Below are 72,089 nucleotides of genomic sequence, written 5' to 3' on the forward strand. Positions count from 1 at the left end.
AGGCTAAGAATTAAAAAGGCTTATGCTGGCAAAAAACAAAGATATACAAGCGCAGGATGGCAGAGTACAGGGGAAGAAAATACAAACCTTGTCAAAGTGTGAAATGGAGGGAGACATACTAAAGAAGCCAATTGAAGAAACGCAGAAGGAAGACAATGAAGTGGGGGGTAGCATATGTTCCAGGGTGAGAGTTTTTACTATGTGGAGCTAGCAAGTGATGAAGATCAAGAGGTAGGAAAGGAGGCACATGCAAATTGGGAAACTCAACTAGCCAAAAAGATGGAAATGAAGCTAAATTTAAAGAGGAAGCGGGAGTTCATACAGGTGCCACTACTAACACATAAGGAATGGAAGGAGGAGCATGATGACAAGGAAATCAAGAAATTGAAGAACAACAGAGCTGTTCTGAATGTAGGAGAGCATCAGTTAGCAATGCATGATTCTGAACTCTTTAAGGGAGGACAAATGGCTGAGGAGGCGGGCCTTAACATGCCCCAACCTCAGCCATGAGTATAATTAGATGGAATTGTCGGGGAATAGCAGCTGCCCCGACAGTCTCTGAATTATATAACCTATGTAAAAAAGTAAAGTCGCTTATAGTGTTTTTAATGGAAATTAGGGCCAGTAAAGAAAAAATGAATAGGATAAGAAGGAAGTTGTATTTTGACAATATGTTTTGTGTAGAACCCCGGAGCTTGTCCGGCGGTCTATGTCTGCTTTGGATATCTAATATTAGTATTAATATTTACGAGTGGTGTGACAATTATATTAAAGCCAATATTAACTTCAATAATGATTTGAAATGGCAGGGTATTTTTGTGTACGGGAATCCAGTTTTTCATAAGCGGAGGAAGTTATGGTAAGAGCTAATGGTAAGTAACATGAAAAAGGAGGAACCCCAAGCTTACATGGGTGACTTCAATGATATTTTAAGTCAAGATGAGAAGGTAGGTGTCCATCCTCAACCAAAAAACTGTTTAGAAACTTTTAGAAAATTTGTTGATGATAATGGCTTAATGGATGTTGACCTTCAAGAAAGTAGATACACTTGGTTTAGTAATTCTAGAAATAATTTTGTTACTAAGGAAAGACTAGATAGGGTGTTAGTGAATTGGAAATGGCTGCAGATGTACCAGAATGTTATTCTTAAGGCTGCTCCAGCTATAAGTTCGGACCATTGTGCACTTATTTTAGAAACTCAGCCGCGAGGACAGATAAAAAAAGAGTTCAACTTTGAGGCTTTTTGGGCAGATCATGAGGAATGCAAAGAGGTGATCAGGAATAGTTGGCAACAGGATGAGCGAAACAGGAATTGCTGGAATCAATTCATAAGGAAAAGAAACAGATGCAAAAGGGAGCTAATAGAATGGAGTAGACAAAAATTTAACAGAGCAGACAAAGAAATAGAAAGAATGAAAATAGAGTTACATAATATCCAAGAAGCTGATTTGATGGAAAGAGACCAAGGAAGAGAGAAAGAATTGAAGATCCAAATATTAGAACTTTGGAAACAAGAGGAAAAATATTGGGGTCTCAGATCAAGGCTAAAATGGCTAAAGTGGGGTGATAAGAACACAACATTTTTTCATGCATCGACCATCCAAAGAAGAATCAGGAACATAATAGATAGAGTGAAAGATGGAACGGGTCGGTGGATACAAGGGGAAGCAAACATAATAAGGCTAGTAGAAAGGCATTATACCGAATTGTTTGCTTCGGAAGGGGAGAGAAACATGGAAGAGTGTGTAAAAGACATTTCAAGGAGAGTCACTAGAGAGATGAATGAGGAGCTCATGGCTAACATTAATGAGGAGGAAATAAAGGAGGTTGCGTTTAGTATGGGGGGTTAAAGGCTCCAGGGCCAGATGGTTTAAACGGGTTATTCTTTCAACAACACTGGGATATTTTGAGCAAAGATATTTGTGCACTAGTGAAGCAAATTTTTGAAGACGGTGTTATTGACGAATTGGATTTTTGACGGTTTAGAATTTCACTAATGAAATCTCGTTGTAAAGTATAGTTTCTAAACCAATCACTAATCCTTTCATACAAAAGATTGTTTGTCACAAGTAACAAACCCCTAAAATTTATAAACCGAAGTATTTAAACCTCGGGTCGTTCTCCCTAGGACTTACAATGAAGTGTCTTGTTATTGGTTATGAGTTATTTTGGGGTTTTGGATAAGGAGCATGAAAAGTAAATGGCAATGAAAATAAACTAACAACTATAAAAGGCTCTTGGCAAGGTGTGAGAACTAGAAATCCTATCCTAGTTATCCTTCTCAATTGTGATGAGAATTGTTCATTGCTACCACTTAGTTAACCCTTACTAATTAAAGGAAAGTCAAGTGGATGAATTGACTTGAGCCACAAGTCCTAGCCAACTCCCAAGGAAAGACTAGCTTTAGTGTACTCCAAACCAATTAGCAATCTCTCCAATTATCAATCAACAAAGGAATTAGATAACTCAAGTGTCACTAATTACTCTACCTAAGCCAAGAGGATCAAAATCTACACTAAAATCCAACCAAGCATTTCATCAAACACTTGGAAGGCACAAAAGAAAAGTATAGTCAATCACAACAAGAATGAATTCTAACTACAATTGAATGTAAAGAATTAACAACAACAATCAAGGAAATCACAATTATCATGAATTACCTCAAATTGCATTATTAAAAGAAAACCAAGGAACAACAATATATCCAAAACAAAATGAAGAATTACAATTATCAAAGTACACATCTAGAAAGAGGAAGAGGAGGAGATTAAGAATTGGTAAATGAAAAGTGAATCAAAGCATGAGTTTAAACCTAGATCTAAGAAGAGAGATTAACCTAAACCTAATCCTAATCCTAGAGAGAAGAGAGAGCTTCTCTCTCTAGAAACTAATTACAAAGCTCCAACTAAACTAATGGTAACTAACTTCTAAAGTGATCAATGATCCTAAGTCCTCCTCCTCCTCCCTTAATCCTTCATCCTTTTATTCCTTTCCTTTAGCAATTTGGCGCCAAAATGGGTTCAGAAAACCTCTCAAAATCGCCAGGCACGTGTTGCATTAATGAGGTCATGTGCCTTCATCGGCGCGTGCGCGCATGGTACGCGTGCGCGTCCCTGGTCGGTTCTGCAATGTGCGCGCGAGCGCCTTGTGCGCGTGCGCGTGCATGGCTGACTTTGCTTCTTTGACTTTTTTATGCTTCTCTCCACTTGTATGCTTCCTTCCTTGCTTCCTTTGATCCATGCCTAGTTTCAACCTGAGGTTACTAGCAAACACATCAAGGCATCGTATGGAATCAAACAGAAACTAGAATTCACCAAGACAAGGCTTAAAAAGCATGTTTTTACACTTAAGCACAATCATGGAAGAGATAACAAAACCATGCTAATTCTTAGGCTAAATGTGACAAAGGTTATCAAAATGTTCTAAATTCAAGGCAAAACAAACCGTCAAATTGGGGTTTGTCAGTTATACCTGAGGACCTAGGGGAAACAACGGTTGTTTTAATACCCAAAGTAAGTCGGCCGGAAAGCCTCAACCAGCTCAGACCTATTAGCTGTTGTAACTTTGTATATAAGATCGTAACAAGAGTCTTGGTGGGGAGACTAAGAAAAGTGCTTGATCTCATCATTTCCCCAGTCCAGAGCACTTTTGTTAAAGGAAGACTCATACAAGATAATATAGTTATTGTGCATGAAGCTTTTCATAAGCTAAATAGGAAAGGAAGCTTGGGAAGTCAAGATCTAGCCATAAAATTAGATATGAATAAGGCCTACGATAGACTGGAATGGAGCTTCTTGCAAAGGGTCATGGAAGAGTTCGGTTTCAGTAGTGAGTGGGTGAGGTTGGTGATGAGCTACGTGAAAAGTGCTACTTACAGATTTAAAATAAATGAAAACCTGTCAACCAAGATCTTCCCACAGAGAGGTCTCAGGTAGGGAGATCCTCTATCACCCTACTTATTTATCTTGGCGACCGAAAGCTTCACTGTTCTCATGGAAAAGGCGATGAGTGATAAGCTTATTTCTGGAATTAAACTTGCGCCATCTGCACCGGTTATTACTCATTTGTTATTTGCTGATGACTGTATAATTTTTGCAGGTGCGCAGGAAGAAGAAATTTATCAACTCATTCAGATTCTAAATAAATATACCGAAGCATCAGGCCAGAGAATCAACACTGAGAAGTCTGGACTGATATTTGGTAATCAAGTATCTATTCAAAGGAGGGTTAATATAGAGGAGATCACCGAATGGCATCGTGGGAGGATCCTGGGAGATACCTAGGGTTACCAGCGAGATGGGACAGATCCAAAAATAAAGCCTTGGAATGGATAAAGGAGAAGATACTAGATAAGATGCAAGGATGGAAAGAGAAACTATTAAATCAAGCAGGAAAGGAGGTTTTGATAAAGGCGGTAATACAAGCGATTCCAACCTACACTATGAATGTCATCAAATTCTCCAAGTCTTTTTGCAAAAGCATTGAAGCAACAATTGCGAGGTTCTGGTGGACAAATAATGGAAAGGAAAGGTCCATTCATTGGAAAGGGTGGTCAAATTTGACAAAGTGTAAATTAAATGGAGGATTGGGGTTTAAGAATGTAGAATGCCAAAACATTGCGCACTTGGCGAAACAAGCATGGAGATTACTAAAGGAGGAGGATGCAATTTGGGCTAGGACACTAAAGAACATTTATTATCCAAATTGTAGCCTGTGGGATGCTAAAGAAGAAAGGAACGCGTCATGGATATGGAAGAGCTTGTTGGAAGGAAGAGACTTCCTTAGAAGGAGAGGTAGATGGAGCGTAGGGAGTGGAACAGAGATTGACATTTGAAAAGACAATTGGGTGATGGAAATGGACAAGCTGGGGAGACATGGCGAAGGGCAACCCAGAAGGGTCAGCGAGTTGATAAAAGAGGGTGAGGGTTGGGACGCGAACAGAATTCAGGAGTTATTTCCGGAGAACATAACTGAATTAATTAAAAGAACACCCATCAGTTTGATTAACAAGAAGGATCATTTTGTATGGCCGGATAGATTGGATGGACAATATTCAGTGAATCTGGATACTATTCTGCAAAGGCGGAGAAAGATACAAAGGAGGAGATAAAACTAAGCAAAGCCTCAACAAGTTAGAATTTTAGGGAGGTGTGGGAAACTATTTGGAGATTACCAGTGCCACAAAAGGTAAAGATGTTCTTTTGGAAAGCAGTTCATAGAATATTGCCAGTGAACGTCAATTTGTATCAGCGTAGATGCGCAGTTAAACCATCATGCAGCATATGTCAGGCTGAGAACGAAACAGTTGAACATGCATTACTATTGTGTCCGTGGACTAGGGCAGTTTGGTTCGGTTCTAGCCTTCAAATTGCGCCTACAGCCAATAATGTTTCATCTTTTGAAAAATGGATGATGGATACAGTTTGGAAGATAAAGAGAGGGACAGGGAAGGAACATGACAGAATATTGTGTAATTTGGAAAGTGTTTGTTGGTGCATATGAAAGGCAAGGAATCAACACATTTACCAGCAAATAAGAATCAATCCAAAACAGGTAATTATCAACGCAGAGCAGCTAGCAACTGAATATCACAATACAACAAGGAGTCGCAGCACAGACAACATATCAAGAGCAGATAGGAGTGGTGAAAAGAAGATGATTACCTGGAGGCCCTCGCCACAAAACAAGTTGAAGGCAAATACTGACGCGGCTTTCCATAAGGAATCTGGCACCGCAGCTGCGGCAGTCGTCGTCAGAGATTGGCAGGGAAAGATCATTACTGGAACAACATCAAGGTTCATCACAACTTCAGCAATAGCGGCAGAGGCTCAAGCATATAGAGAGGCACTTATTCTGATTAGGAATTTACAAATGGACAATTGCATAATTGAAACTGACTGTCTACCTTTGGTTCAAGCCATCAAGGCTAGAATGCCCATAGCAGAAGCGGATGCTATCATCAGAGACATTCTCCAGCTGCTGGACGAGGCTCCGGACGTGGGAGCTACCTGGACTCCAAGGGAAGGCAATAATGTAGCTCACCAACTGGCAGCAATGGCAGCAGGGAATGAAATCAAGAGACAGTGGATATTTGATCCTCCTAATCAAATCAGGAACACAATCAGAACAGAAGCTGGATTCGCAATTCTTCAGCACAATCAGCAGATTCATAAATAAATAAAAGGGGTCTCAGGTCCTACAAACCATCAAGGGCACCAATTAGAGAATGGGTTACCTGAGATGGCAGAAACGAAGATTCAGAACAACCAACAAGCTAAAGTGGGGATGCTGCTGAGATCCACCGCGGTGCTCCGGCCAACCTCAGAGAACAACAACCACAAACTCGATTCAGGGAGAGGAGTATACAGAGGGATCGTTGACGGATCCAGAGCTGGGCAATCAATTGCGAGGCAGAGGATTAGCGGCGTGGTGAACACGATCGAAGAAGGAACTTCTTTACGGCGGATCCATTACCAGGGGCATCAACAGCGGCGGTCGGCGATGGGCTACGGTAATGGAGATCCCATGCTGACTACGGACAGATGTAGATCGATGATGTACGAACACTGCAGTCTTCAGATTCATGCATCAACTCCTTCAGCCCGCAATGGAGATCCCGGCGACATTGGCAACCGCAATCAAAGAGCGTCGAACAAGATGAGTTCCATCCTTAGAATCGAGCATTAATTGCGTCGGGTTGGGCACCGTCGGGCCAGGTTAGGGGGTTTTTCTTGTTCTGATTGTCTGGCCGGGTCAGTTCTCTGGCCCATGGTCATGACCAAAAAAAAAAAAGAAACTATTTTATTCGGCTTGTCAAGTTGGTCTAGATTTGTTAAGAATTTAAGATATAACATGCATAATTTATTATATTAAAAAATATAATAGTGAGAGCTTAAGGCTGTTTTTTTTGCTTATGGAAAGAAGTAACGTGATACACCATGAAATGGATAGCCTCCAAAATATTGCACTGCTATGGGTCAGAGACAAAATGAAAGTTGCGTTTTGTATTTTTTTTTATTTTAAAATACACTAAACGTAGCTTACGTTTTGGGTTTTTCATTTTTTTTTTATTTTGGTTTAAGGCTAAACGCAAGTTGCGTTTTACTAAGTCAGAAAAAAAAAATTTTTGAAGCTCACAAAACGCAGGTTGCGTTTTGTTAGTGTCAGAAATTTTTTCTTAGAAGACCTAAAACGCAGGTTGCATTTTGTACACAAAATAATATTTAAATCCACAAGTTTGCCTATAAATACGAAATCCAGTTTCATTCATTTTCACTTCTTCTCTTGCTCTTTCTTGCATAAAGTCCTTAGTGAGGTATTTTTCGGCAGATAACTGTGTCAAAAAAATAGAGTTAGTTAAGGCTGAAGTTACGAAAGGTGTTGCAAACTTGCGAGTATATTATAACGGTGAGGTTATAACAAACACACATGAAGGAGTGACTTTTGTTTGTGAATATCCGTTGTCATTTGTCATTCCATGTACCATGAGTTTTGTCGAGTTGCAAAATGGTCTTTGTAATAACATTCAAAGCCACATTTTGAAAAGGGTGAACAATCTTTTATACAGAAGTCCTGTACAATTTTTTGGTGGGCTAATACAGTTTCAAATAATGCCCATCACTGACGATGCTAGTATGCAGCAGATGTTGTATATTTATCAACAAACCCGATCTCACGTGCCGATGATAGAGCTGTACGTTGAGTTTGAACAGCAGTCGGGAATGAGTATGGTCGACGACGAGATCAATGTTGATGAGCTTGGGGATATAGATTGGGAAGAAGATAATAATGACAGCAAAGAGGAATTCGAAGCTAACTATGAAGTCGATGACAAAATCGATGACGGAGACTTGGCAGGCAATCCAGCGGTGCAAGATGAAGCGAATGCCATTGTAAGCCAACACCCGTTTGGGGTTCCATCTTTTATGCAGACTATAGATCTCGAAGCCATGCATGCCCCAGAATTTCCTGAGTATGCGAATACGGGTATATTATGATTATTAACTCAAGTTTCCTGTAGTGCTTAAATTATTTGCCTGGTTTGACTGATGGCGGTGCGCATGTCGTAGGTGAAGGCAACGTTGTGGCAGAAGATGGCGAGTTTAGTGTCGGAATGGAATTTGGTTCGAGAGAGTCGGTGATATCTGCAATCAAAAGCTACACCATCTCTAGAGGAGTTGATTACACTGTGTATGAGTATGAGCCGCAGACATTCTATGCGAAATGCAAGGGGTATGGTGCAGGGTGTGACTGACTTATCCGAGCTAGCTTGATTCGAAAAAAAGCTTGTTGGGAGATCAGGAGATACAATAGCAAGCACACGTATACCGTGGACACGATTTCACAAGATCATGCCAAGTTGGACTCAGACACAATTGCAGATGTCATTAGGCCGTTGGTCCAGACCCCTCGATAAAGGTGAAGTCTGTTATTGCAGAAGTTCAAGGAAGGTTCAACTACACTCCGTAAGGCTTGGTTGGCAAAGCAGAAAGCTGTCGCAAAAATTTTCGGTGATTAAAAAGTTTCTTACCAGACTCTGTTAGTATGGTTGAAAGCAATGACAATAAAGATGCCAAGGTCTCGTGTTCAAATTAAAACGCTCCTTGTTTACCGTGAGAGTGAAGAGGTTCAAGGTGTAAGAGTTCTGGTAATAATACGGTTACTAATCCTAATAATACTAGTTATAATAATAACAATAACAACATTATTATTATTATTATCTAATAATAATAATAATAATAATAATATTAGTTATAATAATAACAATAACAACATTATTATTATTATTATTATTATTATTATTATTATTATTATTATTATTATTATTATTATTATTATTATTATTCGAATATATACACATATATATCATTAAACATTAAAAAAAATTAATTACCCATTGAGAATGATCCAAGTACTCAATAATGTGTTCTTCAGGTTTAGTAAAATCACGAACCATTTTTGATTTTATAATATTTAACCAAAATTTTCTATTCTTCTTCTTCCTCACAAAATTTCAGCAGAACCTTGCAACTTAAAACCCCAGCAACCCTTTCACCTCTTCTATCTTTGCTTCATGCGTTTTGCTTTCAGTTTCGATTTTATAGACTCCATCATCACCCTCTTCAAACACGTGGCGTTCATGCAACTTGGGAGCCTGCCAAACGCAACTTGCGTTTTGCTCCTGATTGCTGCCAAACGCAACTTGCGTTTTGGGAGTCCAAGTGGTCATCACGTTCAGTCATTGCCTGCATGCAGGGAGCATGACGGACACGTTTCGAGGCTTGAACTTCCTCCTTGCCAAAACACATGTTGCGTTTTGGAGCCTATAGCAGTTCTGCCATTTTCAAGTGTACTCAGGTGTACTCAAAATGTAACCTGCATTTTGCAGGTTACTGAGATTTGCAGATCTACATTTGTGGATTACACTCCATGCAACAATATATGAGAACAACACCATTTTGTCTTCCATTCTTTAAATAATTTCCGAGAGCTTAAATATATATTATTTATTTTATCTAAAAATCTTTATTCACTAGGTTATTTATTTTTTAAATTTTATATATTAAATATATTTAATATTTTTTTTATCTTATTTCATTATTTATTTATTTTACTATTTGTTATTTTTTTAATTTTCAGATCTTTTAACAAATTTTAAGTGAGGCTAGACTTAATACTTAATAAATAGTCTCTAACAGGATAGAGACTAGATCTAGACCAATAAATTTTACAGAAAAGCTCTACATCCATGTAATTTTTTCATCCAAGCTATCTAAGTAATTTCAACTAGACGCACCTCCCCAGTCCCCTTACGAGCGTTTGTTATACACGCGCCTCATATAACGTACATATTGTTCACTTCTCGCATTTTTGTTCTTCTTCTTCTTCAACCTAATAAAATTCCTTTCTCCTCTGTTCGCGTTTTTCTTCTCTGCTCGCATTTTTCATTATTGATCTGCATTGAATTCAACGTAATAAGCTTTGTCGTTCTTCTTCTTCTTCTTCGTTTTTTTCTTCGATCTACACTTCTGAATGGAAACAATGAATGATTCAACTTCAAATCAGTTGAATGATGTTATTACGTTGAGACAACTAGGAAATAATTGCTGCATGCTATCACAATAATCTTAAACACTGAATAAAGTAAAAGGAGGCCACCGAACCAAACAACATTCATTTGGTGAATCAAAATCACAAAGGCCACCGAACCGAACAATGTTCATGTGGTGAATATATGGTGATCAACTTTCAATCAACAAGAATAGTATTTCTCCTCCTCTTCCTCCTCCTCCTTCTTCTTTCAAATTCGCGCACGTAGGTTCTTCTTCTACTTCTTTTTCTTCGCGCACGCAGATTCTTTTCCTTCTCGTTCTCCTTCTCCTTCTCCTTCTCTTTCTCTTTCTCCTTTTTCTTTCGTTATAATCATCACCAACAACACCAACATTTTCCTCGGTTAAGTGGAGTTGCTCATTTTGATTCACTTGATTGTTAATGTATTCAGTTGAGTTCTTGTGCATGCAGAAATATTTTTCTTACTGATTGAATGTTTATCACATTTTATTCAGTACGTGATTGGTGTTCGGTTCAGTGGTGTTAGTCATTTTGGTTCACCTGATTGTTATGTATTCAGTTGACTTCTTTTGCATGGAAAAATGCTATTCTTAATGATTGAATGTTTATGACGTTTTATTCAGCACATGAATGTTACTCAGTTCAATGGAGTTGCTCATTTTGATTTACTTGATTGTTAGTGTGTTCAATTGAGTCCTTATGCATATAGAAATATTTTTCTTTGATGATTAAATGTTTATGACATTTTATTCAGCACATAAATGATGTTCAGTTCAGTGGAGTTGGCCATTTTAGTTCATTTCTGTCCTATACAATTTAAAACTCTTCCTCTTCACCTTCTACTGTTTCTTCACCAGGGAGAGAAAGAGGAAAAGACAAAAAAATATAGCAGCAATAAGAACAAAAGAATGAAGATAAAGAGAAAACACGTGAAGAAGAAGGCGAAAAGAAGGAGGAGAATGAGGAGGAGGAGGAAGGCGAATCTCTGTTGCTGTTTTCGTTTGTTTCTGGTTGTTCCTTGCTAAATCTTCTCGCGATTCTTCTCCAGTAGTGGTTTTCGCAGAGAACGTGACTGAAGTTTGAGTGATTTTGAGAGAGATTTGAAGAGAATGAGCAGTTTTGTATTGAGAAAGAAGTAACATTTTTTCATAATGAGCGCGAAGTAACGAAGAATTTTCGAGCGTGTGTTTTCACTCGTCATTAATGTGCATGACTCTATTTAGACTTGGGCCAACTTGATTACATAGTTACATGGATGTGTAGCGCACCCGTAAATTTTATTGTAGATCTAACTTATTAAGAGTGAAGCCCGGTTTGTTTCTACTCTATGGCTCATAGATGTATTCGTAGAGCAATATTAAAAAAAATTATCAAAATTAAATTAATGACTTTATTAAATAAATGTTGATAATTTGAATTCCGCTTTATGTATGTAGTAATTTATTAGCTAATACCAAATATTTAAATAAAATTCTAATATATAACGAATTAATCATTGACCTACCGAATTAAGAGATACTATAAAAAAAATTAGTAACTATTTTGTCCAAAATAACGATATATATGGTTGGTATTATTATTATTATTATTATTATTATTATTATTATTATTATTATTATTATTATTATTATTTAACTGTATGAGTTAGGGGATGCATTTAGCCCATGACAAAAAAATCTGAACATTGATAAAGTGTATAATTAAAAAAAGAAAATGTAACATACATTTATAAAGTGAACAATTATTTGATAAAAAAATGTTATTAGAGGTAGCTAGTAAGATAGTTAATTAAAACTTAGAAAGTAAGTTAGCTTTATTTTTATAATAGGGATAAGTACTTTTTTCGTCCTCAAGGTCCGGGGTCAAAATCAAAATCGTCTCCGATTTTTTTTTCTTATTAAAATCATTCCCAATGTTACAAAACGTTATAAAATCATCATTTTTTTTATCTCAATTTTATTTTTTGACCAAATTGTCCTTAACTATTAATAAAAAAATAAAAAATAAAAACAAAAACAAAAATAAAAAGTTCCTCCCCCACCTCCACCTCCACCTCCACCTCCACCTCTCCAATGTCTCTTCCCAGTAAAAAAATCTAGCTTCTTCCTCTTCTTGTTCAACTTCAACACCGCCACCCTCCTCCGCCCTCCCCTCGCGCTCTCTCTCCTCTACTCCTCCGCCACCAGCAACTCCATTCTTGACCCCTTAACGCCTCTCACTTCTTCCACCCCTTCCTCTGCCACACTCACTGGCCTTGGATCTTGATATCACTTCTTTCACCCCTTCCCCTCTCCCACCCAAAAAACCCCAAGTCTTCTTCTCTCCTTCAGCAACAGCAACAAGTAAATCTAGCAACAACAATTCTTTTTCTCTTTTTCACCAGCAACAACAACAAATTCAGCAAATTGAACAATAACAAATTCAGCAAAATAAATCACTAACAAATTTAAAATTGACAACAGTTCAACAATCATCAATTGCACTTCAAATCCAAAATCAACAACCACAAAAATTAAAAAGAATTAGAAAAAGGATGTTCATGTTCATGTTCATGTCGAACACCGAAGCCGAGTACCGCGAAGAGGAGGAGGCTCCTGCCACCGTTATCGAGCCCGAAATGGAGAGGAGAGAGCGCGAATGAGAGGAGGAGCTGTTCACTATTGCGTCTGTTGCTGCAAGGGATTCGTCGTCGTCGTTGTTGGGCCATCGCCGAACTGCTGCCGCCGTTGAGTGCGCCGTGGCCGTGGTGGTCGCTGGAGGAAGAGAGAGCCAGAGGAGAAAGAGAGCAAGCGAGATTTGAGGAGAGAGAGAGAGCTCGGGAGCAGAGGAGAGAGAGGGAAAACCCGTGCTCAGCCACCGCTGCGCCTCTGCCGTCGAGCAGAGCCACCCCCCTTTGTCAAAGCTCTCTTTAATGGCTTCCACGATCTCCTTCAAGTCCTTATACCGCACCACCATCTTCATCTCCATCATCTCCCCATACTTGCTCCTTGCGTCATCCTCCTCCGCCACCGGCGCCGCCTTCTTCCCTGCCATCGGAGGCGGCGGCGTCACCGGATCTCCCACCACCGATGATCCCCTCATGGAAGACCCCCTCACTGACGATCCGAAAGAATGAGGAAGAAAGAAGTTGAAACTTGGAAAGGAGGGTCAGGGGCCTGAGAGTTTGGTTAGATCTGAAAGTAGGAGAAAGGTAAAATTTTGGGGGTGAAAGGGGGGTGGAGAGACCGAAGAGGCTGGAAATGGGGTGGGGTGGGGAATTTTGGGGGTGAAGGGGGGTGGGAGAGAGAGAGACCGAAGAGGCTGGGAGTGGGGTGGGGTGGGGTTTTTCTTATTTTTTAATATTATTTTTATTTTTGTTTTAAGGGTAAAATTGTCAAAGTATTATTATTTTTTGTAAAAAGGATGATTTTATAACGTTTTGTAACGTTGAGGATGATTTTAATAAGAAAAAAGGGTCGGGGACGATTTTGATTTTGACTACAGTGGGGACGAAAAAAGTACTTATCCCTTTATGATACTATTTCCGTCACCAGGATCCTCATCATCGTCGTCAACAATTTATATAACTCAAATAAATTTATACTAAAATCTCTATAAATAAAATTTCGGTTCTACTAAAGAATTAATTAGGAGTGAAGCTAATTTTAGTCAACTAATTAAAAAATAAGTGTGTTTAGATTACAATTTGCAAACGAGAGTTTGCATAAAATTGATTTTGTAAAATTGATTTTGATAAAAAAGTAAATTTGAGTTAACGTGATTTATGTTTGGCAATCTTTATATCAAAATTGATTGTAGTAAAATAAATGTTGTTTAGATTATACTACTCAAAATTACTTTTAGATGAAAAATTACTAGAAGAGATATCAATTTAAATAATTTTTTATATATATGCAAAATCAGAAAACTAACAAAAATAATATAAAAAATATTTATCATATAAATAAAATAAATACAATAAAAAATAAAAATATGAAAGAGAAGAGTACTATAAATTTTATAATGTCAAACAAAAAGAAAATATTCTATAATTTTTTTAGTACCGTTAGTACTATTTAATTTAGTATTATTTTGAACTATAAATTTTCATTATTTATGACTTTATTGTTACTTATAATTAATTTTTTATTTATTTTATTCTTTTTTATAGGATCATAATTTATATTATATAAAATTTTGATAATAAACGTAGTATATAATAATTACAATTACAAATTTTACAAAGTTAGAATAAAAAATAAAAAAATTAATACAAAACAAAAATAGAGTACATCAAAGAATAGAAAAAAATCATACAGATAAGAAATAATAAAAATTTCATAAAATCAACAACATATATCATATGAATAAAAAAATACAATAAAAAGTAAATAAAATTTGTATGAATAAAATCAAATAAAAAACAAAAAAAAATTCATACAAAACATAAATACAATGCAGTAAAGGATCGAAAAAGAAAAGAATTTATATGAAAAAAAATAATAAAAATATCATAAAAAAAGTCAACAACATTTGTCATGTAAATAAAAAAATCATATGAACAAAGCCAAACAAAAATAAATAAAAAGATTTTATAAAAAATATACATATAAAAAATAGTATAATAAATGATAAAAAAAACTCATAAAAACATAACATGAGAAATCAGAACACTACATAAATAATATAAAAATATTTATCATATAAATAAAAAATATAAATAAAAAATACAAAAATTAAAATATAAAAATGAGTACTAAAAATAATTAAAAAATTAAAATATTCAATTTGCTAGTGATTAAAACAAATCTGAACTATTTTAATGAAAAAAATTGGAATGAAGGATTATGAAGAAGTAGAAAGAACTACAAATAATTATTGTGAAAGTAATAGTTACTGATATCCTTTTTATAGAAGAAAATGAAGGGTAGAGTTAGTAAAAAAGAAATAAAATTTTCACCTAATTTTCCAAGGATAATAAGCAACCATGAACGTGAAACGTAGAAGCTACAAATTTTAGCTTCTCCTGAATGTGGGTTCAGTCTGAGTCCAGAAAGATAAAAATGGCAAACATAAAAGTAAAACTTTCAAGAAGCTCAAACGGACTTCTCTCCTCTCCAACGCATTTGCTAAACACACCCTAGATCTATTATAAAAAAATTCTCTAATCCCTATTATCCTAATTTTTTAAATTTTAAAATAAAAAATAAAAAAAAGTTGACTTAATTATTGACTTATATTATAGTTAATTTTCTAGATTTTTTCATAAAATTTAATTATCATATCTTAATCGACAACAATTTTAATTATAAAATTGAATTTAATCAATATATTTTTTCAAAGTTAACTTCTCTATCAAATTATCTTCAAATCTTCTAAAATAAAAATCTATCACTATCAGTAACAAATTTTAATTTAAAATTTAGGTCAAACCAACAAAAACTTGATTGATCATCAAATGGTGATAATACATTAGCTGACCATCATGACTAGGTGAGCCAACCTTTATTGGCTTAATAATAATAATATCAAAATTTCAATCAAAGTGAACCCAATATAAGGTTTATTAGTGCAATTTGTTACTAAAACAAGGATTTATCAACAAGATTTATTTTAATTTGTACCATTATCAATCTTTCTGATCTCTATACCAACTCATTGAAATTGTGGGTTTTTTTTTTCTTTACCAAACAGAAAATAGACCATCATTGTAAAACTTTGGCGTTTCAATTTAGACAAACACTAAGTTCAACGAACTTAACTCATGCTTTGAAAGAGAGAATGGAAGACATGAACTTGTTCCCTCAATAGTATATAGAAAGTGATTGTTATGGTACTTAAAATGTGGTGTGTTTAAATTGTCAAAAGAGGTTAAAAATAATATTTAATTTAAAAAATATAAAATAAATTATTTTTAGAAATTTAAAATTCATTGTAAAAAATAAATTAGACAAAAATTAAACACCAATCCATAAATATTCCATAGAATTATTCACCAATGTAGAAGCATCGCCCCAAATTATTTGCACGTTAAGACAAAACACTGATTACAATATTGTGCTAAAAATAAAAACTAGTTGGTGACATTAAAATTAAAATAATCATTAGTTAAAACATATATATATATCAACAATTGTATAATTAAGATACTCAACACTGATCACTATATATATGTAAGGATAATGATGATAAGCACACATGTGTATTAATTCAATTGGTATTAAAAAAATTAAATTTAAGATAAATAAATAAATTAATTAATTAATTTTAGTATAATCCAAAACAAATGAGTACAGTTGTGCGTACACTAATAATATATTTTTTTAGAAGATAAATTGTAATATTGGATAATGAATAAAGATTAAAAAATAACAAAATACATGAATAAAGATTAAATGTATCAAATAATTAATTGAATAAATTAGATCTTATTCAAAGATTAAGAATTAGTTTAATGATTGATTAAGAATTATAAAACGCCATGTGATAAGAAATTAAAAAGAAATAACAAAATAAAAATCATCATATACAACCAAATGGACTAAAAAAGTATAGCTATTTTTGTACAACTATGTTTTCTCATAAAAATTATTTATGTAAATTTATAGTAATATATTAATAAGTATATTGTCACCCGAATGCCAAAAGGATTTGACTTTCTAAAATCTAAGACAATCATGGCTCGCAGCACATTATTTTCTGCCGTCAAAAACAAAACATCGCTTTTAATTACCATGTTTTTATTTTACTTTTGTGTTTATGAAATGTTATCGGTTTGTCCAAGCTAAGATTAAGTCATTATTATTAGCAGCAAGTAGCTTGTGGTGACGACAATCCTATAGAGAAAATAATATAATAGTAAATTAATAAATAAATAAGTGAGAGACAATCACTTTTGACTTAATGGAACATGTTGGAACCACTGTACCAAAAGAAAAACAACATATGATGGAAACAATAATGGTATATATGATTATTTTAAGAAAAGATAAATTAAATTAGGAACCTATTAGTCATGTTATCGTTAATCACATTTTAGTTTATTTGTTCCTACAATCCTACCTTATAATGTTTGCTTCTTGTTGACTTCGATAATGATAAGCACATATATAAACTAAAGAGGACTGCGCATATATCACGTTGCTAGCAATTCTTCGTCAAATTTCTTATTACAAATTGCTAATCTTAATTAATATGAACATATCATTAGAAACTTTTATGGACTTTTAACTTTTTGTATTCATATTTCAAATTCATTGAATTGTAACAAATGTAGAACTCCCTTTCAATATTAGTTATGATTATTTCATGATAAATTTTATCAAATCTTCTCTAAAATAAAAGATAAATTACTCTTTTATAGCATATTTTATTATTATTGAATTATTGAAATAGATTAGTTTATAACGGTTAAATTCTTAATCTAACCTAAATTTTTTGTTAACCTAATCAACTAACTATGGTATAATTTTTTTTATAAATGATAAAAATCACTAGAAAAGTTCTATTTTAAATTTTTTATTTTTTTCAAATCATACATCTATTAATAATTTCAATCACAAAATAAAAAATCTAAAAAAAAAAAATACAAAAAATCGAAGTGACACAAAATTTAAAATTCTCAAAACACTTTCTTAATAATTTTCTCTTGCTTTTTTCATTCTTTCAAAAATCATCTTCATTCCTCTTAACAATGAAATTAGATTCGTTGAAAATATTTTAAAGAAATATAATTTTTTAAATACTTAGCTTTCAATGCAATGAAAACTGAAAGGATTTTAAATTTTGGTGCTTCTTGAATTTTTATTTATTTATTCTTTTGTTATTTGAGATTTTTTTTATTTTGTGATTGAAATTTATTAATAAATATATAATTTAACAAAAAATAAAAAATTATAAATTAAAATTTTTAATAATTTTATATTTTATAATTTATAAGAAAAAATTACATCATAATTAATTGATTAGATTAACAAAATTTAGGTTAAATTAAAAATTAAAGTTAACTATAATAAGCTAATTTATTTTATTTTTGTTTAATAATAACAAGACATGTTATAAGAAGTAATTTATATATCATTATAATTTAGAGAGTGTTAGATAGAATTATCTTATCTCGTATATAAAACTTTGTAGTGAATTTCAAGTTAGGGTTGCCACCATCTTGAAGCTCTAAATCTCTCACAGACCCACACCAGCAATAATAGTTAGATTTTATATAGGGTGCTGGTTCTTCCAAAATAATATTATGTTTGTTACAAGTAGTACAAAGTGAAAGAATTTTATTTGAAGAAAATATATATATATTGAACCAATTAATTAATTAACTAGCAGTCTAGCATTACGTTGGTTCTTATATATGGACTTTAAAATAAATAATTGTATGCCAAATGATGATGAGATAAATTTGTGTAAATAGATTTTGCTTATGTCATATGAAGATAACAGTCAAACTCTTAAAATCTCATAGTTATCTACTGAGAATAATGTAGTTTATTATTGATAGCAAACTGGAATGCATGGCAACAATATTATACGGTGAATTTTACCCTATTCTTTTTAAAATAAAGGATAAATTATCTCTCATAACATATATATATACAGTAATTAGACTTAGCTGAAGCTCATATTTTGTCAACGATTACAAAAATATTATTGAAAGTTAAAGCAAAACGTGGTGCATCGGTTGATGATGATTCCAACCTTGAAGATAAACAAAAATTTAAGTCACTTCAGTCACTTGTTTTCATACTAATGGATCGCGGTAGAATGCAAATAAGAGAACATCAACGCAACGCTGTCATGGTAGTTGCTACTCTCATCGTGATCGCAATTTATCAAACGGTTCTGAGTCCCCCAGATAGACTCATCACTCAAGGCGGTAGCGACAATGGTCCAAATAATAATAATCTTGTAAACGCTACTTCATCCCTCAATTCTACTGCAGTAGAAAAATCTGTTTTGTCAGGCAATATTTTTGGTACTATGTATAAAGATTTTCAAAAAATGTAATGATATTGTTATCAAATTTTAAGAGAAACATAACGTCAATTGAAAAAAAAAAAAAAAAAGAGGAGATAACGTGAATTTTGAAACTCTGGTAGAAGGATAATTTATGATAATCACTGTATATGTCACAAGGGATAATTTACCCTTTATTTTAAAAAGGGTATGGTAGACTCCACCATATTATATATACCAATTAAGAAATTATTAAAAGGGCAGTTTCTTATTAAAATTGTACGTATGTCGAGCTGTTTGTTTTGTGTTAAAAAATACCAACTAGTAACAAATACGTCAAGTACGGTACGTAGTCTCATATACTATCATTTTAATGTGAGTTTGTAAGTAAGTAATGTTAAACATACATGAAAAATAGGGGCTTAAAAGGGTTGATTTGATCAACATATATAATAATTAAGTAATGAAGCGTACGTATAATTAACAATATTAGAATAAAACTTGGCTGCCAATGTGGCTCATTGCATGATTTTCATTTGGATGCTGATTTTCCGTTTTTTTTTTTTTCTGTTTAGATTTTTTAGGATACGTTGAACTAAAATGTTTATGTATTTATTAAAAATAATGTAAATTCTGAAATTGAGATAACTAATTACCAAAGTATACGTGATATGATTATTAATTTTTATGAATAAGTTATTCATATTATTTCATTTCACTCAATAACCATATCATCATAACATCATTAATACAAATGATAGAATGTGAAGTTTTTATTTTACAATTCGTTTATTAGATATAATTATATGAGTTTAATTTTGATGTACTGATAGTGTAAAATATTTTATACAGTTATATAAATATATCTATTTTTTTGGATGACTATTTATGCGATCAATATAACTGATGTAATATTATGTAATTGGATGCATATATAAAATTATTTTATATTTATATTTATAATGCATCAATAAATTCATAATTATATTAATTTATGGATGGCTATTTTTTATTATTTATTTTTTTGATGAAACAAGAAAATAGAGCAGGCACTATTATTATTAGATTTCACAATATAATATTTAAATATATGAATAATGTTATAGGCATAAATATTCATGTGTATCCACTTATTAACTTAAGAGGAGTGCTACACATACAAGTTATTTGGTTTACAAGTCATGCAAGTTGGAAGAAACTTAACAAAAAATACGCTGACCCATATACGATTTCATGGCGTGCTTCGTGTTCCTCCTTCTCCGTCTCCTCCTCCTCTTCCTTCTTCTTCTCCTTCTTCTTCTCCTACTCTTCTTCTTCTTCCTCCATGAAAACGAGTTTCTTGCCAAATTTGATTTTTTTCGTGCGTTCTCTCTTTGCTTTTTCATTCGTTGTTTTATCTGCGTTTATCACTGGTATTCTTTATCACTGGTATTCTTGCTTCATTTTTTTTCGATTTTCATGGTTTCTGAAATCAAGCTTTGAAATCGTTTTGAAGATAATGGAATTTCAAAAATACACCCAAACGATTACAGAAATACACCCAAATGATTACAGAAATACACCCAAACGGTTACAGGAATTCACCCAAACAATTATAGCAATACACCCAAACGATTACAGAAATACACCCAAAGTATTACGAAAATACACCTAAAGGATTTAAGAAATACACCCAAAATTCGTTGAAGTACACCTTATGCATAATTTAAAACTCTTTCTCTTTCAACTCCTCATCTTCTGCTGCTTCTTCTTCTTCAAAAACGATTTCAGAGCTTGATGTCAAAAAATAATGGAAATCGAGAATAACGAAGAAAGAAAACAAAGAGAAAAGCACGTAAATGAAGAAGGAGAAAGAGAAGGCAAGAAACAAAAGAAAAAAAGAAGAAGAAGAAGAGGAAGAAGAACGTGCAGCAAGAAGAAGAAGAAGGTGCAAAAGGTGAGGAGGAAGAAGATAAAAAACGTGCAGTCAAGAAAAACGAGGAGAAACACAACGATGAAGGAGGCACGAAAAAAGAAGAAGAAGGAGAAGAAAAAGAGGAGACATGGAGAAAGAAAAAGAAGAAGAAATAAATGACTTGTATGACTTGTATGGAAAAACACTTGTATGTGAAAATTTTCTCTTAACTTAAATTCTTAATTAAGAGAGAAATAATTTAGTGACATGATATGAATAAAAAAAAGTTTAAACAAAAACTTGAAGTAAATTCAAAAAAATTATTACTTAAACGGTGAAAATTCAAGTTCAGTAAACTTTACGTGAAATTGACTGTACCTGAATTTTTATCCTTAAATAAATATATTAAATATATAATTATTTATGTGTCTTTTTATATCAGTCTAAATTTTTAGAAAAATAATTTCATGATATATAAATTGTATTATTTTAAAAGACAATTTATAATATATTAATTTTATATATTTTTATGTTTAAATTTCCATTGAAACAGCACTCATATATGTAATTTTTTTGGAAAAATAAATCTATGAGAAAATTAATAACAATGCACCACACCATAAAAGAAACGGATTTTTTTTTATTTATAAAATAAAAAAATTATTATTTTTTCAAATATGATTTTTGGACTTTAATTCTCAAAATACAATTTTTTTTGGCATTTAAGCAAATTCGCTGGACTCGGCGAACTCTATAAAAATTGGCAAGTTCGCCTAACTCCCCGCGAACTGCCGAACTCCCTTTTAAGTTTTTTTAATTCCACATTTTTATTCTATTATCATCATCTCCAAATAGTATATGGATATATAACCAGTATATAGAAGTATACAAAAATACACGGACAATAAGCATGGCTTCTTCAAGAATTTTTTTAATTATAAATTAAAAAAATAAGCCATATTTAACAATGACAAACATTGTTATCGTCTCTAAAAATACATAAGTACACCGGAATAAACCATATTTAACAAGGATTTTTTAATTATAAATTAAAAAAATATATAATTTCCAAAAATAACAAGGATTGTTATCCTGTCTATTTTTTGTGTACTCTTATGTCTGAAAACGATAATAATGGTTACTATTGTTAATTTTTCAATCTGCTATAATTGAAGTGGATTACTTTTGGAAAATAATTAATTTTTTAATTTATAATTAAAATTTTTTTTGTTAAATATGGCTTATTTCAGTATACTTATATATTTTTAGAGACGATAATAATACTTGTCATTATTAAATATGGCTTATTTTTTTAAATTTATAATTAAAAAAATTCTTGAAGAAGCCATGCTTGTTGTACGTGTATTTTTGTGTACTTATATATACTGTTTGTAGATCTATATACTATTTGGAGATGATAATAATGGACTTGAAACAACTTAAAAGGGAGTTCGCCGGAATTAGGCGAACTTGCCAATTTTTATAGAGTTCGGCGGGAATATGACGAACTTGCTTAAATGCAAAAAAAAAAAATCGTATTTTGGGAATTGAAGTCCAAAAATTATGGTTGAAGAAATAATAATTTTTTTTATTTTATAAATAAAAAAATCCCGAAAAGAAACATGTAAACATATTTGTTATTTTATTTAATTTTGTATATTATCTTTATGTATTAGTACAAATTTTATACAGAAGAAGATACTTATACGGTATACCAACCAGCAAGACGTGATGATCTTGATTTATAGAAATAATTTTACTTCCTTTTAATATACGGAGAGAAATTTTCCTTAGGCCAAAATGCCAAATCAACACATTAATTAATGGAACAAACTTATATCTAAACCTACATGATTAGAAAACAATTTTAAAATCCGATCCAAAGAATTGAACTTTCTTTCTATGGGACAAACCAAAATTTGATGGGACTTGTTTTAAAAGAAAGTTTGTTTTTGGATTTATACGCACAGGCTAATAATAATATGGGTGTATCCGATTAGTAAATATATTACATATTACTACAAGAAGGTAAATAATTTTGGCATCAAATTATAGAATATTGTTATACGAACCTTCTTCTTATTAATTAATATTATTGCTCATTATATCACTTATTCTAAAATTTTAAACTGATAAAAAAATATAATTAAATATTTATATTTTTAATATATATCTTTTTAAATAAAAGATTATGTTAAATTTGATTGATTTATGCATAATTTTTTTTCTTTTATTTACTTATGTTATTTTTTTAAATTTATCAAGAATTAAATTTTAATTTTTTTTATATAAAATTTTGGTATTATATCATAATACTATTTAAAAAAAATTAAATTAATAAAAAGAGATACTATAAATAATTATATTTTTAATAGTACTGAGATTATAATGCCTGTATATACAGTGTATATGTGTTAAAAAAGGAAAAGTATGAACAGATAATGTATGTTTTATATAATGTGTACAATGAAGTTAATTTGAAATTAAAACTAAATTATAGGCAACTAATTAATTTTGAATAGTTTTCAATTTGAAATTTAAATTAAATATTATGATTACCGTCGGTTTTGGAAACAAATAAACTATTTCCCTTTTCTCACCTCTCTCTCAATATGGTTTGTCAGCGTTCTATACCTTTCTCATCGAGTTTCGTCGGTACACTAACGCCATGGTCACCAGCCACCATCGAAAATCACGCCGACACTGTTCCGACGGGCGCCGTTGCCGCATAGGCCACCGCCAAGGGAGGACGCGCATATTGTGTGGGTCGAACTAACGGCACCGCAACAACCCGGACATCCAGTGCCTCCATCGCAGCCGGTGTATGCCTTCTTCCTGACACCGTCCTCACCTCCTTCGATGCGCCTTCGCTTTCTCCCATTCTTTCAAGTCTCTTCTCACCGATGATACCATCATGCTCTTCTTCTTCAGATCCAAGCATGTTAGCTTCTTTCATGATTTGAGCTCTATGCTTCACAACAGTGCTGCTTTTGTCATGACTAGCCTTCAAAATTATGTTTCACCACAATAATAGTTTCTTCTATTTATTCATCTTCTTCTTCTATTTTAATGGTCAATTTAGGATGGTCATTTTAGTAGGTATGCAGATGGTTATTTTATTTTTATATAGATAATTATTTTGATTGGATTGAGTTTAGTTATATATAATTAAAATATGTTAGATATTCAATTCATTAGGTATGCGGATGATTATTTTTATCCCTAAGTGGATGGTTATTTTTATTAAGGGTGAGTGGCGTGTGACAAGCCAAGTAGCGAAGTGAAATGGAATGATTATTGATGAAGGTGGGTAGGTCGCCAGTTGAAAAAGAAGAGAGTATTGAAGGATTTTTCAGATTGTTTTTTTTTTTGAAATAATTAATTGAATTTTTTAAAAATTTAAAATTTGAAATTGGAAAATTTGAAATTTGAAATTTAATGTGAAATAACTGAATAAGAGTTTTTAAATTTATTATTTTGTCGATAATTTTCATTTTTAACCCATATTGAACTAAATAAGCAGCACATTATATACATTGTACAAATACTCCATTAATTTTCTAGCGGGGTCGTTAAAAAATTATCAAATTTATATCAGAAGATCTATAATTTATTATTATCTTGTGAATTCATATATACAAATGTTGGCACGGCAGAAAAAGTAACGTGATGGATTTGTTAATTGTCAAGAGAATTATATAAGAATATGAAAATTTGTTTATAATTATATTAAATATATATTAAAATTAATTATTAAAATTAATTGTTAAAATAGAATATACATTAAAATATAAAATATATATTTAAAATGAGTTAAATTATATATATTTATATATAAATATATAATAATTAATTTTAATAGTTAATTTTAATATATAATAAATGACGTATTTATATTTATAATAATCGATCATATCTTAACTTCTGTAACTCATATTATGTATATATTAAGGAAAAGTATACGTTATCAAAAGAGAGTCTGTCAACTATTACCAACACAAATTGAAAAAAATTAAAATAAATTTATATGGCTTAATTAGGTTTAATGAGGGGTCCATAAAAAAGATTTTGAAAAAGTGAGAAAATGGTAATCGTGCATCAGGTGAGTAGAAACTTGACAGAAAAACCCAGTACTTCAACCCTTTCACGCAACCCTATTCCTAATTCTCATCGCCGAACGTATCTTGTACTATTGTCCAAAATTTCCAGTCTCTTTTCCCAACCTCTTTTCCTTCGACGCCGTTCATTCCCTCCTGCACGTGGTCACGCCGCCGTCAACCAAGATCAGCACTGCTAGAAGGCCGGTCGTTGATCCAAACAGCGCGCTTCGAGGTCACAACTGCGCCACGAAAACGCATTGACTCAACAACTCACGTCACTATTGGAGACCCATCTCTGCGCCGCCGGTTCTCTACATCTCATCTTTCTTCGCCACAGTGCACGGAGGAGTTGAAGACCCATCCTAGCGTGGAGAAATAAGTAGCAAGCGCGGCCCCTGTTCTGCTCGTGGAACCCAAGCCATCGCCGCTTACAACCTTGCCACCTAGTCGCCATGCCATACAGGGTTAGTGGTTATAAACATTTCTTATGAATATGGATTCTTACTGGTATGATATAGATAAATACACGATGATTCTTCTATTTGTGTTTTTATAGGGAAAAAATTGAATATATCTTTTGTTTTTTTTTTATTATTAGTCAATGTATAATTTGTCTTGTCGTAGAAGGTTTCGAAATGTGTCAACGTATAATTTGTTTTTGGATATATCCAGTGCTGATTCCTGTAGAGTAGGAGCCATGTCTTGTGATGATAAGTAAAAAATTAGAAGTACTCCCAGTAACTAAATATTACCTTGTATGTGTCTTAAAAAAAATTTTGGTTTGTTGCTTGATCTTTAAATTGAATATGCATAGTTGATTGTTGTTGAGTAAACAGAAAAGCCGAAGAAAAAGACCATCAAAAGGAGCTAAACATGGGAAGATAAAGTCTAAAGGCTTCATGTTACTTCCTTGTTTACCTAGGGCGGGGATATCCACACATTATGTGTTATATACTATTGAAACTATTTATTTTCTTTGTTGTACACAAAGTGATTGTGTCTTTTGACGAACTTTATTGGTTAATTCAACAATAATGTATGTAATGTGGATGTGAATCTTGTCTTTTACATTCTGATTTGTAGTAATTTTGTGCACAGGCTCAACACCTTATGCGGTTTGAAGTATTTTTATTTCTAGTGACTAATCTTGTTGAGGTTCGCAGGTGATTGAAAATGGAACTATTTTCTGATTGAAATGTCTTCATATAGATGTGTCTTCTGCATTATGTGTATATGTTAGTCGTGTAATGTTGACAGGTGTGTCTTCTCACGGATGTGGCTTATGATGGAAGTGTCTTTTTCGATGTGACATTAGAGATTTGTTTAACTAAGGATATGTCTTCCGAGGGAAGTGTCATCCACCCGTGACTTCTTTGGAGGCATCCTCATGTGGATGTGTCTTCTACATTATGTGTCTATGTTAGTCGTGTAATGTTGGCAGGTGTGTCTTTTCACAGATGTGTCTTATGATGGAAGTATCTTTTGCCAATGTTTCTTTCGGATTTTGTTAACCTAAGGATGTGTCTTCCGAGAAAAGTATCTTCTTCCAATGACTTCTTTGGAGGCATCCTATGTTGGATGCGTCTTTAGCTGGAGGTGTCTTATGCGAATGTGTCTTTCGTGTTTTCATGTAATCGCGGATGTGTCTTTCGAAGGTTGTGTCTAATTTCATGAAATCGATAACCGAGAACATATCACCAACAAAGATAACCGTCAATCCTTCGACACTCAACAAAACTCTTCCAACAAACACTTATCTATTGATAACACCAAATAATAAACAACTAAAACTAAACTCATATAATACAACACTATCCATTTTCATATCTATGAAACAAAAATTTATCAAAGTTGCTAACATCAATTCAAACTGGTGAACAAAAAGAATAATAAACCATATCAAATGTAGAAAAAAAAAGAATCATTCTAGCATAATTGAAAGAAAAAATATCCAAACCAATTGTAATTAAACAAATGAAATCACAATCCTTTCAACAAAGCTTATTACTGTTAATAACTCAAAGATTAAAAAAAAAAGTTGCCAATAAACATAATCAAATGTACTACTAACACACAAATTACAATGTCCACACGTTGTGTGTCATCTTCACTCAGGGATGTGACATTAACGTCGGTGAAATTAGGATGATCACTCACATCACATGTAGTGTCGTACGATACTTCTTCACAAATTGATTGATCCATCGACGTAATTTGGTCCACTCGCCTCCAACGGAAATACGTACACCTTACTCCGACGGATTTTAAAAACTATTTGTCAATGAGAGTGGTTGTTCACGTTACCAGTGACCTTTGAGGGCTGTTCACCTTGATCCTATGGTGTTGGAAGGCTATGGCTATGGCTCAATGTGCATCCACGTCAACGATAACACCTATGGTGGGGTGCAATATAGTTGCGTATGATGGCTTTATCTCTCACGGGAAGCGCAGGGTCAAAAATGTAATACTCAGAATTAGAAACTTATACAAGCACCTAATTTAGATCTCAAATACCCACTAACCTCCTAGTGTCGCAGTGGTGCGCAAGGGAAGACACGCTTCTACTTGGGCTCGTCCGCCAGTGAACGATTGGCGCTTGGTGGCAGGAGCAAATCCAGAAAGCCACGGGGTTTCTAGCGAACCCACACAGCCCTACGAATTCAGCCGCGGCTTGTGGAGATTCCGTGCTAGGTTGCTGCGTCTTGTACAACGCCAGACAGTCAGATGCGTCTTCGAGGCACCTCCGATGAGCACATGCAATAAACCAAGCGGCTTCATGGCAACTATCGGACCGTACTCTCAATGTTGTGGTCTGGTGGTCTGTCGGCGTTGACTTTCTCTTGATGGTGGAGACGGCAACAAAGAATTCTATTTGGCGCTGGATGCAGATAAGGGGGATTGGGAGAGATGGTCCACCGTCAGTTAATTTAGGGGTATGGTAATTTAGGTTAACGTGGTAAATTAGGTTTAAACTATGGTTAACTTAGATGTGGCTTTGGTGAGTGGATGGGCTTGATATCCAGCCCAACTAAAATTGGCAGATCTTGACAGATAAAAAATTGGTAACGTAGCATGATTGAATAATACAAGTTAAGGTGCTATTCAAAATCTAAAGTGACTCATTTAATCACTCTAATTTATAAACTTACAATACTATTAGACTGAAATCATGATTCTTTTCTTTTCATAAAAAAAAAATTCAACAATGAATAAAATCCTATAAAAAAAATCTCTATCAATATATACAGTTATACACACTGCACGCACGAAGAATCAAATTCAAGAGTATAAATCACTGACAGTAAACAAAAAAAAGTTGAAACTCTATGTAATATATAAACTTCGTTTGGTATTTGCTTCTCAGAAATATATTTGGAAAATAATAAAAGCCAACCCAAATTAATTTAAAATTATTTTACTTTTTATTTATTAATTTCTTCTAAAATTAAATAAATACATAATATTACATTACATATAATAAATATATAATTTTAAATATTATGTATAAAATTATAAATATTAAACTAAATAAGATAATTTTAAATTATTATTTTTCTCACATGACTGTTTGTTTATATAAGAATCGCCAGTGAGTTATAAATAAAAATAAAAGAAAGTTATATATAGATGTAAATGAACAAGTAAAATTTAGTAGCTAGATAGCTGACTGGATAATGATAATGATGATGTCCATCTAAATTAAATATCTTGTTTTCTTTGTCTGCAAATTGTCAACTCTTACTCAGCTAACAATTTAACAAATCTCTCTCTCATGATATATATAAACAGTTGTGCTAAAAATCATTATATTTTGTAATTTATATTTATTAATTAATTATTATTAATATTTTTAATAATATAAAATTATATTTAATAATATAAAATTATATCATTTTTTATAATTAAATACTGATTAAATTATCAATAAATTATAACTCAAACAACATAATTTTTTTTATGTTTATTTAAAAAATTATAAATTTAAATTTTTTTATTTTTAATAAAAAAATACTAACTAAATTTTAATAAAAATATTACCTTGATTTTTTCGTATATAAATTCATTCATGGACACATAAACCCAACTCTTTCCTCCCCGTACTTCAAATGTGTACCTCCCACCAATTATTCAAACTCGACACACTCAAAAACGAAGAAAAAGAGAAAAAAGATTCAGAAGAGAAGAAACGAAGACCATCACCACCATCATGAAGCTTGTTTGGTCTCCAGAAACTGCTTCTAAAGCTTACATAGACACTGTTAAATCGGTAACTACTCCATAAATCTCAATCAAAAACCACCCTTCTCTATATCTTTACCTTCTTTCTTTCTTTCTTTTTTTTCTTTTCTTTCTTTGATACTGTTTTCATTTTCCCCCCTTTGATATCATGATTTCGTTCTTATTCTTATCCCCTTTTGAACCAAAATTCGTACAATACATAATAATAGGCTAAGCATGCATAGTTTATTATAAATTGAAATTCGAATCAGTTGAATTAATTAGCTCAAACAGTAGTTATATAAATAATTTAAAACCATATAATATATAATGGTGAGTAACGAACGATTTGTGCTTTTCTTTTTCTAATTTCTTTATAGTCCTTTTCTTTGTATCGAATCTTTTAATGAAATAATGTTAATTTATTTGTTGCTGTAATAATTTGCAGTGTGAGAAATTGAAGGAATCTGGGGTAGCTGAGCTCCTATCAGCCATGGCGGCCGGTTGGAACGCGAAATTCATCGTGGAATCGTGGTGCCACGGCGGCCCCATAGCGACAAGCGTAGGCCTAGCAGTTGCGGCTCGCAACACCGGTGCAAGGCACGTGTGCATAGTCCCGGACGAAATCTCAAGGCTAAAGTACACACAATCAATGGCGGAGATGGGGGTGGCGCCGCCTCCGGAGGTGGTAATCGCGGGGTCGGCGGAGGCGGCGATAGGTGGACTGGTGGGATTGGACTTTCTTGTGGTGGATTGCAAGCAAAGGGACTTTGCTAGGGTTCTTAGGGTTGCTAGGGTTAGCAATAGAGGTGCAGTTTTGGCATGCAAGAATGCATGGCAAATGAGTAATAATTGGAACAATCTTTCAAGGTTTAGATGGAACGTTGTTCTTGAAAAGGGGACACGTGTCGTTAGATCCGTGTTCTTGCCTGTTGGCAAGGGTTTGGATATTGCTTACATAGGCAGCAAAAGTGGTGGCGGTGGTGCTGGCGGCGGCAGTGGCAGTGGCAGCAGCCCCGACGGCGGTGCATCAAGTGGTAGAAAGGGTCCTAGCCGTTGGATCAGGCACATAGATCAACAATCAGGGGAGGAACACCTTTTCAGAGAGTGATTATTATTATTATACTATTGATCATCAATATATGTATGTTAACAAGGTTGGAAACAAATAAATAAATTTGTAAATTAAACATATATCATCATATATTATATAGTGTCATGCATCCTTGAGGATTATTATTGGTATTTGTAGATTAGCTATTAGATGAACTATGGAGTAGTATTTTTTATGAATTACAATTAGAGGATCAAGTTTCTGACTGGGTTTGGTGGTGCCAATCTGATTTTAATGCATAATGTGACATTTTCAGATGGTGGCTAGTTTTGTAGAAAGGGATGTAAATTATACAAGTATTTTCTTTTTTTTTTTTTGGAGAGTTTTGGTTAATTGGTTTTGCACTTTTTGTTTAGTTTAATGCAAGTAGTCATCATCCTGCAGTGATGTATATATATATATACAAAGTTGTTTTTTCTTTCGGATTATTGTAATATTTCAGAAGCTTGACTTTGTTGAAATAGTATGTTTTTACTTTAGTGTTTGTATTGATAAATTGATATATACGGCATATTTGCGGTCTATTATTTCTTAATTGAAGGGTTATGGTGGCGATGGCTAATAATAACTAATGAAATGATCCAGTGTCACACTCGTGGATTATGTGCTCTAATAACACCCAAAAAATAAACTATTTCATTTTATGACCAAGTCTAGCTTGGGTTCTTTTTTATTAATAATAAACAAGGGTGTTTCACTCCCCTATTTATTTATATATATTTTGAATATAATTTATTTCCTACTACTGAATTTGTCAATCAGAAAAAATACCATGTTTTTATAAGAATAATGGAGACCCTGATGAACTTTTACCGTATAAGTTGTTAGCTGGTTTTGTTTAACCAGTCATGGGAGGTATAATACTATAAATTCAAGTTTTTTTGTTAATTAAATTTAATTAAGTTAGTCTAACATAATAAAAATCAGTTATAATTAGTATTATTTTAAATTTTATTATTTAATTTTGTTGAACTTATTAGTTCATGAAAAAATTTGAATATATAGTATTATTCTGATTTGGAGAAGGTATAATTTGTGTGCCAAAATTTTAAACACTAACTTTTTGTATCCAATACTTAATTTATTATCATTTTCAAATTTTATTAAATTTATATATTTACTCTATTTATTCTGTTGCATTAGATTTTAAGTAGAAATCTCAATTCAAATCACCTTGAGGAGGAACATTTGGACGAAAAATTTATATGCATCAAGATTTGTGTATATCTTATCTATGTGTATACTTTTTATTTTTGGTATTAAAATGATGGATAAAAAGTAAAAAAGAAAAAACTTATATATAATAGAAAAAGCTTACACGAGTGATATACTAAAGAATAATACAAATATAATTTCTCTGACATTATAACATAAAACAAAAATAGTAAAACTATGCAACCCTTATTTTGTCCTACATTAGTATAGAACATTATCATTTTTTTTAATTGATTCCCATCGACCCCCCCCCCCCGGGGCCCCAAAAAGAAAAATCATTTGTCCTCGAAATCTGTTAGAGGACAAAGCAATTACTAATATAATCATTGCTAAAAGAGTGGATTTATTAGTTCAGAAGAAGTACATTAAAATTATTCAACAATAAGATTCTATTGATCAGAGTTCTGCAGAGTATACCTTATAGTTTTGACTTGATGGATTAAGCGTCGCCATCTTCAATTAATAAACTTAGGTGTAGCATGATTCTTTATACAAGTTGAAAACATTGGGTTTTTTAATATACTTCCAAATAGGGATTAATTAATAATATTTAAGCAACTTCCAGGAAGCAACATTAGCAATAACATTATGATGAGATTCTAAAGTTAAAAGATAAAAATAAAGCTGCTCCTGAAAATCCTGCAAACCAGAGGTTAATGAAAATTGAATTAAAGGGTACAATAGTAATTGACAAAAGTAAGGAGAAAAAATTAGATAGAGCTAAGAAAACTTCATTTAATTTTTTTTATAAAACACAGAAAAATATATCACAATTTCTAATGGCTGATTTATTTATATAATAAACACTTGAATTTTTTTTTCTTTTGTAACATTATTCATGACTTCTTTGGCCTGTGACATAAAAATTAACAAGCCAAATAACATACAATTTAAGAGCAAGAAGCTCTTTTTCTACTTTACAATTCTAAATCAACTAATCATAAATACTCCTCAAATACAAGATTACACACCTAATACATAAATATTAAAAGACACAAACTTATTTAAGAAAAAAATACAAATACAAAGATGAGAAAATATGTGGACAGATTTTCACTCTATCTCTACTCATTTAGCATCTTTGCATTATGTGTTAAGATTAAATCCTCAAACTTCAATCTGTAATTTTCTGTTAGGAGAGGTAACCCTAAAAATATGTTCCTCCCCAGTGCACTTATCAACTTGAACAATCCAATGACTCTTCCTTCTTTGTTCAACCTTCTCATCATGACTCTTAACTATACTATTTGAATCCACTTTTGTAACAAGTAACCCTTCTCCAATAGGCAAAAAAGAAGCCTTCATTTGTCTCCATTTTGAGACCCTATGCCTCACATTGAATCCAACAACAATTGCACCATCTTTCTTTGCCCCTTTGAATGCAGCCATAAAAGCCTCTCTTGCATTTGTGATGTCACAATCTATAAGCACAAAATCAGAGCCTTTGTATTCACCTAACAAAAGAGTTCTTGCATCTCCCACAACAAACTCAACAGAGTCTCCATAAACTCCTAGAGCTTTTCTTGATCCCTGTTGCTCATTCGAGCCGGGACAAATGCACACCACTCGGCCGCCTGTTTGATGGGCGGCCGCAGCCAGTGCTAGCGTGGTGGAGCTGGCCGTGCCGCCGCAAACTGTCACCATGAATGTTGCATTCTTCCCTGCTGCCAATGCAGATATGAACTCAGATACATCAGGTTCTTTGCCCCTTTTGGCCTACACAATGAAACAAATATATATATAAGACTTAATCCAATGATTAACTTAAAAGGCTAATTGTAATACCTTCACTATTAGAATGTCATGTTTATGGCTGTGCTATTCTGATAACAAAAAGTATTACGACAACTTAATATAGTTAATATTAAAATAGGAGTTTTTGACTCGACATCGCTGATTTTTTAGATAACCAAAAATAAAATACTTTATCTTAAAAAAAAACATACAGGCATAAATTCATATACAAGACTTCTTACACTAATAACCCACGTAATGAAATTTTGAAATATGATTAGTGTAATATAAATGTTCTTTTGCTTACCATTTTGAGTGCTTGAAGATAAGCTCTCTTGGCATTTTCAGCAGACCAGCCAGACATTATGCTTGTTGATATGTTTTCAGTGAAATCACAGATTTGGTTTGAGATTTGAAACTGTATATCTTTGATGAGAAAATTAAACAACTGGTTCAAGTTGTTGAGCCATTAGCATTATATATATACACACACAAATAAATGTGTTGAAGAAAACCATAGCTTATGTTTGGCTCCACGTTATCTTAAATTAAAATTAGATTTTTGAGATTGGAAGCAACTGAGGGAGGCTGCAAGTGTTAGATTCTCTGAATCTTACCGTCCAAAATGGCACAAATTATGTTGAAAGTCCCGCTAGGAACTAAATAATTATATAGTACATAATTACATATGAATATTTAATTATTTGGTATATTTTGTCCCCAATGCACTAACACATAGGTACACTGAAAGGGCATGCAAATGTTATGGGCATGGAATTTAATTTCCATTTTTTGGCTAACTACTCTGTATGGTTGTAGTGTCTTTGTTCTTATCTACTCTTCTATGGCTCTATCCTTAACTTAAATTTTGACACATCAACAAATGTCGAGAAAATTGAAAATTGTGGTAGGTGTCATTCTTTTTCCAGGTGTCACGTATTGAATAGATGGCATGTATGTGAAGGAACGAGAAAATAACGAATATAGAGGGGTTTTTCATTTTTATTTCAAATAAATAATATAGGTTGAGTATGTATGTATGATGCTTGTTCTAAATTTTTCCTATACTAGATTATTGCAATTTTGTAACTGTTGCATTATTGGATTAAATTTTTAATTGATCAACTACTTTGAGTAATGGCATAGTCATAACAGATGCAAGTTTATGAATTGATAGCTTAACATTTGTATCTTTTACCAAGGTTCTAAAAACTGAACTAGATAGTAGTTAAATTGAAAAAATTAAAATTTAAAAATTCAATCGAAAGATTAACTGAAATTAAACTCGAATATAATAAAAAATATTTTTTAATGTATATTTTTTTTAAAAAAATAATTTTTATATTTAATTATTTTAAATCAATTAACCATTAAAAATATACTAATTTAACTAATTAGTTAATTTTCTTGACTAATTTTTCTGATTTTTTAACTAATTCTTGTCAACCTTTATTTGACCTAAACCAGTTTGATAACCAATTTTCAATTAACCAATTGAACTGTTTGATTCAATCCGGATCTCATAACCATGATCTTTACTCTCATATGAAGTGTTTAATTTGAACAACTTTAAAGTCGTTAGTTTCTTTAATATGAGTAAAAGATAGTATGATTCATATTTAATGTAAGATTATATATAGGGGGAAAATAGATATCATTATTAATATTATTTAAAGAAGTGGTAAGAGTATGATGAGATGATTATGTAATTTCTTCTCAAGAGCATAGGAATACTTCATCTTCGTCCATTCATCCAACCCAACATATATCATTTTTTCTAATGGTGGAAACTAAAGACATACACAGTACCGTTACAAAAATTTGCAAGTATAAGCTTCTTGATTAAGATGTTTAACATGAATGGGGTTTTGATAAATTAAAAATATAGTCTCTCCCTTCGATAAGTAGCTTAGCTCAAAATTTTCCTAATAATTAAACTTTTATTGAGCATCTATTTATTGGTAATGGTAACCACCTCTGAGACAGCATTATTTTACACTACTTTTAAAGCTGAGCACCCATTTTAAGAGACAATACATTATTCACTAATTAATGTTATCGTCCAAACCTTACTTTTCACTTTTCAGAGGGCGTGTATGTGATTCGTAAGAACTTGTATTAATGCAAGAACTTTTAGAGAAATAAAAACGTAACATGCCAACCACGCTTCTCCTTAAGGTTTGTTGAATTCTGATAACAATCAACAAAGAAAAGTTAGATGATGCTCTAAAATAACCGTCAAAAATAAAAGTGTTCATACCCTAGCCCAATAATAAAGGTCCAGGATTCAAACAAATAGACCCAACCCAAAGGGTTGGCCCTCACCCAGTACCAGCCTTCATCCCAAGAAGTCGGTACTGAACACGACCTGCTCTAAAGAAGTCGGATACGAGGGTTAGCTGGCAGATAACACTCATTCGAATGAGTAACTGCCCCTAGAAACTCTCCAACCACTTCATAGAGCCATATCTTAACTTCCTTAAGATATGGGAACGGTTATCCACCTAAAAAGGTGGCACTACTCCAGCGGTGGTTATTGGTTCACCATTATAAATACCCTGACATCCCTCAGGTATCACTAAGTTCCAATATACGTTCTAACCTGCTCCCACTTTTGCTAACTTAAGCATCGGAGTGTCTTTGCAGGTACCACCCCCCATTCTTTCTCACGCACAAGTCGGACGGAGGAACGCCGAGTACCAGGTCCACTCGATAGTCACCTCCCTCACACGTTTGGGCCAACCTACGCCATCCGGCTCACTAATCTCCAGTTACCCACCGTAACAAAAAGTATATGTTGTATTAGAGAAAAATACAAATAAGTTTCTAATTATTGTTTTTAAGAATCACATTAATTCCTAACTAAATTTAAATACTTATAAATCTTTAATCATTGAATGCTAGGGGCTAGCAACTTTTGTGATTTGTATCCATCAAATAGTCATCAATGATGATTTTAATGGTGTGAGATTTCATTCAATGACTCATTTTTCTTTGCTGGTTATATGCTGACCAAAATCTAACAAAATTGCTAACCCCTTAAACTTTTCCATAAATAATTTCTCTCTCTTTTTTTAATAGTAAAAAACTTATTTGTAATTAAATTTTTTTAAAAAACTTGATTGTAGTTGGGACAGAAAGTTAGCAACTTAATTATTTTTTTTAATTATTGTACAAACTTATATATATATACGGTAATTATTGTATAAGTATTGCTAAAACTAAAATCATTTTTTTTATATTTCGATCACATTTTTTTAGCAACACTTTTAAAGAAAACATTATTAAATAATACAAAATCGTTACTTTCGTTTTAACAACACACAATAATAAATATTATAACTATCGTAGCATTAGTAGAATCCACTATATACTAGTTTTAATATATTGATAGTATAAAATATTTTACACAATTATTCAATCACATCCATTTTTTTAGATAACCATTTACATTATTAATATAAAAAATAGTTATTTTTATTAATATATACATATAAAATATTTTATACCAACAATATATCAAAATTAAATTTATTTATATGCCTATAAAATAAATTACAAAAGAAAATTCCTAACTTTATATTAAATTTATAGAAATATCATTAATAAATTAATTAACATTAGAATTTAGTTATTTATTTATACAATTCATAATAAACCACTTAAACTTTATTATATTAAAATAAACATTTACAATGTTTTCTACATACCTCATAATCTTTCTTCTCACTTTCTTAATCAAATCATAGCCTCTTAATTTTTTTCCTTAATTTCTCTTCACAACTAGATAATACATAGATACATAAATAACAGCACTTTTATTATAATTCTCAGTGAAACGATATTTCCATTCTGTATGCAAGAGAATCTTATTTTCCATAGGAAAATAGTAAAAGTAAAACCAATCATGATCTAATCATTGTTTTGCAACCTTTTTCAGTTTCCTTTATATAAGATCTATGTCTGACTTTACACATGATAATGAATTTCAGAAGATTTTACTTTGATTTGGTCGGAATATGGCAAATATTTATATACATTGAAGATTCAGGTTGCTTACGTAGCTCACTAGTCCCAAAAGAATTAAATAATACATGCAATGATTCTTCCCGCATCTAAATCTTCTCACGAGACTGAAAAAATTGAACATATCTAATTGTCTCGTGAATTTAAACCGACGGTAGCATGCTTTATTTTGTTTATATTTGTTCCGTCCAAGATTGAATATATGCACTTCCATAGTTACTTTAATATAATCTTGGGCGGCTATTATATAAGTGGACAATGCAATACCCTCCCATTTGAATATACATAATGTCGGTTAACTTGATTAATATTTTAAACTAAAAATTTTATCAATAATTATTACTAATGACATCCGATTATGATTGACCAAACAATATATCTTCTAACCTTAGTCTTAAGGATAGATATATAACAGCATAGACTTTAGTATAACTTTGTAACTTTACATCAATAACTCGTAATAAACCTACACCAAGTAAAATTTGGTGCATTCAACTAAATTTTCAATCAAGAAAAAAGCAGCAGCTGGAAAATCAACCACCAAGCATATCATAAGGGGTCTCAACCTTCATTCAATGTTGATCCTAACTACTTTCTTTGTTCTTCCACTTTGATCGGTTCCTGTTTCATGATTTGATCCAAATCCTCTCCCTCTTCCAGCATTCTCCCAAGATGGAACTGCCCAAACTTGGTTTCTGTTCTGCTCACTACCACTAGAACCTATAACAATCATATGCTCAAAATTTAGCTAACGCTTTATATTCATGTCAAATATTGTACTGACACGGACATGAGACACGATACCATTTCAAATTCAGAAAAACAACGAATTCATAAAGTTAGCGAACATAAAAGCGACAGATATACATATGTGAGGAAAATTCAGAAACTCAGTTTGCACATTTTGAAGTTTAAGACTTTTAAGGGCTAAAGTACACAAGCCTAAAGTTCAGAGGTGAAAAGTGCAATTAACCCTTGCTTCATACAAAAAAGCATACCATATATTCATAAATATAGCTCAAGCTCATCAAACACATGTTTCGAAATAGAGTAACAATTCATGGTCCTAAATTAGGTTCAAACTATTTAGCATCATGATTCTAGTCAGTAATAGCCACATTACAGCAGCATATAACATTATAGTAAAAATAATTTTCCTAGAGTTTTCAAAACAACAGACATTGAGCTGAAAGAACTTGATTATATCAACTGGAAGCATTCAAAACTTACCCTGGTTTCTATGCACATCAAATCCAACCTTCATACCATGCTCCATATTTTTTCCTTTCCAAGCTTCCTCGAAGCTGGCAAGCTCATCTGCAATGTCAAGAAACAAATACATATATATTCACAAAAGAAAAGCCTCGCAACATGTGAAATTGTCAAATACAGCAGGAACAAACCTTCCTCAAGATTATGCAGTGTCTGTTTGGTGTCAAGCTTACCGTCCGAGCCAAGCTTCCTCAAAAGGGAATGACCCTACATAAGAGACGCAAAGAGCATAGTCTCATTATTTAAAACACTAACAAGTTAGTTTGATTTCTTTCCATACAAATGCGCATCATAACAACCACATGACACAAAGCTAAACAAGGTTACCCAACTGATGAATTTCAAAACTCTATTTGCAAACTCAGTTTTGGAACCTAAACTAGTAAACTTGAAAAAAATTTTCCATTAACTTTGGAGTTTGAAATTTAACAATGTGACACTAGTAACTGCAGAATGCATTTTTCTGGTAGTCATATTTACACACCTTATCGTGGATTCCTCTGCTTATCCTATGTGAAGCCTCCCCCGTTCTCGAGTCGGCTTCTTTTCTCTCCTCAATTATCGCCTAACTCACATTAACAGAGATGACATTAGTTCTAAACCATAATCAACGCAACCAACCACCATGCGAGTAAGTTACATACCCCGTCCGTTCCTGTCCTTCTGGTTCTAGTTGAAGTATAATATGCACCATCCACGCCGCCATACGTTACTCTGCTTGTCTGAAAAGAAGAACTGCTAGATTTTGGAGGTTCCACCTTGTAATGATCATTCTTGTAAGTTACATTACTCTGCTTCTTCTCTAATACATAATCAACAAATTAGTAAGTACATGTAAGTAAAACATATATGCAAGTTAAACAAACAAATAAGTCTTGTCCTACTAAGTAACATCGGTTCTATATATCAAAACAAATGATCTATTTCAAAATAACCGTCATACAACCAAAAACACATTGATAAAAGTACTAGACAGATATTGATAGCAACTAACATAGACAGAATTACTCAAACATAAGTAAATGCATCTAATTAATGAATATTGAATCATCAAAATTAAATTAAAGGTGTCACTGAAAACACTAATTAATATTATCTTGACAAAAAAGAAGTTACTATAGTGAAACTTCACTGTTTTTGAAACTTCACAGATATATTAGAACAGAGGAAGTATATAATAATATATATAAAATTACCATTATCATCATCATCTGGATGCTCCACAGAAGGTTCCATGGTTGATCTATGAATGTTCTGATCAGGGAAATCACCATTTCCCTCTTCATCATCAGAGCCTAATTCCTTTATGACAACTCCTTTTCCTTTGCTTGGCTTTTGCTGCATTGTGGTTCTATTACTTGGACCAAAAAAGCTATCAAAAGGGTCACTGAAAAAAGGATCATCAAATGGATCTCTGCTTCCAAACACACTTGGCATCATCATCATACTTCTACCGAATCCAAAATCTCCAAACCCATATCTGGATTCAAAAATATTATCTCCAACTTCTCTACCCTTCTTCATACTCATTATAATCTAATCTTCACAATACAAAGCAACAAAAGTCCAAGAAAAAAAAAATTAAATAAACACAATCACACAAAAGTGCCAAAAAGTTCACCCTTCTGCCACTCCTAATATCTAACATCTAACATATATATTCATAAGATAAATATTTTAAACTACACAAATTGCATGTCATGCACGTAAGAAATGGTTTCAATAGATTAACACATTGTATAATTCAGTTTAAAACTTCATTTATTTATAATTTTGGATAAACCAATAGGTTATGATCACAAAAACATCAAATTAGATTAAATTAAATATTATACATAGCACGAAATCGAGGATGAAATTATTACCTCAATAGATTGAGTATTAAGATTGAAGGAGGGGAGAAGCCAAAGAAGTGAAAAACGGAACAACCTAGGCTATTCTGTTGGATTGTAATTTTTCTTTTTAAAAAGATTTGAAACTGAAGGGAAACAAAAGGGACCAGTTTATATGTTAGAGGCACATCACGGAGAGAGTGACACGTGTATTTATTTCATTTCATTTGGCGAAAGCTAGAACCTTCTGGCTCTCTCTCTCTTTCTTCCTCATCGGGTTCAAATTTTAATACGTAGCTAAACTTGTAGCATGTTCTTGTAAGTTGTAACTTGTAACACGATGGCAATTAACATTTAATGCATTTTCTTTTTTCTTTCATAATTTTAAATTTGTTCTTTATCAAGTGATTCTTTTTGGTATTAGAATTTTAGTTTAGTTTTAATGTATTTATTATGGTGAAAACTTACATGCAGTTGTTTTGATGTGAAGTTGATATTTAAAAATCATTGAATAATTTAATAAATTTGACTAATAATCATCTAACAGTTTTCAACGATCAACTCCATATAAAGATATTTGCATGTAAGAAAAATGGATCCTTTCAATTTTTTGTTTAACAATTAAGAAAATAAAGTGTGATCTCTCACTATTAATTATTATAAGTAGGACCAAGAAAAAACATGAAAAAAATGTATTAAAAAATTATAAATCATACTTTACTCTCTCAATTTTTTTCAATAATTGATAGGATTCATTCCCGCATGTAAGTCTTCACCATTTATTATAATAATATAAAAATGGTTTCAAGTATGATTTAATAGAAAAATAATTAAATGCTGAGAAAAATATCAAAAGTGAAGAAGTTTCACAGGATACAAATAAATGGAAATACTGGAGCGATTATCTCGAGCGTTGGAATGTTATTTGCAAATAAATGTTAATGTCAATATTTATGTTGAATTCAATTATGGAAGAGTTTTTTACCCCGAAAAAAAAAAAAACACTTCCAACTGCGTTGTACTTTTGCGATGATTAAAAAATGGTCACGTTTTAATTTTTAAAATAAAATGATGTTACATATTTGTTTATTTTTAATATTACATATTTGAATATTTTATTTTACTTAATAAATATGTTATATTTTTGTTAAAAGATTTCTTCCTCATATTTGTTGCCATTTGATTATACAAAGTTAAACTGGATAATTTTCCATTTTCATCATCCAAATTCGCAAGCTTAAAAAACAATGCTTAGAAGTAATAATTTATGTGAATATAATAAGATAAAGAAAAGTCTAGCGGTCCAACAACTTTATTAAATTCTAGCTTAATATGTAACCAGCAAAAGAAAAGTGAATAATCCCACGTCATTGGATTAAATCTCACACCATTAAAATCATCATTGATGGCTACTTGATGGCTACAAATCACAAAAATTGCTGACCCTAACACTCCTCGTAAGACAAACTCGTTAAAATAACGACCATTTGAAGGAATTAATACAACCGTTAACCTTTTCCTTCTAAAATCGTAATCAAAGATAATCATCACTAAGATAAAATTCACGGAATTGGATTAGATTTCAAATTCCCAATCAAATGTATGAAAGCTTAAGAAAAGAAAATTGCATTACCTGTTGAACATTTCCTAACATTATGAATATTTAACTAAAAAAAACAACAATGGCTCCCTCTTCAAAACACCAACAACTTGCACCCCATTGCTCTCTCCTTCACTTCAACATTACACAAGCATCCATTTTGAAATGACCCCATTTTTTTTGTTTTCTCTAAATAATTGATGCTAAGTGCTTATGCCTATGAATTGCTAGGAGCTCAAATCAGATATACTTTACAAGTTACATCTCTGTTAGAGACAGAAAAGTAGACAAGGGTTGTGGAGTTACCATGTCATTTTGTTACATAATGTGCAAATATATTTAGCTTCTTTCTGTTTTCTTAATAACTATTGGGAATCAAAGTCTGGTTTTGATGGATAATCAAGACCTTGTAGTGCTGGCATTTTTCGTAAATCTTCGTCTGAATATGCAGGGATGAACCAGTATTTCTTGTCCATCCCAAATACCTGATACCAAAGCAAAGAAAAAACAGAATTTAGCTTCGACTTACTACATACTGTTTAAGAGCTTTCTACAAAGAACTTTCTATTGAGGAATAAGCGCACTGCACAACTGTTGAGGAACTTTCTACAAAGAACTTTCTGGGTGGATAATCAAGAAGGAAAATATCATAGTATAAACATGGGATTAGAACATATTCAGCATAGTTACGAAGAACGCAACTTAATCAGAAGCAGAAGTGGAAGCAACAAATAAAATAAGAAAAGGCTGACATATTTGTTTTCGCTCTTGTAGAGCCTCAAATCGATGGGTTTGACAAAAGCTTCCTACATTACTTTTTGCCTAAAGCATGGTTTTGGGATTCTAAAAGCAGTGTCAAACATGTTATAAGTTCCAATGGTATTTAGCACTGCTACTTAAGACCCAAAAAAAAGCTACAACAATCATTTGTAGTTACTATTATAAGGATATTGACGACATTTATGCCAGATTTTAATGCAGTGGGTACTGAATAAAGAACATCTAATGATGAAAATATACTTAGAAGAAAGAATTCTGAATATACTATTACACACAAACCTGTTCAAAATTTTTTCGACGACCAAGATCATAACGCCATTTTGGAGTTGTTTTCTTCTCATATGCCTGCTCACAACAAGAAATAAAGTTCTGTCAGCTACATAACCCAACTTTCATACATCAAAAAAGAAAGAAAAGCATATGAAAGATTTATATATTATCACAACCCACATAAAATAAATAATATTAATTAATAAAATAAAAGGATCTACATCCATACAGCACAAGGATCTACTTTCCCAAATCCAAGCAAAATGAAAAAGAAAGAGTTTACCTCAATAGTTGTTGTATTAGCAGCCACCAATGATATGTGCATGATTAGAAATCCCATGACACTCAATGCGAAGGCCAGATTCAAAACTGCAGTTAATCCAGCGTTATAAAAGTTCACAGATGTAACGTAAAACAAAAGCAGTGTTTTGAAACCCTACCAAAAGCAAGAAAAGTTGTAGCAAGAGATCCAGGTGTTCCAGGAATTTCTCCATCACTAAAGAACGCTATGAAATGTGGCAGTAGGCATGCAGTCACAAGACTCGTCTCAAGAAATGTATAGAACTGCACCAGTAATTGACCCGATGAATTAACCATGATGTGCATTTTGCAATTTAAGCCACAAATAAAGAACAAATAAATCCACAACCACTCATGTGTACAAAGACTAACTACACGCCAAATGCAAAGTTCATACCGACAGCATACGTAAAGAAACTCACAACTATAACCTTTTTAAAGTATCATTCAATCATTGCCTCAACTGGCGAATTAGCTACAGTTCATGCAGGACACTTGTATAAACTAAAGCACATATGCCAGAACTAAAATGACATTCCTATTATCTATCCAGTAGGATTAGACTACGAAACTGAAATTATAAAACGTTCAGCTATTCCAAAGGTAGAAATTAGCCTAAGCCATGAATATAGCAATAAAAGTAATGGTCTCCTTTTAAACGTTAGCCGCTTTGCGTTGTAGTAAATATGCTCCGAATTTCAATCCACATCAGTCTAACATTATTGTGCATGAATATCCCTATGACAGTCCAGAATAAGAGCAACAATCCAACTTTAATAGCCAAAACTTTTATCTGTTTCAGATTTCAGTGTTATGCAATAGAAAAGGAAATTTCAAAGTAATAAAGGAGGTCAAAGTATAGTGTGTGTTTCTATGTTCTACGTTAGCACAGCTTATGAAAGTGTTAAGATATCAAAACACCATCCTAGCAAGCCGGAAGCGATAGCTAGATAACAAGATAATAAATAGCTCTAGTTAAGGCACCATACCAAGAAAAGGAGGAAATACTTGTAATTTAGAGCACCAACACAGTTAACTACCCAGACACAATGATGGTCCATCTTCAGCACACATCGTCCACCTAGTATATAAAAAAAAAAATGAAAAAGACGTCATCCTGGCTCGGCATTGATGTGGCAGTACAAATATGGAAGATTTTGTCCAAAAACTCACAAACTGAACAATGATGGCATCGAGGCGGCTTGAGCTGGTTGCACTTCCGGCAGTAACGGACACGTTGACCAGAAGGATCAGATTGCAGATTACCAAACTCGGAGGCAACCAACGGATCGTCCTCTCCTCTTTCCTCATCAATTGCAGGCCTCCAGTTTGGAGGCACACTTCCCGGATCCGTAAATACGACAGAAAAGTAACTCCACAACAGCATAATCAACTGCATATCATCAAACAATTTTCAACCACCACATTATTTTTAAGCTAAGATACTTCATTAATCCATCTAACTAACTAAATAAATCAAAACACAAGCTAAACACATTTTTGTCAACTTGATGCAGGGTTTCCAAATCAACAGTAAGCTGAAGATATTATACAAACGGGTTCCATTTAATAAAGTAACAAGCACTTTTTATTCCATCCTCTTCCCAAAAAACTCAACTTTTCAGTTTCATCTACCAAACCACACAGTCTAAGCCATTCACTGTACCAACATATCGATCCCTATTCCCTAAGTGACAACCATTTGCTAATTGCAAGTTATAACAAGCTGAGTTCCAAAATTAAATTAGCAAACATCTCATCCTGAGCTAAAAAAAGCTCACATTTTCAATGAGCTTTAGCTCAAATTCAAACAAACACAATTTTGAAGGCAAAAAAGAACAAAAGATGTGGAATTCAGGAATTGAAGTTTACCAAACCATGAAACAAGATCAACACTGCGATGGCAAGAAGACAATCAAGGCCTCCAGCAGACAACACAGGACCGTAATTGGTCAAAACAACAGCATAATAAGTAACACCAACAACCCCAAGAACCAAAAGTATCATGATCGAACCCAAGCCTCTGAGGGCGGTGCAGAACTTGAACACGTTCCAAGCCATTGTAGCTCCAGATCTATGCATAATCGAGGAGCAACAATCCCACCACGATTCAACACCAAAGATCTTAACTTTCCGATAATCGGAGCCACCCCAGAATCGTAACACGACCCGATAGTGCTAAAAAAAATTATAAAAATAAAAAATCAGCCGCTTTTTTGCACCCAAAAATAACACATGGCGAGAAAGTAGAAAAAGCGTTGCTCCGACACCAAGAGAACGGGAGCTGTGTTTCTCTGTTGTGTCGGTGAGTTTGGTGAATCTAGGGTTTACGGTGAATTGGGGCGAGATTTTCTGTTTTCGGTGAAGATTTGAAGAAAACACACCACAGAGATAGATGCTAATTATGAGACGAAAATGGTGAAATTTATTTCTTTTATTTTTGTATTTTCTGTTATTTATTTGTTGGGAAATTATTACAAGGACAGAGGGATTTTTATGTGCTAAAGTTGATCTCTTATTTATTTTGGTGATAAATTAACTATGATGATGATGTTTTTCTCAAACTAATAATATCCATTGTTGTTACCAAAAATGAATAATTAAGAATTCAAAAGTAGAAGCTTTTTACTGTAGTACAAAACAAGATAATATTTTTAACTTTTAAATAATATTAAATAAAAATAACAGTTTAAAATTTTCTACTTTATTATTAGGTTTTTTTTCAGACAATGTTAGTAAGAGCTTATAATAAAGTGATTAGTTGTTTAGTAATATTAATTATATCATTGGTATCTAGTAGTGGTTGTTGATAACTAATAATCAGTGACAGAATACCTAATTAGTTAATTACAGCTTCATTTTGGTCAAAGAATCTAGAAGGAGACTTGGATAGAATTACATTACTTGAAGTACTCAAAATTATATGAGTATATGACAAATTGAAATTTTCAAAGCAGTGTGGAAAGTGACCTAGGAGTTTTCATTGGGAAAAACCGTATAATAGTGTATTTTTGGGAGATAATAGCTTAGATGGGTTCATATTCACCATCTTATTAAAGTTGGGACATTTTTCCAAATTTAACGTGTGTTTATAGAGGTATTAAAAAGTCTTAAAAAGTACTTTAATCTCTAAGTATTTTAAAATAGAGTAAAGTATTTTTTTTATTCTCAAATATTAGAGTAAGTTTTAAATTCATTTCTAATACTTTAATCGTTTTATTTATATTTTTAACGTTTTTAAATCGTATCAATGTTATTCTTTAACTGAATATATACGTGAACATCAAAATGCGACTCTAAAGAATGTTTCCGTCACATAACTCTCCAAACTCAGATTCAGTAGCTCTCGCAAGCACAAACCCTCGGAAGAGAATAACCTTCCTTTAAATTATGAGTTTATCATGATGGGTATTTGCCATTTAAAGTTCAGATTTAGTATAAATAGAAAATGATAAATTCTTATGTTAATTAAATCAAAATCTAAATCATAACGAATTCATTCTAACTAAACAATGCAATTGAGAAGAAAAGAGCTTAAAATATATTTTCTATATATGCTGTTCAAATTTACTTCAATTAGCACATGCATATGTTCTTATTATCCTATTAGAAGGTAAAAGAAGGAGGAATAGATGTGATTGAAATCTATGTGTTCTGGAATGTTCATGAGCTTTTTCCTCGCAATGTACCTCACCACTCTCTTTTTTTGAATTATTATCATGTTTTGTTTTTTCTTTTGTGTTTCTCTCTCTCATTTGATCTTTATTTATTGTGTTTTCTGCATGCTACTCAACTCAGTACAATTTTAAAAGAAGATATGATCCGATAAAATTCATAAAGAATTGAAGATAACACAAAAAGTTGGTCTCTACGTTCATCTTCGCATTGGTTCTGATGTCTATGCTGAATGGAACTTCAAGTACTTTCTATTTTTCACTACTACTTTTATAATTTTTTATTTAATTTAATTTATCATTTTTTAGTTGTATATAGAGAATTTTTTGTGTGGCTGAAGTATGTTCCAAGAATAAGCTTTAAAATAGACAATGAATCTTTCAAAGTGTGTCACGTAATTAAATTCAACATTTTTTTTCTTTTTTTTCTAATGAATTAAACCAATTGAAAACTTGATTTGCAGAGAGTAATGCAAGAATTTACTAGAAGAATGTAGAAAAAAATATTTGTTTCTTTAGCTGCTTTTGAGAGATCTAGACATAGAGCTTTCAATATGGTATGTTTTATTATTTCATACTTTTTTCATCTTGATAGAATCAAATAGCTCAAAAATATAAAAGAAATGTTATTGTTTAGTAATTTGAGCTAATGCAGAAATGATTTGATAGAAGTTTGAGCTCAAAGAGAAAGTTTTAGTTTTCTTAGTTAAGTATTCTTAGTTAAGTGTTGGTTTTCATGATGCATTGGAATTTTCTCTAGTGTATTTAGCTAATTAGCTTATTCTAGTAAATATTGAGAATTTACTCTAGTATCTGTTCAAATATGTTAGAGTTATAGATGTTATTGAAAAGAAATAGTTGTTTTTAATGTAGAAGATTTAGAGAATTAGTATATAGATCAAACTGATTGAGAAGTCTCTATTTATAAATTAAATGCATTAATTAATTGAGTATGCTAAATAAAACCATTAATACATTCATATATTGATCTGCATTGTGAAAAGGATGAAAAGCAAATGAAATAATAACTGTCTTGTAAACATTGATATTTGATGGATCTTTTACCTGAATGATTTTAGCATCAATTTTTGTTACTCTTCCTCTTATTGTTTCATTTCATTGTCCATGCTGGATTTTTTTCGTTATTATTTTTAGGTTCTAATTTTTTTTAATTATTATTTTTAATATTGAATTGTCATTACTAATTTTTTGTTGTATTTTTTTTTGGCAAATTACTGATAACTTGGAACAGAGATTTTACAAGGATTTACGTAATGAAAATTTGGCTTAAGTAAACATTGTTTTGTGTATATATAAGAAATTGTTATCGTTGTATAGTTATAATTAAAAAATCATGTTATGTTTGATATTTTGTATATGGGTTATTATTTTTTATTTTCGATACTAAAAAATCATATATTATATTTAATACTTTGTTTATGAGTTATATAATATTTTGTTTATGGGTTATGATTTTTTGTTATTGTGAAATTTTGATAAAAAGATTATTTGTTTAACGCGATAAAAACTGTATTTTCAAACAATAAAAATTGTCACTTTTATTCGATAAAAATAGCGGATTGTAACTGCCATTTTAAACAGTATGAAATGCCATTTTAACCCGGTAAAAATAGCGGAATCAAATATCATTTTAACCAATAAAAATGCATTGTCAGGGTTAAAACAGGGGTTCAAAAATCTCATTTTAACCAATTAAAAATACCGTTTTAATTTGGTAAAAAAATGGCAGTTTTAAATGCCGTTTTAACCAACCAAAAACGTAATTTTTACCTTGAAAATAACGGCGGTTTGAACTGCCATTTTAACCTATCCAAAAATTGCCGTTTTAACCAACAAGAAAATGCCTTTATTTGGAAATAATGGCGATTTGAACCACCGTTTTAACCTATACAAAAATCGCCGTAATAACCAGAATGACGTCTAAAATTACGTCGCTTTTTGAAACCGCTGTTCTTAGTAATAATGACGGTTTGAACCGCCGTAAATACTAAAAAAATGTCGTTTTTACCAGTTTTTTTTGTAGTGTCCAAAGGAAAACAAACATTGTTCAAATCATATAATTAAACATTATTGTCAAAGTCTCTAATCAATCAAATATAGTCCAAATTATAACTTAAAGTAAAATGAACAAACATTCTAAATATAAGAAAAAAAATAACGTTTCAAATTCGATTAACATATTAAAGCCAAAAGTCCACCAGACAAGCCCACCCACCTCACTAAAACCCATGAATTAGGCGGTGTGGGTTAGGTGAGATTTTTTGTTATAGCGGTCTCAAATTTCTATTTTGACCTGTCTTTTTTAGCGAGTTACACGAGATGACTCGACGGATTTCGACCTTTTTATCACCCCTACTTTACAAGTTACTATGATACAAAATACTATAAGTTAGAAAATAAAATTTACCAGATGAAAGCGCTAGATTTACAGAATTTACATAAAAAAGTAAATATTTTATTAAATAAATATAATATAATAAAATTATAAAATTAAATAATTACTTTATCTTAATCAAATATTTAACGGGATATAAAGTGATTATTAGTGATATTATTTTACTTTAACCAAATTTTTTTAAAATAGATCTTAAATGGATAATATACTCAAATCAAATTCTTGATACAAAAATATAAAATAAAACTTTGTGATATTATATCTAAAATCAAGTTTCAATTATTTTTCAAATACCAAATCAAATAGAATAAACACTCAATTTAAATATAAAAAAATATACCAAAAAATACAAAATCAATTCTTCTCTAATTAAAAGAGTGACTAATAATATACGCAACAAATATGGAGACACAACTTTCAAAGAAAAATCTTATAATTTTTTTTCTAATATTTGTTACATTATTACTTTTATCATATCAAACTAAGCTAGCCAAACAAACTATTTATACTAATTGATAAATAGTGAAATCACGTGCCAAATATGACAACGTGTTTATCAACTTACATTTTTATGAATTGTAAGTTGGTAACTTCAAGTTGAAATCTTTGATCAAGTAAATTAAATTTTAACCTTTAAATATATAGTCACACTTTGCAATTAATTCACTCTCTAGTAATATATATGTTTATCGACTTGCATTATTATTTTCAACTAGTAGATAAATAAAAAATGATTTCCAATTTACCACAATAAAATTGACTTTTTCAAAGCTTTACGTTTCTTCTAATTCAAACCAAGTTGTTTAATCATCAAAATTAATTTTACTTTTTCATAATCTCAACCTCAAAGTTAACTTTTATTTGTTGATTGCTTTATAAACTCTACTTAAAATAAAATATTAGTACTTAAAATACGAAACATCAAAATTGAATCTCTACGAATAATTAACCAATTTGGTTAATATCTAGAAGACATCTTTATCATTTTTAAGGATATTTATTGAAACATTTGAATCGTCTTTCTTTTTTTTTGTCATAAAATGTTGTTCTAACATCGTTCTGTGTAAGTATTATTGTCCTACAAACTTTTTACATTCCATAATTAATACGGTCATCGAACTATTGAATTTCGAGCATCATAGACGACATCTTTAAATAATTGGCCTAGAAATTAATTTAAAGCTCTGATACCACTATTAAAAAAAAACGTGCGAATGAAAATGCAAGATTTATACTATTGACACAAAAGGAACACCAAATATTTTATTAAAAAAAATATAATATAACAAAATTACAAAATTGAATAAACAGATAACTACTTTACCCAAATCAAATCCTTGACACAGAGATATAAAGTAATAATTTGTAATACTCCTCTCAAAATCAAATCTCGATCACACTCTAAATATTAAATCAAATATAGAGATACAATACTAAAAAATCTTACAATTTTCTTTTTAACACTTACTATATTGTTATTTCCATCATACTAAATTAATCTAGCCAAGCTATCTATTTATGCTAATTCATAGATAATGAAATCGCATTGCAAATATGACTTGTTTATCAACTTACATATGTATGAGTTGTAAGTTGATAATCTCAAGTGAAAATATTTGACCAACTAATTAATTTTTTATCTTTGAATATAGTCAAACTATGCAATTAATACAATTTTTAGTAATATCTATATTTATCGATTTGCATCATTATTTTTAACTAATAGACAAATCAAAATTAATTTCTAATTCATCACAATAAAATTTTTCTTTTTTAAAATTTTATATTTCTTCTAATCTAAGTCAAATTGCTTAATCATCAAAATTAATTTTGCTTTCTCATATGGTATCCAATTTGGTATAAAAAATAAATAAATAAATAAATAAAAATAATGGAGCTTCTAACAGGTCTATGTGTCGAAACAATCATTGCAGTAATCTTCTTCTCTAAATGAAGCCATCGGCTATAATATGCATGATTCTTAGTATCTCTGTTAGTAAGTCAGCCACCATAAAATAGGCTAAAATACATTTTTCAAATTCTCTAAAATATATTTTCAATAATATCTCATTCAACATGTCAATGAAAATTTGCTTGTTTTGCACCAAAAAGAAGATATTGGACGAGTTTGTCTCACAATGGCCTTGTCAAAAATTTGCTATCTCAAACCAAAAACAAGTCTCTTCAAAAATTTAATAAATTCATATTAGATATGTAGAATTTGTATTCGATTCAAATTTTGTGAATATTATTCAATTCACAATTTTATTAGATTTTTTTTATTTGATCTAAAATAAGTTGAATCGAATATCAAATTTTGTCACTTTAAATTAAGTGTGACAGAAATAAAAATATTGAGATGGATGAGTATTCATATGCGATTGAATAGAATAAAGAATGAAGATATAAGAGAGAGTTGGAATAGTACCTATTGTAAAAAAAATGGTAGAATCGTGTCTCAGGTGGTTTAGATATGTGAGAAGAAGAGAAAAAGCACCTAATCAGGAGGGTGGATGAGATGGAAGATGGACAACGGATGAAAGAAAAGCAGAAGAAGACATAAGAAGACCATCCATGAGGTGGTCAAACGAAATCTACATATAAACGATCTCTCTGTAAATATAATACATGATAGAGCCCAATAATTTAATCCATGTAGCCGATTTTACCTAGTGGGTCAGGACTTTGTTGTTATTGTTTGTTGTTGTTGATTATCAAATTTTGTCAATATATACGTAGATCCGATGCAATAGAATATGACATTGATTCGTCTAAGAAATCAAAAGTTAAAATTAAAATAATATATATAGAATATAATTAGTAATTATGGTTCCTAATCTTTGTCTCATTTTTTTTCTCTAACTTGAATGTCCAAACACAATGTTGTAGTCTATTATTTTAAGAGTGCATATAAATAGGATGAAACTGAATTTGTCTTAACTCAGATTCGATCTTAAATATACATCTTGTTTATTTTTTAGATCCCAATTCAATCCTAAACCTGATAAAATCTAAAAATTTTCGGGCCATGATTATAATGGGTTTAAACTGGGTGAAAATCAGACCTTTAAAACTTTAACGATAATTTATAAAAAAAATTATAAAAAAACTTATTTATGATACACTTATTTATAAAGAAGAAATTTGTTATCGAGAAGTTGATATCCATATTTGAACTTAAATTTGTCCATAAATTATAATTTGATGCTTTTTTTATCATTTTTCTAATTCAACAAGTACGATTAAAAATAAAACAATAAACTTATAATTAATATAACATAATATTAGAATTAATTTAAAATATATATACCTTTTTCAGTTTCTTTTGGATGTACATAAGTCAGGTGAAATCGAATTCGCCTTGATCTAGACCCGACCCTAAATAATGACCGAATCTATTTTTGAGACATTTACCCAATTCTAAACCCAGTAAAATCACGCCAAATTAATCCTTAAAATATTTGAGTCTAGACCAAATCTTTAAATCGAGCCGAACTATGTACATCCCTAGTCTATTTCCTAGTCTTCCATCTTTTTCTCGTCATTGGCCCACCTTCTCTTCATTTTGTTGGTCATTGCTAGTTGCTATACACGCCGCTCCTCAGTCCTTCATCACCACTACTCTTCCCTAGCAAGAGGCCTTGGCCCACATTACTCCTCCCTGGCTAGTGCAATAGCTCACTATTCTGTTTCTGCCTCTGATATCTATCACAATTTGCTTCCCTTTTTGTCAGCGCTGCATCTAGATCTCCTCACTTTATCACGCTTATTATTGTTGTCTTAAGTGTTGTTGCGGCTGTTTCGTTGAGTCTTCATTCTTGCTGCTATTGTGTATTTTTTCTTTAACTGATTAGTGATTAACGTTGCTTCAATTTCTTTTTTTTTTTTTTTAATTTTGGGTCTGTTTTAATTTATAATCTTTTTGGAGAAGAAAAGTTCAAATGAAAAAGTGAGAGAAAAAATTAATGATCTAATAAAAAGATTGATGAATCGAATTGCAAGACTAAAAACACCAATATCAAATCTAATATGAGATTTTAAGTGTAAATTGGATCACGAGTTTGTTCAAATTTAATTCGATTCCATCTATGTACATCCTTATCGCAAAAAATTTGGCACACAATTCATAACATTTGATTGCAGCACACTTACACTTTTAAATATCGTTTGGATAAAATATATTTTTTGTATTTAAAATTTTTTAAGAGAAATTAGGATGGATATTCATGGTGGGTGTGACAAAACTCTAACGCACTCTATAAAGGATAGAGCTTCATTTGACAAAAAAATTAATAATAATAAAATAAAAGGATAGAGCTTTATATATTTTCATTCCCAAGGTTTGTGATATGTTTCTTGACTTCCTTATTTTTCCACTAAATTTCTGTTTTGGTCTTGAGATTCACGCGACTATTCATTTTGGTCTTTGAAATTTAAAATTATCTATATTGGTCCTCTAGATTTAAGTTCGCACACCAATGTGATCCTTCGATTCTTTTCGACGATGATTAGAAAAACGGAATGTTGGGATGACACCCTCCTTACTATGTTAGAGGATCAGTAAACGATGTAATTTACCATTGACATCCAAACAAGTCAGAAATGTAGTCGTTTTGTATACGAAGGAAGAAGAAACGATAGAGACCCAAAATAAAGTATTATTCTTCTTCTCTACCTCCACTATTCTTCATTTCTGATTTGTTTGGGTGTCAAGAATAAATGACGTCACTTACTTATCATTCAGCATGGCTGAAAAGATGTCATCTTAGCACTCCATTTGCTTAATCATCACTAAAAAGACTCGAGGAATCATATTGGTGTTTGAACTTAAATCTAGAAGACTAATATAAGTAATTTTGAATTTCAAAAACTAAATTGAATAATCGCGTGAATCTCAGGACCAAAATGAAAATTTAGTCTTTATTTTTCTTTTGGTTTTGTTTTATCCACCTTGCTTTTTTGGTGAACATTTCAATAATGTTGCCAAAAAAACCTTCAATCTTGATTGCAAAGAGCCAAAGACTAACAGAATAATAATAAGCTAATACTATAAGAGGAGATTAGAATATATACAGGGGATCACCTTTTCTTGGTTACTCAATTAGTATCGTTGACCCTTGAAACCCAAAATTAATGAGATATAGGCTGGTTTGTTTTGTTGTTCTTTTAAGTTATTATCATTTTGTGAATAAGAAAAATACTTTTTCCAGATTAAGTATATTTGCGTCATGAATGATAATTAAAATGTAAATTTAGACTACGTTTCTCTAAAAGATGTTGTAACAAATGCTAACTACTCTTAGATTTTTCTATGCAACAAGTAATATATTTTAATTTAAAAAACGTTGACTCATCTACCAAATGCTATTTTTGTCATTTTATGTTTATTAGAGAAACTCGTATTTAACATTATCCATGTCATGACCCTGACATGGACAGCTACTAGTCTTTTGATTTTGGGAGGGGCACTGATTTTTCGGCTCTTGTTCAAAAATATCTGAAACAGGCTTTAATGTTCATCATAAAAAAATGTATGTTAACTTACATAACAAGATCGTCATGCAATTTTAAAGCTCATGAAATCAAGTTGGCATTAATATTAAATGAATTTTATTATCCTGTACTCTAAAAGTATGGATTACGCATCTCATAAAAAAATATTTTAACATTATTTATTATTTTTATACATTAAAAACGTAAAAAAATTTATTTTTACAATAAATAATACTAAAATATTTTTGCATGATCTGTATGTTTAACCTATATTTTTAAAGTATATGATAATAAAATTCATATTAAATATAATTTGCTTACAAGTTACAACCACTTAGGTATTTACTTCTTTTGCATTTAAATAAGTATTTATTAGTCTTCATTTAGCAAAATTAAGTAACATTAAATGAATGGAATTTATATACTTAATAAAAAAATAATTTCGTCCAACTAATCTAAACTATCTAAAATAAAGCTATAAAATTATTTCTTTAATTCACTTACGCAATTATGATTAAACACTACTTATTTATAACCAAATTTAAAAATATCTATTTTTTTTTTTCATTTTTGGGATGAATTTTATTAGACGTGTGTATCTTTTTTCTTCTAAATTTCAGTTTCAAACGTACAGCTCAAAAACTTGTTAATAAAAACATAGAAATTAAAACGTATCTGGGAATGAATGATTTGTGAACACACTAGACATAATGCAAACATCTCTATGAATCAAACTACATACACATTTAAAACATGACATCATGGAGAGTTAATTAAAATATGTTACTAAAAATATAAATAAAATCAAATCCTATATCCATAATACGCAATATTATTATTCATGATCGAAGAGCGAGGCACAATAAACTACTAAATGATCGATGAAAGAACACCTCAAAAAATGGGAATACATACATACTTTAATTTCAGAAGAAGTAACATTATAGTACAGCTAGCATCATAAATCATCATAATACCATTAATTCAACCCATATATATATTTATTAACAATATACCTAAAATAATAGCTGGAATAGCCTGTGAATATGGCATTAAATGTTTCATATTAAATATGTGACACCCTTTATTTAAATCATCATAATATATATATGTAGTTTACCAGCCACTGAGAAGAAATTAAAGTGGAGATCAGAGCTAGGGAAAGAGAGGAAGCAGATCGAAGAGAGAAATAATGGAAGAGGGAAAAGGAACCGTTTGTGTAACTGGTGGGACAGGGTTTGTAGCATCATGGCTAATTAAGAATCTTCTTCAACGTGGTTACTGTGTTCGAGCCACCGTTAGATGCCATAGTAGTAGTGCTGATGATGAAGGAATAACAACGGGTATGTATGTGTATATATATAACTACTATAATCTTCTTTTCTTAATTAGTTATTATTATAAATTTAGTTTTAATTATTTAACAAACTTCACCTCTAATAATTAAGAGTCGACAGCTTGGGTTTAGTATTTTTTTTTCTCTTTCAAACGTCGTGAATTTGAATTCTATTTAAAAGTTTGTTGTTGTATAATATCATTAGCTTTTACAATAATTGAAATGAAAAGTTGAGATTTAATTTTATGTATGGACAGAAAAGAAGAAAGACCTGAGCTATTTGAGAAAGTTAGAAGGAGCATCGAAGAGGCTGAAAGTGTTCCATGGAGAGCTTGAAGAAGTGGGTAGTTATGACGAGGCCATAGAAGGGTGTGTAGGGGTGTTCCACCTTGCTCATCCAATGGATGTGAATGGAGAAGAGGGGGAAGAAAAGGTGACAAAGAGAGCCATGGAAGGTACACTTGGAATCTTGAAAGCTTGCCTTCGCTCTAAGACTGTCAGAAGAGTGGTTTACGCTTCCAGTGCTGTCACTGTCTTGTACAATAATGGTAACAACAATCCCTCTTAACTAAAAATACATGCATAATTATATTTAGAGAAAAAATTTGAAGTGTATCTAAAACGCAGATTTTTCAATATATAATATATATATTAATTTAAATTAATAATTAAAATTAATAGAATATTAATATTTTAGGTACATTTAAAATTTTTTCATACTTCAAATTTTATTGCTAGCTTATAGGTATATGTGTGTTAACTATTAAATACTGTTATTGCTTTATAAATTTTTAATTTTTGATTAAAACTTTTAACCAAAGAGTAGCTTAGATAGTTAGATTCCTTATTTTATATTCGTTAAGGAAAAATACTGGTAACTAATAGGATTTAGTGTTTAGTCAATAATTCACAATAAAAAGAAACATTTTAAATTAAAAATAAAAAACTTAAATTTAAATAAAAAATTTAAAATTTAATATTTAATATTTAAAATTTAAAATTTATAGTGACTAGTAGCAGTGGGTGATTAGCAATGGCAGGAGGTGATTGGCGCCGACAATGGTGGTAGTTAGCAAGGGTGGCTGGTGGTATAGGTAGGAGATATTTGGTGGTAAGTAAAATTGATGTGTTCGGAGGAAGAAGGAAAAAAAAAAGGTGCAAAAGAGCAAGTTCGAAAAAAAAAAATTGTGAATGGATATTGAGTTTATTTTTTTAGATATTGGTGGATATTAGCTGAGTTTTTGTTAGTTATCTAACATAAAAAGTATAGGATATGAGTGCATATAAGTCTACTCGGATCGGATTATATTTGATTAGACTTTAATTCTCTAATATTTTACTGAATCTATTTTAAAGAATTCAATTCGATCTTAAATTGATTCGAAAACTAATCAGATTGATTTGATGTAAAATTAGTGTATACAATGATATAAATTTTAATATTTTATATGATAAATTTAGAAATTTTGAATTCTAAAAATTAAATTTAACAAATGTGATATTATATTTATACTAAAATAAATTATTTTAAAATTAAAATAATAATTTTTAATATTATAATATTAATTGAAATATAAAAATATAATATTTTATTATTAATTTCATTTTAAAATATATTTTAATTATAAAATATAATTTGGGACTAGGCCGAATTTTATTCAAAGTATAATTTGAACCCAACTCAGAATAATATAAAGTAAAAATAAATGACAAATTTAAATCCATCAAAATATACTTTGAGTTTGGATTGTGTCTTCTTTTTTTTTTCTCATTGAAAAAATCTGTACCTCCATATAACCTCTCTAACCTTTCCTTCTATTTTTCTAGCTGCCTCCTTTGTCTTGCAATATTCTAGCATACTTCAAAGTTGTATTTAAATTGGGATATATATAATCTTCCTTTTCTATTCTTAATGTAGCACTCCATCCATCTCTCTAGGTGGATTATAAATTGCTTAAAAGTCATAGAGAGTCTCTTTTTCACTCTGATAATATTAGTATCTTTAATAAAAAAAGAAAAATCTAAAATAGTTTCTGATAATTATTTCAAAAGACAACGAGATATTTGACAAAAAAAATTTAATTCGACCTCTAATAATTATTTCGAAAGGACAACGAGGTCTCTGTGCAAAAAAAAAGTTAATATTATATTTTTTAGCACAGAATTAATCAATAAAAAAAAATCAAAGATCGGATTAGTTGTTTTTTTTTTTTTTTCTTAAGAATCTCGTTATCTTTTTGAGATAATTGTCGAATATTGGATAAGTATTCACTCTAAAAAAAATTGAAAGACATTATGAGCATGAGACTAGCTTTATTCTAAAACTCTCTAGTTAATTTCAGATAGCATTAAAAGCTAATCTCTATTGTACCAGCACTAACTCCGGATACGAATTGATGTAGTTGTATGTGATAGATAAGAATTGATTTCTTATTCTCAGATTTCTCACAAGATACGTTCATAAAATAAATTCTCAAGTAGTTTTAGGTGCAGTGACACATAAACTCTAGTAGAGACTTTCAAATTCTAGAAGGACATAATTATTGTAGATTTAAATGGTTCTAAAAGTTTTAATTACACTATTAAATCTATATTTATATTATTATATTCGTATTTTATGGGTTTGTAAAATTATTGTATTTATTATGTATCGTATTTGTCACGCAACCTAGGTAAGAATGCGTTGGAAACAGTGGATGAAGAAACATGGAGCGAAATTGAAGTTTGCCAAAATGGTAACAATATTGTAAGCTCTTCATATTTGGTATCAAAAATCTTAACTGAGAAGGCTGCATTGGAGTTTGGAGAAAACAATGGTTTGGAAGTTGTGAGCTTGGTTCTTCCTTTGGTCGTTGGACCATTTATTTGTCCCAACATCCCATCATCCGTACACATAGCACTCGCCATCATATTAGGTATGCATTTCAATTTCTCTTCATTATTCAATAATATTAAGAATTAACATTATAATTTTAATTAAATTATTAAATAAATTCAATATAACATTTGCTAAAAATAACATTTGTTAAATTTAGATTGGATATTTTTTTAATTGAATTTTAAATATTTTTATTTTTTAAAATTTTAGAATTTTTTTTATATTAAATGTTGACTATGTAATAATTTGTTATAAATATCGAGAGACTAATATCTAAAAAAGATCATCTTATTTTAAAGTGCAAACACCTGGAAAAATTTTTTAAAAGACTTTACACTTTTTCTCGTCATAATAATTAACTAACTTTTATCATGATAATTCTCTCAAAATCTTGTAACTCATCATTTTATAATAAGAGTTTAATTTTAAAAGACTTTATACTTTTGCTCACAATAAATTAGTTTTACACGTGTATTCAATTACATAACATTACATTAGTAAAAATAACTACTTTTTATATTAATCACGTGAACGATCATATAAAAAAACGGATGTAATTGTACGAATGTATCAAACACTTTACAATCAAAATTAAACTAAAAAATTGTTAGTCAAATTATATACGTACAATTATATATCTTTTGTCTTCATATGTATGTTAATATTACATTGATTAAATGTTTTGTTTTAAAAATAATTTTAAATTTGAATAAATCCGTACGTATATTCCTCACCATCCATAGACTTTTATATATATTGTGTGCAGGAGACCATAGTAAATACGAGTATCTAACCAACTCATACATGGTGCATATAGATGATGCTGCCAATGCACTTATATTTCTTTTTGAATATGCTAATGCTAATGGAAGGTACATTTGTTCCTCCCACCAAGTATCATTCTATCAGGTTTATCAATTACTTTCTCAAAGATACCCACACCTTCATATCTCACTACCCGAGTAAGTTCCATATTTTATTTCACTTTTTATTTTTTTTTTACCCCCTTTTTCTTTAATTAAGTTTTTATTAAGCATAAAATTACCGATTTATTGTTTTTTTATAGCAAACACTATTTTGATATTAGAATTTTTTAAATAGCCAATATACATTTCCTTTGTGTTATTAATAAAAAATCTAAATTTTAATAGTATTTTTTTTATGAGTTTGTTTATTTGGTGTATCATTAACATTTTTATTTTGCAAAAAAATGTACACTAAAATGTTTATTCAGCACTTTTATTTATTTATTAATTTTACTAAGAAAAGAAAAGCGAGCCTATTGATGAATATAAATAAATAACCTATTTTCTTAACTGTTTTGTAGTAAGTTAAGGGAGACAGCAAATGGTGATCTGAAGTTCAGTGATCTATCATCAAGAAAGCTGTTGGATGCAGGTTTCAAGTTTAAGTATGGCATAAATGAAATGTATGATGGAGCTATACAGTGTTGCAAAGAGAAGGGCTTTCTATAGTTTATTTAGGACCCATTATCATTATTATATATACTTGCTAAGGGAGGAAAATAGAATGTTTATAGTATAAAAATTACACTACAATTTTCTTCTTTTTTCACCTTAAAAAACCACTCACAAATAAATCCTAAAAAGAAAATGCACTTATCACTTGAATTTTATATGAATTAAGTGATATGTTTTGTTTTTTTTTATGACATTCTTTTTGTTTGAAAATTATCTATGACTTATGAAAATAAAATACGAAATATTTAAAAGATCATAATGTAGATCATCATTCAAGTGAAGATTTATGTAGGTAAGGAATAATGTATGCACAAGCCGTAAAATATAAGGGGGGTTATTTAATTTATTAGGAGATCAGAATGCAATATGAACAACATTCATTAGCAATGCTACATACATGTTACTAGAACGGTTGCATGCACATGGACATGGATACATTTGTATCCTTTTAAAGTGATGCGTCAGGCTTAGAGACTTGTAGACATTATCTAGTTTGACTAGAAATATAATAAAAGAAAAAGGATAGATAAAAATAATGGAGTGAAAATAAGGGTGGCAACACTACCCGAACCCGCGGGTACCCACCCCGCCCCTACCCGCTCGGGGCGGGTAATTACCCGCCCCCGCACCGGGGCGGGTTTTAACGGGGCGGGTTCTTGGGCGGGGCGGGGCGGGGTCGGGTTTAGGTTGAACCCGCCCCTACCCGCCCCTACCCGCCCCGGTATATAATATATATGTAAATATATATATTTTTAATATATAATATACGTAACATATATAAAATAATTAGTAAAATAATTAATAATATTATATTATATATAAATTTTTACTTTAATTTATATTATGTATGTAAATGGTGGTTATATAATTTTTAAAATTTAATTTTATTTGTTGGATTTAATTATTATAGGGGCGGGTAGGGGCGGGGCGGGTTAGGGTTTAACATTTTACAACCCGCGGGTAGGGCGGGGCGGGTTTAATGCGGATTTTCTGTAGGGCGGGGCGGGGTCGAGTAGAGCAAAAACCCGCCCCTACCCGCCCCGTTGCCACCCCTAAGTGAAAATAGTATTTTGTTTATTATTGAGAGTAATACTTGAATCTTTAATTTTTGTCAGTTAAATTGATTAGTAGAAAAATTCAAAAGTCAAAGAATTAATCTAGCCACATGTGTTCTGATTTTGTTTTATTTTTACAGTTTTAATTTTAACAGTGTCACCGATGGAATAGATTTTTTAATTTCTTAACAACTTTATAAATTTCTTAAACAATAGTGTTCATTTGAATTGAAAAAGTGGCTTCCATTTTAATAGTTCCAAAAACATTTGGACTATTAAATAATCTTAATAATAAAATATATTTTTTAAATTTTTAAATAATTATTAAATAATTTTTATTTAATTTTATTTATTAATTAATTCTTTATATATTATTTAATTTTAAAATTTATTTTATATTTTATAAATTATTATTTTATTATTCATTATCTTCTTATCTTTAGAATTTTATAATTCTAAAATCTAATTCTTTGTATGAAACTATATATGAGAAAGATGAGTTTACTTGTAAAGAGAACCGAAAAAAAAAACCTTAGAACAGGTGTCATTATTAGTACGGCTAAGATGAATTTGTGGATTTCAATAACTTCGATGGTGGTAAAACAAAAATTTTACTATAAATTTACCGGTTTTAAAATATAATTGGTGTGTTATGAGAATTGATTCTCTTCTAATAATGTAAATTAAATATTGGATCTAATATAATTTATTGATTATAATTACAGATCTTACGTACCGTCTCTAATAATAATAATAATAATAATAATAATAATAATAATAATAATAATAATTCATAGGAAAGTTATTATTACCTTCATGCAAAGTAAGCGAGACATGCTACTTTTTGTATATAATTTATTTTACTTTATATGTGGGAGATCAAAGAGGAAAAACTATTATAATTATGATTCCTCTAGTAATAGAATTTAGAGTAATGTAATTTTTTCCGATTATAGTGTAATGTTAACTATAAGAACTCTAAATATAAATATTATGAAGATGATATAATTTTTCTTTTATTTTTGACCTGCAAGAGATTATGATGTTGATCATTTAATATCTTACTCACTCTAAAAGTTAAAGATATACCATGTGAATTCAAATTCAGTCTTGTTATATATACAAATTTTTTTATGGTGGAAACTCAGGTGTAGTCGATTTTACGTAAAGTTGATAGTTGATAACCGTTAGATAAAAATTTAGTCAAATTAATTAAATTATCTAATAACTCTCAGTTATTAATTTCACATGAAATGGACTACATCTGAATTTTAACCTTTTTTAACAATCAAATCCAAACAAATTAGCCCAAGTCCAATAAAAATCAACTTCAGATTAGAATGCGTGTAAACACGCATTCCTGTTCCATAGCGTGAACATTATTATGAAAAGCGCTTCTTTAATCAAAACTGTAACGATCAAAATTTAAATGACACTCAAAATTTTTAAAAATTGTCGCAAAAATTCAAGGAAATCTCAAAGCTAAGTTCGAAATCTTCACCAAAAAATACAGAAACAGAAGACGAAAGATTATTGAAGGTACTGTTCACTAATTGTCTAATTTTCTCACTTTTCTTTCTCATTTCGATCGTGAAACACTAGATAGTCATATTTCTGTTTATATAGTAGATTCATTTTGTGTTCTTGAGTTAAAGTAAATATTACTGTTCTCATTATACTGATCATTTGGTGATAACTATGTTAGGTCAGTGTAAAAATATTACGTAGTGCTTTTCGTATAATTTAACCTATATTTGTATGTGTTTGAGGGATTTGAATGTGTTTTTGTGCATGTTTGAATGTTTGCATGTTTCGAACTGAGTTTGTCTGTAGTAATCAGTAACAACTTTTGGTGTATTTCATGTGAATTGAGGCGTACTAGGTGTTGTTATCCTCTTTCTGCTGTAACTAGATACCAAAATATTATTCTTGTGCTTCTGATGTTATTTTGTACATATTTGAGTGATTTGTATATATTTTTGTCCATTTTTCAAAAATTTTGTTCATGAATTTATTGTAACTAACCATAAAATTTTGTTGTAGACTTGTAGTATTTCTAGTATCATCTTATGCATGTTTGATTGAGTTGCATTTCTTTTTAACTCACATTGTATGATCTAATAAAAAAAATAATAGCAGTATATTTAGTTTGTCTTTCGGTATATTTTATGTGAATTGAGGTGCACTTAGTGTTTTTGTCCTTTTTTTGTTGTAACTTACCCATAAAATTTTGTTATAGTACTTCTGGTGTCATTTTATGCATATTTGATTGAGTTGAATGTCTTTTTGAACTCACATTGTGTGATGTAATTAAAGAATAATAGTGGTATATTTAGTTTGTCTTTTGGTATATTTGTCTAAATTGAGGTGCACATGGTGCTGTTGTTACCTATTAACCTATTTTTTATTCTTTACAAAAAAAAAATGACAATAAAAAAAGTTGTTGGGAGCAGCACCGCAAAAAAGGAAGCATCAAAATATAATGTAAGCATATATATGTTAGAAAAACTCAAATTTTTTTGTATAAATATAGTTTATTTATATGATTCTCATTTATTTACAGAAAATTCATGATTTGAGATGATCCACAAGATCCATTAATGATAAATTTCAAAACACGAGTAATGATAAGAAAGCCATTGTTCAAGAATTAGGATTTGGTGGTATGATGCATATCCCTACTATGAATATACCACATAAGCCCTTGAAAGAATTGGCATATTCATTTGATCTATACAATAACACACTGCACACACGGTATAGTGTAATCAACATCACCAAAGAAAATATAAGATCTGCCCTTTGACTTGAATGCATATTGTAAAAAATTATTTTGTAATTTATTCTGTAAATCAAATTTCGGTATTTTATCAAATTATTTCTGTGTTATTGAAATTTTTTTGCTACTTTTGTAGGGCATACTATCCAAGTAAAATTAAATTTAAAGATATAGTGAGGAGTAGAAGAAAGTTGTTAGAAACTTTCAAAGCTTGACTTTATCATAATTGACAAAATCTATGATGAAGATGAGTGTTGATGGAGAGGAAAATCGGCTGAAATTCAAGAGGACATTCATTCTTTATATTCATATGTGCTTTTTGTTGTTGACAACGATTTGGTTCACATGCCGCCCATTCTTCATGTAGACATAATACATGAACGGGATTGAGGTGGTCTTGTACTCAACTTCCTCATCAGGGCATCAGAGAGCACACATTGGAAAAAAAAATATTCTATTGATGGCTGCCTCGTTGCTCTGATGATTGTATATTTTCATGAATCCACACACAAGAATAAGCCGGTGCATACAATTTCTGGACCACCGTAGGTGCGACATTAGACTAGGGAGTTGCTGGTTGAAAGAATAGAAACTGAGATTAAGGATGATATGGTAATTCAACAAAAATTTTTTTTTAATTTCGGTGTATTTGTTTTAAATATATTATGTAAACTAATGTTTTTTTCTATTTTAGGGCATTGTGAAAAGAGCACAGCTAAGAGAACAATCAAAAGACAAAAAGAAAGAAAAAGAAAGGAAGAAAAGAAGGAACAAAAGATGCCACAAAAGAAGAAGACAATTTCTTCGAAAAGTGAAAGTATTGCTGAGTCTGATTTTGAACATGACTCAGATGAGAAACCAAAAAGAAGAAAACAACCTATGGTAGCGTTTGGTGGAGAGACAGAGACGGAAAGACTGAGACTGAGAGACAGAGACTAAGAGACATGGATTGAAATAAATCTCAGTATTCTGTTTGGGGCAAAATGGGAGATAGGAATTGAAACAAGAATGAAACTCTAATTTAATTTGCACAAAGGGTAAAATTAGAATTAATTAATTGAAATGAAAGTATTTTAGGTATAAAATGTTATTAAAGTTTTAGTCTCCATTTCTAAAAATTTCAGTCCCATGTGTCCCTACTTTTTGGAGGTACTGAAATTTTAGAGACAGAGACAGAATTTTTTGTATCAGTCTCTGAACTAACAAACATGATACTGAGTCTCAGTCTCTCAGTCTCTGTTTCAGTATCTCAAAACAAACGCTACCTAAGAGAATAGTAAATAAGTAAGTATTAGTTTTCGGTGTATGTTGTCAATTTTATTGTGTTTATTGCCTGATGATTGTTTGCTTTTCCAGGATGGAATCCAAAAAACGGAAGCACGTTATTGAGGATTCATCTTTCGAAAAACAAATTGAACCTGATTATGAGTAAGATTCAGAAACTATTATTAGAATGCTATGTTTTGTTTTTTCATCAAAATTTTATTTATTAACAAAATTTTTTTCATGTATTGTCAAAAGTAAAGAATTAGAGAAAATAACAAAAAAAAAAAAGATTTAACAAAAAAATTCACAAGCCTGCAAAATAGTATGTTACTTTTTGGTGTATTTTATCAGTTTTATTGTATTTATTTGCCTGATAATTATTTGCTTTTTTAGGATGGAATCTAAAAAAAGAAGCACGTTATTGAGGATTCATCTTTCGAAAAAAAAATTAAATTTGATGATGAGTAAGATTAAAAAACTATCATTGTAATATTATATTTTTTTTCCGTCAAAATTTTATTTATTAACAGAATTTTTTGCATGTATTATCAGAAGTGAAGAAAGAGAGGAAATAAGAAAAAGAAGATTGAAGAAAAAAAGCCACAAGCCAGCAAAAAAATAAGTGTTACTTTTCAGTTTATTTTGTCAATTTTATTGTGTTTATTTGTCTGATCATTGTTTGTTTTTCTAGGATTGAATCCAAAAAAAAGAAACATGTTATTGAGGATGGAAAATTCTTCTGTGCTGAGTGAAGATCCATCCCCACCCGCTGACGATGCATGTTGCTCAAACGCGTGTCCAAAGATGATGCCAACGAAAATTATCGTGGCCCCCTCAGTTGACCGTGTAAGCCAACAAAAGTTATTGTGGCCCCCTCAGTTGACAGTATCTGTGTAAAACTGTAAATTGTCGGTACTTAGCAAATAATTTAGAGATGATAATTAATGCAGTTAAGAATAATATAATTATTATAATTAATAATATTTTATATGAAATGGACGGGGCTGTAAAACCTTTTTATAAAACCTTTTTTATTTGGTAAAGCTGGGCTAACCAAAGTGATTAGTAGTTGACATGTAGATGTGGTAGTATAGATGTGGTGGACACAGTATATTTGATAATAGGTATACATGATGCATGTCCCATTACTTTTATTATCCTAGTCCAATGGTAGAATTAATTTAAGTTAACTTGTATGTTAAATTTTATAGGTTTTGAAATGTTTAGATAAGTTTAAGGGGATATTTTTTGTCTTTTAATTTGATTTTTAATAAAAGATAGGATAATCTTACAATTTGTAATTTGTTTGTCTTTTTTTAATTAAAAACATTAAAAAAAATATGGGATGATAACGCTATCCTAAAACTCAAATAATGAAATGGGATTAAAAAAAATGAATGATTAAAATAGTTGATTTTAATATTATACAAAAAAATATAATATATTATTTTTGGACTTTAATAAACAATAATATTAAAATAATTATTTAATATCTTAATAATTTAAAAACGTGGAGAATAAAATTATGAATAATTTTTTTAATGATATTATAGCAGTTGTCATTTTCGTGCGTTAAATTAATCATTTGAGATTTGCTTGATATATATTGGATCAATATATGTAATTATACTAAATTATATATATTGTTGTGGAATAAATAAATAAAGAAAATAAAAAAAAATGTTGTATCAATATGTGTAGTAATTCCTGTTATTAATTATTTTAATTTTAGACTCACTTATATTTAAATTAAGTATATTTTTTATTAGTCATGATTATTATTATAAATATAATTAAATATGTATTAATAAAAAAATTAAATATTTTAATAAATAACAATATAATTTTTTTTAAGATTATATAATATTTATTAATATTATTTTTCGATAAATACATATAATATGTAGTATATAATAATATAATGAATATAAACTAATGAGTTGGTTAATAAAAAAATATTTATTTTAATTTAAAAATAAAATTAAAACTGTGTTTTTATGAAAAAATACTAAAATGTTATATTCTTATTAAGTAATAACTAGATTATCAATTGTTGAGTAAAATTTTTATTTGACTATGTTTAAAATGTTAGTGAAAAAGAATATCTATTCACGATATGAGCTAAATTTTTCTTAATTCTGTCGGATTATTACTGTATACAGTAATAAAAATCGCTGAAAATAGACATCAAATAAATACAACCGGACTAATACAATTATATTCCTTTTAATTATTTTAATTAATTAAGTGGAATCATAATAAGGACTAAAATTAGTTTCTCTTAATAAAAAAGAGAGAGACACGTTATGTTTTTATTTATTGTTTATAATACAAAAATTAATCTAAAATTACTTTTTAATACAAGTGGGTTATAAATAGAAATTGAGATGAATTTTCTACTAGAAATTGTCTAAAGTGATACTGAACAGTAGCTAAATAGTAAATGATATAGATTTGACCTTAATAATGAATAATAACGATGGAGCCATGCAACTGTGCAAGTACTAAATCAAATAAATTTTCTAACCAAGTTTAATATTAAAGTACTTTATGTTGGTAATACATAAGAATAAAACAACCGTTAAAAAATATCAAATAACATATAATATGTGAAATACCTTTAGTCAACATTTTATTTTATGTGTCAATAAAAAAATTAAGCACTATATTTTTTAGTTTTACGGTCATTTTTTTTTGTATCAATACCGGGTAATTATAAAGAACCTATTTTAGATGTGTGATATATTTTTTTATTTTATTTGGAGAATAAGATGTATTTATTTGTAGAGTTAATTTCTCAATATCTTTAATTATATTATTAGAGTGCTAAATGGTTAAATAAGTTATAAGAAGTAAAGGTTGTGTACTTAACGTGCGTACCTTACTGATATAGCACCTACTCGTCCCATCACATCTGCGTCACTTCATATTGCTTCTGTATTTCCTTAGGTAGACGCGTGTTTCCACCACCTTGGGACACGCAGCATCAGCACCTGCCGAAGAATTTGCCTTCAGCACCATAGCAACTCCCATTGAGGATTCATCTTTCCAAAAAGAAACTAAATCTGATGAGTAAGATTCAGAAACTATCATTGTAATGCTATGTTTTTTTTTTCATCTGAATTTTATTTATTAACAGAATCTTTTGTATGTACTATCAGAAGTGAACAAATACAAGAAATAAGAAAAACAAGATTAAAAAAATAAATGATAAGTCTGTACAAAAGTATGTGTTGTTTTCGGTGTATTTTGATTGAGTTTTTTTTTTGTCTGCTGATTGTTTACTTTTTCAGGATACAGAAAAAAACACAAATATTTTAGAAAGTGTGCACCACTCCATAGAAGCTCACTATAATTCTTTGCAAATATAAAATTTAATGTATGAAATTATTTCTTTGCTAAAGTTTTCTAAAACTTGATGTAATTACTCTAATTTTACTGAATAATATTTATTTTGTCCTTAGAATGCCACATGTAAATTTGGCAAGTGAAAAGGATACTGTGTTTCAAACACAGACAAACTATTAAGGCAATGTAAATCAACCAAGTGATAACATGTAATTTCTGTTTCTCTTACCATTTCTTTAATTCTTGTGCTACCATATTCTGCATCTGATTTTATATATATATTTTTAAAAAAAATTTCTTTAATATTTTATTCAAGAAAAAAAAAGACAAGAAAAAAAAGAAAAAATTGCAACTATATAAATCTCATACAATAAAAGTTGTGTTTTTATTGAATACTTGAGATGTAGTGGTGAGATGATTTCGGTGTATTTCAGGTTCAAAGAACAAGAAGAATCATTGAATGAACCAGCTCTTGTTCAGGAAGTAATAATTCCAAAGAACAAATGATTGTTCTTCAGAAACAGACTCATTCTCAATCAAAACCAATGGATATGTGAGTTTTTCAATTCACTTTTAATGTTCTATTCATTGAGTTAATCATTTGCACATGAATGTTTACTCCATATTAACTTTTTTATTTTTGTCGTCATTAGAGTTCTACTTCAAGTATTTGCTCCTCTTTCGAAAGCACCTGCCTCAAGCCCTCTGTACACTCAACAAACTGCTGCAAAGTCTCCTAGAGAGGAATATATAGAAGAAACTATTAATGCGTAAGTATTACTTAAATTTCTTTTCTAATAGTTTCAGCGTATTTGGTTTATCTTTCGGTGTATTGCATGCGATTTGAGGTGTACTTGGTGTTGTTGTCATCTTTTTGTTGTAACTAGGCAATAGAATATTGATTTTGTCTATTTTGAGAAACTTTGTTGATGCATTTTTTGTAACTAGCCCATAGAAATTTGTTGTAATGCTTCTGGTATCATTTTGTGCATATTTTATTGAGTTGCATATCTTTTTAAATAGTGATGTATTTGATTTGTATTTTGGTGTATTCCATGTGAATTGAAGTGCACTTGGTTTGGTTGTATTAATTAAATTTCTTTTTTGTAATCTTGCTGTCCTCCATAAACTCAACAGCCTATTACAAAGTCTCCGACCCAAAGAACAATCTCAACAAACTCAACAAGAATCTCATGAGGAAATAGCTCTTACTAATGTTTAAGTTCTACTTAATAAATTTCTTTTTTAATATTTTTTGTGTATTCTTAAACTATTTTATATGTTACCATGCAGTCATCCATCCGCTCAAACCGTGAATGATGGAACAATGATGGTTGCCAATGCTGCATTAAAGAATGAATTTTTTGCACATCATTTAACCTTGGCTTTACTCAATCAAGTGATGAAGTTATACTTACTCAAGAGGGTGAACCACCAACTGACATGGAAAAATCTCAAGACAGCTCAATATTGGTGGAAGAGTTGGTTAAAGTGATGAATACTGGGGTTACAACATCATTAAATTATGCTAAGGAGAAAAGTAATTTATTATTATATTTTTCAATAAAACTTAATTCACGATAACCCCCTGTTGCTAGGACAAATTATTGATATGTTTTGCTTGGTCTAATTCCAGCTTCTTCGTTATTTTCTATTATACGTCGTACATACATACATGCTTAATTGCCTGTATTGTTTAAGCATCTCTACTTGATTTGGACAGTATGGATGTGAATGATGCAACACAACATTCAAAATTATCGAAACACCAATGTCCTAGCCTTCAATATATGTATACAAATTCTTGCGGGACAACTTAATCCAACTGAGGGATTTGTCTTTTCAGTTGAAGATATGTTTGATTTCCATTTATCCTCTCTGTTACATGTAATCAATTGGTTCTTAATTTCATTTTTCTTGTTATTTGTGTTTCAAATTTTTGTAGAAAAATCTGCAAGTTTAGAATAATCTTTGTAGAATTTTCTAACTTCTTCAAACGTGTTAAAGGTCATTCCTGTAACACCCTGCCACACTAAGTTTTACACTTAAGTCGTAAAACAGAGGTGGTGTGGTATTACGACCTCTAAAATAAAATGAGTACATATAATAGCAGAAGAATTATACTATGCTAAGAGCTTTGAAGAATAGAGGAAACAAAAATCGCGAAATAAAAGCGCAACACTCAAGGAACGAGTTAACTTGCGTGCTAAGAAAATCATAACTATTAAACATAAGATAACAGAAGTGGGAATAGAGTACCAAAGATATAAAATAACAAGCTCCTAACTCAGCCTGCGAAGTCAAGACTGGCCGGAGAATATTTACACATATATACATACATATCCAAAACTCAAAAGTACATATACACAATCCTGCCTCTCCATAAACCTCTAAGAGGATCAAAAAGAATAAGTCATGCAGAGAGAAAGCTAAGTACATATATATACATCATAGCATAACAGAATATCCCAGTAACCACTCCGCTTCAAGAGTCCAGACGCCTAACGAGATGCCTCTCGACCTGCATCTGAAAAACAACAACATAGTATGGAATGAGAACCGGAGGTTCTCAGTATGGTAAAGGTGCCACACACATAATATATAAGGTCCTGGGAATGCCAGAGGCAATCCTAGAACACCGACACTCATATTATAGAGCTTAAAGTATTAAACAGAAGCCATAAAAGGTGGTGCTCTAAAAATATTTAATCCTAACTTAACTTAACCTTAAATCTAAATCCCATACTGCTATTCCTCCATACCTCCAACTCCATCATGCATTTTCACAGACAAGTAAACAGACAAAGGCAAATACAAGAAGGTTACAAGTACTGCAGATAACAAATATACATTTAACATGGCAAGTACATTTAGGCACACCCAGTTAATACACAAACAAGTAATTCAAGTAATATGCATATGATGCATGCCTGTCCTATGACTGATGAGGCTCATCTGTCGATTATCCAGCCAACCCGACAAGTCTGAATTGTCCTT

At 30.8% G+C, this 72,089-nt stretch overlaps 6 protein-coding genes across 9 annotated transcripts; 3 read left to right on the plus strand and 3 right to left on the minus strand.

The window, feature by feature from the left end:
• The first annotated feature begins 869 nt into the window (after positions 1-869).
• On the plus strand, positions 870-1,850 carry LOC148575334 (uncharacterized). The gene has a single exon (XM_088506176.1). It carries the CDS (start codon positions 870-872, stop codon positions 1,848-1,850), a length of 981 nt encoding a protein of 326 aa, XP_088362302.1.
• A 27,243-nt stretch (positions 1,851-29,093) lies between these two features.
• Positions 29,094-30,417, plus strand: LOC107628539 (uncharacterized). The gene is made up of 2 exons (XM_016331180.2): positions 29,094-29,272; positions 29,672-30,417. Exons 1-2 carry the CDS (start codon positions 29,213-29,215, stop codon positions 30,332-30,334), a joined length of 723 nt encoding a protein of 240 aa, XP_016186666.1. The 5' UTR covers positions 29,094-29,212; the 3' UTR covers positions 30,335-30,417.
• Positions 30,418-32,392: 1,975 nt separating this feature from the next.
• Positions 32,393-33,719, minus strand: LOC107628540 (uncharacterized). Its single transcript, XM_016331181.3, has 2 exons — positions 33,594-33,719; positions 32,393-33,268 (listed from the first exon to the last, which is right to left on the minus strand). Exons 1-2 carry the CDS (start codon positions 33,648-33,650, stop codon positions 32,660-32,662), a joined length of 666 nt encoding a protein of 221 aa, XP_016186667.1. The 5' UTR covers positions 33,651-33,719; the 3' UTR covers positions 32,393-32,659.
• A 3,996-nt stretch (positions 33,720-37,715) lies between these two features.
• Positions 37,716-40,602, minus strand: LOC107625954 (myeloid leukemia factor). 2 transcript variants are annotated; one of them, XM_016328702.3, is made up of 7 exons: positions 40,450-40,602; positions 39,781-40,120; positions 39,229-39,386; positions 39,069-39,149; positions 38,716-38,791; positions 38,543-38,629; positions 37,716-38,032 (listed from the first exon to the last, which is right to left on the minus strand). In XM_016328702.3, exons 2-7 carry the CDS (start codon positions 40,112-40,114, stop codon positions 37,881-37,883), a joined length of 888 nt encoding a protein of 295 aa, XP_016184188.1. In that variant the 5' UTR covers positions 40,115-40,120; positions 40,450-40,602; the 3' UTR covers positions 37,716-37,880. The 2 variants fall into 2 exon arrangements, with proteins under 2 accessions (XP_016184188.1, XP_016184187.1); XM_016328701.3 differs by having other exon boundaries at positions 39,781-40,125; positions 40,450-40,565.
• A 1,365-nt stretch (positions 40,603-41,967) lies between these two features.
• LOC107625955 (putative protein S-acyltransferase 14) lies at positions 41,968-45,909 on the minus strand. Its single transcript, XM_016328703.3, has 7 exons — positions 45,239-45,909; positions 44,540-44,759; positions 44,356-44,447; positions 43,507-43,630; positions 43,350-43,435; positions 43,076-43,141; positions 41,968-42,501 (listed from the first exon to the last, which is right to left on the minus strand). The coding sequence occupies exons 1-7, from the start codon at positions 45,446-45,448 to the stop codon at positions 42,382-42,384; spliced, it is 918 nt and encodes a 305-aa protein (XP_016184189.1). The 5' UTR covers positions 45,449-45,909; the 3' UTR covers positions 41,968-42,381.
• A 9,759-nt stretch (positions 45,910-55,668) lies between these two features.
• On the plus strand, positions 55,669-60,760 carry LOC107628541 (protein BRI1-5 ENHANCED 1). 3 transcript variants are annotated; one of them, XM_016331182.3, is made up of 5 exons: positions 55,669-56,292; positions 56,543-56,833; positions 58,958-59,200; positions 59,930-60,125; positions 60,491-60,760. In XM_016331182.3, the coding sequence occupies exons 1-5, from the start codon at positions 56,142-56,144 to the stop codon at positions 60,636-60,638; spliced, it is 1,029 nt and encodes a 342-aa protein (XP_016186668.1). In that variant the 5' UTR covers positions 55,669-56,141; the 3' UTR covers positions 60,639-60,760. The 3 variants fall into 3 exon arrangements, with proteins under 3 accessions (XP_016186668.1, XP_020971974.1, XP_020971975.1); XM_021116315.2 differs by having other exon boundaries at positions 60,059-60,125; XM_021116316.2 differs by having other exon boundaries at positions 60,495-60,628.
• Positions 60,761-72,089: the final 11,329 nt, after the last annotated feature.

Source organism: Arachis ipaensis, chromosome B2 (assembly GCF_059453495.1).
Source record: "Arachis ipaensis isolate K30076 ecotype BB chromosome B2, ASM5945349v1, whole genome shotgun sequence".
Lineage (NCBI taxonomy): Eukaryota > Viridiplantae > Streptophyta > Magnoliopsida > Fabales > Fabaceae > Arachis > Arachis ipaensis.

Coding starts and splice junctions, on each gene's coding strand:
- LOC107625954 (XM_016328702.3), bottom strand. CDS start 40,114: ATGAGTATGAAGAAGGGTAGAGAAGTTGGAGATAATATTTTTGAATCC. Junction 39,150..39,228: donor GAAGGACAGGAACGGACGGG/GTATGTAACTTA, acceptor AATGTGAGTTAG/GCGATAATTGAGGAGAGAAA. Junction 38,630..38,715: donor ACTGCATAATCTTGAGGAAG/GTTTGTTCCTGC, acceptor TTGACATTGCAG/ATGAGCTTGCCAGCTTCGAG.
- LOC107625955 (XM_016328703.3), bottom strand. CDS start 45,448: ATGCATAGATCTGGAGCTACAATGGCTTGGAACGTGTTCAAGTTCTGC. Junction 43,631..44,355: donor AGTATTTCCTCCTTTTCTTG/GTATGGTGCCTT, acceptor TTACTGGTGCAG/TTCTATACATTTCTTGAGAC. Junction 43,436..43,506: donor TACAACTTTTCTTGCTTTTG/GTAGGGTTTCAA, acceptor GATTAACTGCAG/TTTTGAATCTGGCCTTCGCA.
- LOC107628540 (XM_016331181.3), bottom strand. CDS start 33,650: ATGTCTGGCTGGTCTGCTGAAAATGCCAAGAGAGCTTATCTTCAAGCA. Junction 33,269..33,593: donor ATCTTCAAGCACTCAAAATG/GTAAGCAAAAGA, acceptor TTCATTGTGTAG/GCCAAAAGGGGCAAAGAACC.
- LOC148575334 (XM_088506176.1), top strand. CDS start 870: ATGGTAAGTAACATGAAAAAGGAGGAACCCCAAGCTTACATGGGTGAC.
- LOC107628539 (XM_016331180.2), top strand. CDS start 29,213: ATGAAGCTTGTTTGGTCTCCAGAAACTGCTTCTAAAGCTTACATAGAC. Junction 29,273..29,671: donor ACATAGACACTGTTAAATCG/GTAACTACTCCA, acceptor AATAATTTGCAG/TGTGAGAAATTGAAGGAATC.
- LOC107628541 (XM_016331182.3), top strand. CDS start 56,142: ATGGAAGAGGGAAAAGGAACCGTTTGTGTAACTGGTGGGACAGGGTTT. Junction 59,201..59,929: donor AGCACTCGCCATCATATTAG/GTATGCATTTCA, acceptor TATTGTGTGCAG/GAGACCATAGTAAATACGAG. Junction 60,126..60,490: donor CTTCATATCTCACTACCCGA/GTAAGTTCCATA, acceptor ACTGTTTTGTAG/TAAGTTAAGGGAGACAGCAA.